This window comes from Pseudonaja textilis, chromosome 2 (assembly GCF_049901715.1).
Source record: "Pseudonaja textilis isolate UNSWEBS1 chromosome 2, rPseTex1.2, whole genome shotgun sequence".
Lineage (NCBI taxonomy): Eukaryota > Metazoa > Chordata > Lepidosauria > Squamata > Elapidae > Pseudonaja > Pseudonaja textilis.
The window spans coordinates 166,290,104-166,362,192 of NC_141991.1; the positions used below are offsets into that span (position 1 = coordinate 166,290,104).

Here is a 72,089-nt window from a genome sequence, read left to right on the forward strand (position 1 = left end):
GAAAAAGGAGCCTATTTCACACATCAGAGCGTGTAAGATAACTTGAATCAATTATCCTCTGCTTGTTTTTAGTTTAAAAGAGGAAAAGGGGAGAGGCGGGAAGGCAGAATCCCAGAATATATGGCTTTTTATCACAAGCAGAGGTTGCGTGCATTTGTTATCAGCAGGACCAAACAGTTGTTAAGAGCAGGTCTACTGCATTGGGATGAAATAGTTCTTCATGTTGGAAGATTACGAACGGGTGGAGGTACCTAGAATAGGCCTAATTATTCAGAATTAAATGGCAACAGAAACGGAATAAAGCGATCCAGCTGTAGGGTAATAACACATGCAAGAGTACCCAAATGCCACAATTATCCAAGGATATAGGATGTTTTATATGAATCAGATAAGAAAAGCTTTAGTAGAGCAATGTTTGGCTTTTGAAAGTGATAGCTAGTTTCAAACCAAGCATGAAAGCAGCAGCAGCAGGTGTACGTGAGGTCCACCCAATCCAGCTTTTGAACTGGCTTCTAAAGGTTTGCTTATGAGATGCTGATCAAAGATGCAAAGCAAGTCACTCGTTCTTTGATAATAACCACCACTTGTGGATAAGCAGAGAATTTTAGATGCCAAAATACATACATAAATTGGCACATCTGTAGATAGGCTTATCCACGAGTATATACAATAATACTTTTAAAAATACCTACTGTGTTTCTCATAAAATAAGGCTGGGCCTTATTTTTTTTGAGCCCCGGAAAAAACGGCTCAGCTGTCTTTTTGGAGGGTGACTTAATTTCCCGCCCATGCGCACCTCCACCTAGAGTGCCCCACGGGCAGCCTCGCCTTGCCACGTGGCCGCTTCTATCGGCCAATAGAAGTGGCCTCGTGGCGAGGCATGGCTGCCTGTGGGGCGCTTCTATCAGCTGACAGAGGAGAGTCTGCCCGCGGGATGCTCTAGCCGAGGCTACCTGTGGGGCGCTCCTAAAGGAAAGTTTTCCCCCACCCTTCCCCCCATTTCTCTTCACCTCATGTAGTTCAAGCGATGTGAGAAATGGTGGGGAACGCATGATTTAAATAGGCCCAAATTTTGGGGGCGGGGCTTAATTTCACCTCATGAATATAAAACAGTGCTGGGCCTTCCTATTGGGGGGGCCGTATTGTTGGAGAAACACGGTATATATACTTGCAAATAAGACCATCCCCTCTATAGGCAGACCCTCATTTTTTTTAAACCAAATACTGTGGAAAAATGCATCATCCATGGCTAGGTCAATCATCATCTCCTTTTAATGATCCCATAATCCCTTGGGGGGTGGAGTCTGGGCAACTGAATGGAGCTAGCAGACTATTTAGTGGCTGAATGCCCTTTGCCAATGTGAAGTTTTGTTCAGCAGATATATTCTCATTGTGCCCACAGAGGTATCTGCTTCTACCTAGGATCGAACTCACAGCCTTCTGATTGTAAGGCGAGAGCTCCACCTCTAGGCCACCATCCCACTCTCCATCCATGGCTAGGTCAATGTGAAAATTGAAACATACAAAATTTTCAAGAGTCGGCTTATTCCCAGGTGACACATTTTTCATGGTATTTTATAAAAAATTGAGGATCAACTTATCTGCGAATGGGCTTATCCGCAGGTATGTATGATACTTTGACAAAAAGAGTTAAGAGAAAGGGAAGAAGATAAAAATGAAATGCAGCCACATCATGCAGCAAAAGAAAAAAAAAAGATCAGAACATGAAATAAAGTTTTTAAACAAGTGGCACAGTTATTAGTAGCTATTACTATCATCCAGACTGAAGCTTGGAGACTTTATCCAATTATAGGGAAACAAATGGAACATTATAAGGCAGGCATTTCAAATGTTGGCATTTATGACATAACAATTAGTGTTGTCATAAATAATGTGACAATGTTATTAGTAAATGAATGTAAATGAAAACAGCACACAAATGTCACACGTTACATTTAAGCACCAATACTAATTAATTTGAGCTGCAAATCATGTCTATTGACTGATGAAGTAAGGTATTCGGGATTGAACCAGAGGTGGTATTCAGCCAGTTATGATCAGTTCTGGAGAACCGGTAGCGGAAATTTTGAGTAGTTCACAGAACCGGCAAATACCACCTCTGACTGGCCCCGCCCCCATCTATTCTCTGCCTGTCGAGTCCCAGCTGATTGGCTGGGTCTTCTTTTGTTGCCCTGCACAGGAGAATGGAGCTGCAAAGCAGGTTAGTGGGGTGGAGAGGGAATGGGGATTTTGCAGTATATCCTTCCCCTAGAGTGAGGTGGGAATGGAGATTTTGCAGTAACCTTCCCCCAGGATTGGGAAGGGAATGGAGTTTTTCCAGTTTCCTTCCCCTGCCATGCCCACCAAGCCACGCCCACAGAACCGGTAGTAAAAAAATTTTGAATCCCACCACTGGGTTAGACAATTATTATTCCCCCTGCTCCCAAAATCCTGGTTGCTGGCAATATGTAATTACAAAAACAGTAATCTGAGAAGTTGCTGTTTTGCTAAATTGCAACCCAACAGTTCATTCCCACAGTGTAATGGAATGTGCGGATGACCTTGGGGAAAGAGGAGTCATGATGATGCCTTGGAAACTATCAGACAAGAGAGGCAGGAGCCCTCAGTGGCATAAGGGTCAGAGAAAGGAAGGATCTGCCCTAATGGATCAAGCAGTTAAATGTTGTGGCTGGAAGTTTGTGCCTCCAGATGAGCAAGTTCTATGTCAGTCCTCCCAGATAAGCCAGCCAGGAAACACGACTAGATGAACTAATTCTGTTTTATTGTAAGGCTACTTTAATAAGACTCTTGCAAGCATGAAGGTGCCAACTTCCTGCTGCCAATTTTAACTGCTTGATCCATTAGGGAAAGTTGCTGCCTAAGTTTCTTTCTCTGACCATTTAGCCACGTGGAGTTCCTGCCTCTCTTGTCTGATTGTTTCCTAGGCAGCAATTCTTCCTCTCAATCCCCAAGGTCATCCACACAGAGACAGAAATCGCATTCATGCATAAAAAGACAAAGTGAAGACAAAGACACGGTAGGCCATATTTATTGATAAAAAGCTTTCTATTTAAAACAAAATATATACTAAACGGGTTGAAATAAGCATGGCTAAAAACTGTCTGTATATTCGTAATGAACTAGGAGATCTATAACTTGCAGCTTGACAGGATGTCTTCCACTAGTCTTTTGTAGACCCAGGCATCGCCCTTCAACCGTTGCCTTCTAATGCCCAGGACTTCAGGCTTGCTTAGCTGGCAAATCTCCAATTCAAACTGCATTGTCACTTTGCCATAGTCTGACTGGGTCTGACACTTCAGTTTATAACTGGGTAAAACAAAAAGAGGCAAAAGTGAAGCTACTGCCCAGCAAATCTTTAAAAACAAACAAAACAAGAACCCTGGGTTTTTATTTTCGGGAAGATTTAATGATTCAACTCTCTTGGAAAACCAATAAGCATCACTAAGACACAAGAAAGCCAACATGGATTGTTTTTTAGCAGCCACACAGGGCAAAATGAGCAGCTTCAGACCTGGAATGTTGATATTTCAGGCAATATTTTTCTGAAGAATATGACATGAAGCAAGTTTGGCATAAAGCAATTCCTGACACAGATCTGGGACAAGCTATCGCCATCATGGGCAGAACTCAAGGAATATTTACCCTACTTACCCTTTCTGTACATATTCAACTTGCTTTTTTGGAAGGACAGCAATTATTTCCTGTAGCAACTCATCTGGATTTATTAAGTTAGTCGATGTCACATTGTAGTGAGCCTACAGGAAGAAGTATTTAACAAAGAAAGGATTATTTCCCAGAGCAAGATATTCTGTCACTTTATATATATAGGTTCTTATGTGCTGTATATTAAGATCAAACTAACATGTGGAAAATCCTTCCGAGATAACTTCCTGCATTTAAATTAGGAACTTGAAAATATAAATGCACTTGAATTGGATCAAATTAAAAACCTATTGAAACCAACAGTCTGTTTCCATAGTGCCAACTAGATGCCCCTTAGAAGCCAACTTAACAGGATAAAATCAAAATAGAGTATTCCTATGATATTAAGAGAGGTGTTTTGTATGAGAGGTAATAAACAATTATCCTTAACTTTGTTGAGAAGCCCAGATCATTTCCTGTATTCTTTCAGGAGGTGAAGTGGGGGAAAAAAGCATAACACATTTGAACTTAAATCAGCATTTCGCACTCCAAATTTTGTCTTTTGGCAATGAAAATGCTAAAGCCTACTGGGCACATGAAAAACAGTTAATTTTGGTTAGAAGCATCCTGGGAAAACCTTTGGAAAACAGGAGCAACTTTGTCCGGTTTTAAATGCAGAGTGCGCTTAATACATTATGTGGCAGTTATTCCAAGCCTGCATTCTGCAAAGGTTGGGATCACAGATCAAAAGCCCTTCAAGCTAGCTAACCTAAGATACCAAGAATCCACCCGGTTGTATTTTTAAAAGATTGGGTGTGATGGGTCTTATTATCGGATAAAATGCCTCATTTCTCTTGAAGAGCCGGTTTCATATTTGGGGATCAGCAGCCAAAACAAGGATTGGTATCAATTGTTTCCCTTGATCCCTGCAATTCACTTCACCTGAATTAGTCTGATTGACTATCATACCTTTAACTTCCTCGGGCCTTCTTTAGTCGAACCTTTCCTTTTACTGGGGGTAAGCATTGTGATCATTTTATCCAAGCCCCTTTCAAGGCTCCCAAACATTTTGGCTCCTTTTCTTTTTTGGCCATTTTCCAGATGCATCTGATTTAAATCCAGCTCCATTGAATGGCACCTGCCATAATGAGAGACAGCACGCAGGTGAGTAAATTTAATGCTGCTCACTTCAACTATAGCAACAATGGACCTTCCATTTCTGTTTCAATAGCAGGAAGGAGGAGGAGGAAGAAATTAACAACAACAACAACAACTACAACAACAAACAGGAGGGCTTGCTGCACAACAGTCATTTGGGATTTTTGAGAGAGAACTATATATGTGCTCCAATTCTCTGGGGGCACAAAAGTGAATTTTAATTATGGAAAATAGGAATGCATCCAAGATTGCTGAAGTGTGTAATGTTTTTAAAGAAAGGCCCACAGCCTTTTAATATTTGTTGGTAAATGTAGGAAAGGATTTAAATAGGTTTAACGCAGCCAGCACTGATACACAGCAAAAAGCACTTTTCTTACCAATATAAGGATTAAGACTGGAATAACTGCTGGACATTTACCTTCTCTCGGGGCTAATGACGTTGGCTGTCAGCTCATTTGCTTTAATAGGAGTATTTACTGGCACTGGTTGGGCGACTGAATTTTTCTCTGCAAGAAGAACCATTCAAGTTTGAATCAGCGGGTTTAGAAAGATAACTATTTCTTCTTATAACCATGCTTAAGTTAGTTTTAAGTTAACAAAGAAGATTGATCTTTGGTTAGTGGTCCCAGACAAAAAAATATGAATAAGGATATCAGTTAAAAATTAACTACATGAAAAACATGCAAGGGGAGGGAGAGAAGGCATGACCGGGTTCAGTCTGGTTTGAAAGGAGGGTTAAAAGAAGCTATTTTGTGCATTTTACAAGAAAGTGAAGTTGAAATAAATACCGTGTTTCCCCGAAAATAAGACCTAACCAGAAAATAAACACTAGTCTGATTTTTTAGTTTGCTCCTAATAGAAGCTCTACCTCCCAAATAAGCCCCAGTTAAGGTCATCACCCGGGGCGGGAGGGTGTTTGTGGGTAGCATGGCCAGCACCACAGGCGGTGAGGGTGTCCAGCAGCAGCAGCCTATGCAACACAGATGAGTACCTGTCCAAGAAGGAGGCAGAGACAGAGGCATGCTGCACGGGCAAGTCAAGAGTCAGCAGGCTGGAGAGGGCAGGTGATTCGTCTTTGTGTGGCTGCACTGGCAGCAGGTGGAGTCAGAGGCACGGGGAAGGGGGAAGAGTCATATGATCTGGGTGTGCTGTGGGAAAGCCAAGAGTTGATGGAGTGGCTGGCCGGCCATGGGAGGCTCGTCTTTGCATCTCTTGGCTTGCCTGAGGCCCGCACAGCATGTCAGGATCACCTGCCTTACGCCCCCTCCCCCGTGCCTCTGCCTGCTGCTGTGTGAAGACACGCCTTCTGCAGCTTCCCGCTTGGGCCCAGTAACTCTCGGATTTCCCGTGGCTCACATGGTGCATCTGGATTGTGTGCCTCCCCCAGTGAGCACTTGCCTCCCCTTGCTGCTTGGACAGATAATGAGCTCACCTGCACTGTGCAGGCTGCACAGCCCCAGTGAGAGTCGACCAAGGAGCTGGTGGGGTGCAGCTGCGACCATACACCATCTTTCCCCATGCACTTGCCGCCTCTTGTGCGCGTGACAGGGGCGGGGCGCCCAGCCAGGCTGATCACCCTGATATCCCGTTTCCCCCAAAATAAGCCCTAATCTTTCGGAGGAAAAAAAAAAATAAGACTGGGTCTTATTTTGGGAGAAGCGTGGGTAGATATCAATAGTCCCACCCATTACGTCTTTTGTGTGGTGAAAATACATTTCACAGAAATGATTGGATAAGTACATTACATAAAATAGTTGCATCAACCTGGTATTTAAAAAAAATGTACACCCCCCTTCAACATAAGGATGCCATTTTTAATAGTAGCCTCAGGACAAGTATGCTATCAGTCAGCTTATCGCTTGTTTTCAAGTCCACACCCTATGTAGCCAGTTGAAAGTTTCTCATTTCAATCCATTCTCTACAGTTACAAATCTTACCCTCGAGTGGAACAGAATAGTTGGAAGAGGTCAGCACTTGTTTCTCAGCCATGTCCCAAGTAGGCGTCTTGGGTGGAGGAAGTGCAAAGGTCTCTGCCTGGGCAGCTGGAGCACCAGTGTTCTCTTTGTTGGCACGTTTGTTTGATGTTCCTCTCTTGGGCACAGAAAGTAACGGCGAACTGAACTCTCCCCCATCCTGGAACATTAGTTTCTTAAAATGAATTAGGAAAAAAAAAGATATTTAGACAAAGGCTTTCCAATTTTATGTGAAGAACATGAATTTTATCTGTTCACCATCATAAATCCTAGATACTAGAGCAGCCTATTCATGAATTGGACAAGCTCAAGTACCCTTTTCACCAAGAAACAAGTTAGCTCTGTGTCAGTGCTTATTTCAACTCTTTATTGGTTACAAGATCTTGTATTAGAGGACATAAGAGGGCCCAGCTAGTAGAATTCAGAAGGTCTCTTATAGGGACACTCTGCTATCAGTCTCAGATGGAAGAATGGAGAAAGCAGAAAATAGGAAGGCCACTTCAACTGGCTCTAATATCATCTCATCTCAGGCACTGACATATAAGCAATGTAGAGTATGCGTATGAAACCAGAGAACATTCTTCTCTGTAAAATGGAGCAATATGTTCTAATAAATCTATAAGCATTGTCTAATTGTCTACAGAATTTTTTTGTGTATGGAAGGTGTCACTAGTATCTGGTGACAGACCAGCACCATTGCTGCAATTTAACAGCACATTGCTAAGAACTCTGGAGAAAAAAATGTAGCTTGTCATCCTTATTTCTATATCTATTTAGCTCTTGCACCATATTAAACAGATTATCCCAATAATAATCTACAATATACTTCTGTGTATTTTTACCTTGATCTTCTAAAAGAAAATGCAGTGTACTTTACAGCTGTCCTCCTATCCAGGGGCTGATTAGAAGATACCTACAGTAGTGGCCAAAATTGTGGAAACCTTTTGGGAAAGGTGTAGTTTTGAGGATTGATGGCTAATAACCACTTTTTGGGGAGTAGTACCATAAAATTATATATCAATGGAAAGATAATTTAATCAAGAACATAATGCAACAAAGTTTGTTCAATTATCTGTATTCTATGAAAAGTTATAGCCAAATAACCAGAAAAAGGAAGTACAACTTGCTTAGGTTGATATTAGGCAGCTTTCCTTCATCTGATTGTAGCCAATGAGCATGAGTGTTTAGAGAGCCAATCAGGTGCAATCTTGTTTTGGCAATGAGCCAATCAGATCACAGTAGGATTCAGTTATTAATGTCATGTACTGAAGCTGAGAGGAAGACATTTGCCAGTGTGTTATGTGATCACTATCAAATTGGTTGGGTTTTTTTTTGTGTTCTTTCATTTAGTGAACTTGTAAAATGTAATAAAATTAAAGTAATGGTGCAAAGAGTTGACTGGTCATCCAGAAAGCGATGTAAAATAATATTATTAAGTAAACAAGGCTACAGTTATAAAGAAATTAGAAAAAAAAAATCAAAGGTGGCATTTCTAAGTTTTTGAAGAGGTATATAAAGACTCAGTCATTACAAAACCACACTGGTAAAGGGAGGAAAAGATGCACAACAGCAAGTGATGATAGAAGAATTAACAGACAGTGTCTACGTGACAGAAGAAAATCATCTGGGTCTATACAAGATGAAATGGTGCAATACAATGTGAAGTTGAGTGCAAGGACTGTTTGGCGCAGACTGCAGGAATTTGGCCTAAAATCTAGAATTTCATGAAAAAAGCCACTTTTATCTCCCAAACAAAGGTTGAAAAGACTAAACTGGGCTAAAACCCATGTTACCTGGACAGAGGAAAAATGGGACAGTGTTATTTGGAGTGATGAGACCAAAATCTCCCTGTTTGGTAGTGATGGCATAAAAATACACTTCCCCCAAAAGGTTTCCACAATTTTGGCCACTACTGTACTTATCCTGACTTGAGATGCCCTTTACAGAAGGCTGCCATTAACCAACTGTCAATCTACAGGTGTCTCTAGTTTGGTATTTTCCAGAGTTACCAACAAATTTCTCCTGCTGGGAGATGCCAAGAATCTTTCTCATGGAAATCGGGTCCCACTAGCCTAAATCTCTTTTTTTTTTGCTGTTATTTCTGAAACTGGGATATATCAAGCAATACAATTGTTTACCATGGTGTAGTGGTTAGGGTTGTTGAACCGGAAGTGGGAAATCCCATATCCTAAAATCTACCTTCAGCTATAGACATACCCTGGACCACTTCCTCCTCTTCAACTGGTGCTACTGCACAGGTTTGTTGTGGGGAAAATAGAATTGTGACATGTATTCTGCCTTGAGTTCCTCAAGAAAAGGAGGATATAAGTCAAATCAATATACAATACCTACATATAGAAGCAATGTTATAAAAAGAAAATATTCAACTAGATTCTACTTTCTAAAGAGTACAAACCAAAAGCTAGACATGGTTTAAATACAGTGCTGAGAAAATAAATTAGAATAAAAGGTCAATATTTGTAGATACCTGCTTAGGTCTGGGTGTATTTCCTAACATAAGCTGACCATCATCAAAAGACGTTAGAAATTCCATGGAGCCAAATACATAGGGAAGTTCTTTATTGTCCGAACCATCTTCATAACTCAGGGCTTTTTTTATCTGTACAAAGAATTGTTTCAGAAGTAATGTATAGATCGACACAAGTCCACAACTGTCTATGATTGATTCTGAAGGCCCCTTGGCACAATAATCCAGTCTGGCACTTTGACAGTATAGTTAAAAAAAAAGGCTTTAAGTGCAATACACTTGGATCATTTATTTTGTTAACAAGGAGTTTATATATTACTCTTACCCACTTCCCATCAAGTCCCATTTTTATATACTACAAATTGATTGCTGATAAAATATAAGGATGGATTGTGTAATAGGATCTTTGCCCTGTACATAGAAAATTACAACTTCCTTTAAAAAAATAAAATAAAACCTGAGTAATTTTTTTCCAATGGTAAAGAAACAATGCTATCAAATGGTTTGATATTTTGACCTTGCCAAGATTTAAAACAGAGAGCCAATTTGGCCTAGTGGTTAAGGCAGTGGGCAGAAATCAGGAGATCTTGAGTTCTACTCCTGACTTAAGCACAAACCCAGCTAGGTGATCTTGGGCTATCCCTCTTTCTCAGCTCTAGGAAGCAAGCAAGGGCAAACTACTTCTGAAATTTTGCCCCAAAATGCAGGGCCTTGTCCCGGCACTTGCAAGGAATCAACAATGGCTCAAAGCTACACGTATACACACGAAGACTTAAAACAGCTTAGCTTTAATACAGCAGTATCTGGAGCCTTCTACGATGCCCTGAATTGTATATATTACAGTTAGATTTGCTAAGCCCTGACTTAAACTGGATATGTCGCAGGATGAGTGGTTCACAATTCAGAGCATTATTGTCATATTGCAAACACTGGAGTCCCCATCCCCAGTCATTATTATTGGAATACCAGCAAAATAGATAGCAATAAAAATAGATAACATACCTTCCCTTCTTTGAATAGTGTGGTGCTCATACATTCTCCTGCTAGACAAGGAATCCTCAGGCGAACAGGCTTACCATGAGTCTTCTTGTATTGAAGCAAGAGGTATGTTGCAGATATATTATCATATTTCCACTAATAAAGAAACATACATTCTGGTTACTTGTTTCTAAAAAAAAAAATAACAATTTACCCGAAACTCACTTGCATTCCAGAATTTTAAGCCTTTTTCAGTGAAATGCATACCACAGATTATCACTCTTCCTTGAAAAGGCAGACAGCAACACAGCTTGCGAGCAAAACCCCTCACGCTTCAAACTCCCTCCAATAACTCCCCAGCCCCCTCTCCCAGAAAGAGATATTCAGAATTTGAATCCGTGACCTGCCTCAAAAGCCAAGGTCGCTTTATTACTCTGCAGTCTTTCAGTTAAATTGCAGAATAATTTTATAGAATTTCCTACCCCCAATCTTGGCCCTTTAGAGACATGTTTGCTCATTTAGATACATTTAGCAGAATTAAAACTCATTAATTCCACTCCTACCTTATGATCACAAAATTTGTGAGATTCATGTCTTACCTCTAGCCTCTTTAGTTTTAATTTCACAATCACAAAACAGCCTGTATTTTTCAAGTCAATCTGCCATGAAATATGCAAATTCTTACCATGAAATAAGCAGCTGATTGCCATGAAGATGAAGCCTGAGCAGTTAAGAATTTAGGTTTGCATGGTTTTCCAAAGGGATATGAAATTTAGTGCCTGCAGACCAGCGATGAAGTGTACAGACCAATATGTTTACAAAAACTCAACAAGAAAAAACAGACTGTTTTCAACAATGGGATCAGTATTGGGAAAAAGGCGTACCCGTCACCATAATCCATTTCTACCAATATAGATGCAAAAGTTTCCTTGGGGAATTCGAGGAAAGTCTAAAGGGTGCTCTTAATATCCTCTGTAAGCTAACAAGCCTGACTAGCATCTCAGGTGAACAGACAGCGTCTCTAACCAGAATCTTCTGTAGGAAATGCAGCATTTTATTACAACAGACTTGGAAAGTATTTTTAAAAGGCAAGGAATTTGAAATACTAAAACTTAATTCGGCATTGCTAAATGTGTGTGTGCTCTGCAAGTTTCAAATCAGAAACTCCGCAGCACCCAAGCCATTGTTTTACAGACTCCTCTCTCTCAAATGACTTTTTACCTCACAGAATTAATAGCTACTGATATGTATGTTGCTTTAGGGGAGCAGAATCTCATAATCTTGGGATGGTTGATTGGACCAAAAAGAACCCCTCCCCCCGATATTTGTATTTTACAACTTCATAAATTGAATAATTAAATTAACAAGGAGGCTAAATAATATACAGTATTTTCTTGGTGTGCCAATGAATTTCACCTTCAAATGAGGTCTCAAAAACATTCAGCAGAGGATAGTTCATATCCAATGGTAACTGAGTTCAAGGAATTGGTTATCTTGTCCTTGACAGTATGGATAATTTAAGTACCTTTATACAGCATCACAATTAATTTGTTTATGCAGACATCCAGCCACTTTCTAAAAAAAAAAAAATCATGGAAAGTTGTTCCATGCAAGAGGCATCCCATATAAAAAAAAACCAGCTTGGGATTCTAGTCAAACTTCTCTGAAGTTGGTAATAAGGCTATACTTGAGCCTCATTCTAACAAAGCAAAATGAGGTAAAGGTGGTCAGATCCAAATATTTGTAGATGGAGAAATAATACTGGTTCATGCTAACGAGGACCAAAGGTCCAATGTACATTCAGAAGTAAGTTAAAGGCCAATTCTTTATGTGACAAAGTGCTAGGTGCCATTACTTCACCTAATGTACTGTATGTACCCAAAAACACAACAGGGACTGTGTAGTGCAAGGCTGTCAAACTCCTGGCCTATGGGCTGGATTGTCATGTGCTGGCCCCTCCCATGCCTGGTTTAGCTATGGGGGGGGGGGGGAAGTCCCAATAAGTCACGTGACACAACTATGATGATGTGAGTTTGACACCCCTGGTGTAGTGGAAGCCACAGTTCAAGCTCATAAAATAAAAGCCCTCTGGCTCTTCACACACCTGACTCTCCCTCCTACTTAGTGGTGCTAAGTTCCTCCAAGAACAATTTAATTTCCAGAGCAACGCACTGGGTATCTATCCCCTTAAGCCTGGTGTACGCTTTCTGGTGATTAAAATATTGAGAAGAGAGGAGAGATGTTAGCACTATCTCTTGACCATAACATTGTCAAGACATGAAACCCAGTCCCATCAAAAACAATACCTAACTTTATATACATTTAAAATTTAGCAGAAACTTTGGCACTATTTTACGTTTTAGACATTAAAGCCAACATTCCTGGCTGAGAGAAATAAATAGAACAGTCCAGGCCATTGGGGGTGGGGGTTGTTAATGGCAGCTTTAAAAGAGAATTGCAAAAGAAAAGACAATGCTCTAGGCAGACCACAAGATGGTGCTGGCTACAAATAAAAAATATTGCAGTTCATTGTAAAGATCTTTGAGTGGGATTTTACATTATTATTTCAAATAACAAAAAAGGGGAATTATTACTTGATACAAAAAGTCAAAGTCCATACAATTGCTGAACTTGCAGAGAAACGATAGCGGACTTTTAAGGCACAAACAGACACCAAAACAAATTAATTTTCTTTTCCTTCAAGAGTCCTACCTCCACGATGTTCCTCATTCCACTATTTCAATCTTCCTGGATTTTTTTTCTTCTTAAATTCCAGGCTTTAATCTGAGACTCTTGGAAACAACCTTAATCTCCTCTTAATATAGCTTTGGTCCAGTAACTTCTGTCTTGCTTTTTCCATAGCCAAAATAGAGGAAGGGACCGGGACAACTTTCTGTATGCATGAAAGAGAACCTACCTACTTCAGGAAAATGTGGGTTCTACATCTGTACCTGTCAGGACTATAAGATGGCCAGATGTGAATGTCTGGTCTGCACCCTGGCACTCAGAACAGATTGTATCAAGCCATTTGATTGGTTCAAATTGCAACGTTCTGGTTCAGGTAAAAAGCTGATGGGTTTACAGATGGATTATGGTGACCTGCTCTACATGAGGCTGCTCTTGAGGACCATTTGGAAGCTATGCTGGTCCATAATGCAGCACATTTGGGTAGTTATGGGCTCAGTTAGTTTGCCCAGCTGACAGTAGATGCTTTTATTGCTAAGCTAATTAGCTTCTGAGTCTAATTCAAAGTTCTGGTCATTACCCTTAAAGTTATATGTAATTTATCCAGTTCCTGGATATCTCTAAGATTGCCTACATTGGATACAATTTTCCCTTCCCTGAGATAGTTGAAGGAAATGTTATAAGTTCCACCTCTGAAATACTTCTATTACAAGAATCTCAAGGGTGAGATTCTTGGCTGGTGGTAGCTCTGCCACCTTTAGAATAGCCTACCTCCTTTTCTATTGGGATGTCACAGAGCAATAATAATCTGCCTTTCCCATCATTGAATGAGTGATGAAACAGAATTGTGATGTTCCTTCCAAGGGAAGTGATGCCTGAATATATGAGGAGAAAGACCATAGTATTTATAAACATGTTTCTCTGCTGCTATAATCAGAATGACACTGTTTGGCTTAATAGACTTTGGCTTTTGAATGACAGATTTATGGTTGCTGTGTTTATAAGCATTTTAATCTTAATATTGTAATATAGGAGCTGTAAACTATTTGGAGTGCGGCTGTTTGGCCTAGAAACTTAAATGAATAAACTTAAATACATACAAAAGAACAGAAGCAGAATAGACATTGGACCAGAAGCTGTTCGTGGAAGATGGACTTAATCTCACATGCTTAAATTTCTGATTCGAGTCTTTATAACTTTCTGATCCATGGAAGCTAAGAATGCAATCTGAAATGGACACCAAACTTTCCTCCCAGTTGCTATGCCCAACAAATGGATATTTAACAGTTGACATAGAGCAGGGCGGTCAAACTCCTAGCCCATGGGCCAGATGCATCACGTGCTGGCCATGCCTATGCCTGGTTTAGCGAAGGGGGAAAAAAAGTCCCACTACGTCACGTGACGCCACCGTGACGATGCGAGTTTGACACTGCTGACATAGAGGATCCCAAAAGAAGTTTCCAAGGATACTCTTTGAAAACGTAAGTTTTGAGCATGGGAAGTCAGTCTACACGGAAAACTTTCCAAACTTCCAGAAAAGACTCTCAAGTGTTTATACTACAAACATATTTACAAGTTTAAATGAAGTCAAAATATGTCAGCTCTCAATATCAAGCTTTGATACTGAACGAATGCATTTTTACTCCCCTAGACTCTCCAACGATTATTAAATACAAACCCGTTACCTCTGAAATTATGTCTGCCATTTTTTCTCTTCTACATTTATGAAACACAGAAAGTTCTGTTATGCAATCTTCATCAAGGCATCCAAGCTGGGAGGGAAAACATTTATATATTACAATTAAGACTTGAAAATATAAAAGCTTCTTTTTAAAATAAAAATGACACGAGTTTTGCCAGAAACTGGGCTATGCAAAACCACACACACACACCGGTCTGCAGAGAAAAAGTCTCTCCACAGAACCAGTCCCTGGTACCCAAAAGATTGGGGGCCGCTGACCTACAGAAGGCGAAGAATGCCAGTTCTGACAGGTAAGAGGAGGTAAGCAATGGAGGGTTTGGGGCAGGGCAGAAGGCGCACAGTAGAATAACATCCTTAATTTCAAGAGGGCCTTCTTAAAATCTGTGCTTATTGCCCAGGATAATGTGTGTTAATCAGAACAGATAACGCTGGCCAAGCAGTCTAATCTGATATACAAGGCAGTTTCCTTGCAACTATGTCTTCAGAGAATCGGGGCCACGGAAAGGTTCATTGGAAAAACATTTATTTTGACAACTGCCCAGCTTGATTGATATTGAATAGCTTTTAAATTACATTGAATAGCCTAGTGCTAGATATAACAGAAAGCTAAGCTGAAATCAATACTTTATATTGCTCTTCCCAAAATCCGAGGGTTGTGTACATTTTGACAGATTGTAATAGCAACAGGTAGAATAATGGTATCTCTTGATTTTGCCCTAGAAACTCAAGAGGTACAAGATTGCTCAGCAGAGAATTTTTGATACAAGGATGGCATGGCAGCCACCACGTTATTCAGAATGTTTTAAGTTCTTAAGCTAAGAACTTTTAATAGCAAGCTTCCTTTGCAATTGGAGATTAAACTATTCACTAATCACATCGGCCCAGGTTTTCCTAGATAGGGTCTCGTTAATATAAATTGATCAACTCACGGGGTATTTACTTTGCCACAGGACAGCAAAGGAATAACCGTGCATGAGCCAAGGATGATTTAAAAGATGCTTCACCATAATCCGTTTCTTTGGGTCCACCTAGTGGTCAAGAAAAGTAACATAATTTAAAATATAGACCCTTGATAGGTAGTCCTTGACTTAAAACAGTTCATTTCGTGACCGTTTGAAGTAACCATGACATTGAAAAAATGTGAGTTATGACCATTTTCACACTTACGACTGTTACAGCCAGCCCCATGGTCATACGATTTACATTTGGATGCTTGACAACTGACTCATATTTATGACGTTTGAAGTGTCCAGGGATCATGTGGCCATCTTTGCGAACTTCTGACAAGCAAAGTCAACGGGGAAGCCCGATGCGCTTAACAACCAAGTTACTACCATGTTAACTTTAACAACTGCAGCGATTCACTTTTAACAACTCAGCAAGAAAAATTGTAAAATGGGGCAAAACGGACTTTAACAAATTTCTCACTTAGTAACATAAATTCTGGGCTCAATTGTGGTCGTAACTCAAGGACTACCTGTATAGGGATTAGAAAAAGATATCATAGGACTGATCTGCAACTAAGAGAAGCCAGTGCTGTGACGAATAGCATCCAGTGTTTTTCAGGCATTTTAGCACTTATTCTTGAGGGGTTGGTTTTGCCAACCACTCTGAATGGTTTTGCCCTTCAAGGTGTATTATTCCATCTGAGCTAGTTGAACAACTGTACAGGAAGCAGGTCTATTGACCTTTGGCTACAACAGTGTAATAGAACTTCCATATTCAAAGACAGAATATCTCAATACTAGCTCCAGATTAACAGAACAATGGAAGGGGATATAAACAAAGGCTGACATAAGCAGAGTGAGAAGAGTTGAACTAAGTACGGATATCTTGGAAAGTTTGTGATCCAGTGAGACCTTTTCTTGTGTCTGAGGCTTACCTGCAACATCTGTTGCAGAAGCAGGATACTGCCAGGTGAAAGCCATTTGGGGACATCATATTTCCCCCTCTGTAGGAAAAAAAAAGACATCACAGTTGAATGAACTTCTCTTCCAGTTTGACATCATTCACAAATTCACAAGCTTCCCTTTTACCCCTTCATCAACATCGTTTAAATATATTAACACGGAGTACAGTTGGGCAGACCCACACATAATGGAGATTAATTATTACTTATTTTCACTTTACTGACATTTCTCTCTCATGTACCTTACATATTGATCCTTAACTATAAAGAGCATTAGGCCCATAATAAGATTTGAAAGCACCCTGCCTGACACCTCAACCTCAGAAAAGAAATAATTGATGGACACTCTTTAAGTCCCAGGTGAGCAAGCTATGTTTCTCCTTAATTGCCATACCATCTTGGCCATAGCTACTTTGCTAATGAGAATGTCAGAGCGTATTTTGTCAAATACTTTGCTCAAAGCATCCTATCTGTACTGCATTTCCTAGAGCAACAGGGAAAAAAAGATGCCCAGTTAAAACAATGAAAAAATGCTGGTTTATTCCATATAATTAATGCATTGTTTTCAAGCTGCTTATTTATTAATCATTTTGTGGTCTGCTATAAAATCATAGAAATGATACAGAAATCAAGTCTGAGAGAGACAGAGGGAAGGGGGGAGGGAGGGAGGGAGGGAGGGAGAGAGATGTGGAAGATCTTCCATGTATTACAAATAATTCTGGAAGAGAGACTATCTGCATGCACAGCATGTGATCTGCCTGCTGAAGAGGCTTATTGAGGAATAACAAGAATACTCCAGATAATAAGTTACTACCTATACATGATTACACTGGCTGGAACTGTGATTGTTCGGCTGAAGCTGAGGCTACCAGCTGAAGCATTTAGGCAACTGCGCATACGTGAATCACAGGATGTATAGCAAATGAAGAGAAATGCAAGGCATGTGAATTGAACCCAGTCACAGTTGCTTTGTTTTTGTTGAATCCGAATGCAATTCAGCATTTCTTTCCCTAAAAAAATTGATCCCAACTGAAATTCAGTGTGCTACCCAATCTAATGTCTTTTAATACTGAGATTTGCCTGTTTTTCCCTGGATGTCTTTGATTCCTAGAGGCAGATAAGGGATAGGAAAAGAGACAGGTTTTTTTTTTAAAAAAACCCTAGAGTATCTAGAAATAACCAAGTTTTCCACTCTACGGGAGACTAGTACCCTTCATTTCATTCCATAATCTTCCCATTTCTTGATATCACCCTGAAAAGGCAAGACATATTACAAGGAAAAAAATGGAATTACACACCAGGACAGGGTGCAAGAGAAGAAACTGTCCAAAGCAAATGTGATTATGTGGGTGTTTATAGCTATACCTCTCACTGTGAGGAAAGAGAAGGAGAGAGATCGTTTCAACATTTTGTGCTAAAATAATATTACTATCTTAGAGTAGTAAGAAAACACCAGCATTTCAGTTGTAACATGATTCCAGCTTCTATACGATGGAGCTTCCAATCTTATTTTGTGTAAAATCAGTAATAAGATGCTCAGAATTTTCCTTTTGGGAACAGATCTCTCCCACAGTAACTCCATGAAAGTCCTTGTTTAAACAGAAAGGCCTGGATCTTGAAAATAGGATACGTACCACAATTTTCCTATAGAGTGCCATCATGTTGTCATCATCAAATGGTAGATATCCACAAAGGAGAGCATACAGAAGGACTCCCATGCTCCAGATATCTGCCTGAGATGATAAAAAAAGATAAAGTGATTAAAAACTAAGGCATGGCAAAATCACATCCCCCTCAATTCAGAAACAGTTTCGAGTCACTTTCAGCCAAGAAACACAAACTGGCTAAAAACATGAGATGCTTAATTGGCTATCAAGACCTCAAGGTTCAACAATTCTGTGCACTATATTTAAGATGTCGAGCATGTCACCCCAGGGAACAGGAAGACAGTACAGATAGTCCCCGAGTTACGACCACAATTGAGCCCAATTTTTTTGTTGCTAAGTGAAATGTTTGTTAAGTGAGTTTGCCCCCTTTATGACTTTTCTTGCCAGTTGTTAAGTGAACCGTTGCATTAGTTAAGTTAGTAACATGGTTGTTAAGTGAATCTGGCTTTGCCCGTTGATTTTGCTTGTCCAAAGCTTGCAAAAGAGGATCGATCACATGACCCCGGGACTCTGAAACTGTCATTACTATGAACTACTTGCCAAGCATCTGAATTTTGACCATGTGACCATGGGGGATGTTGCAAAGGTCGTGAGGGTGAAAAACTGACATGTCACTTTTTGCCACTGCTGTTGTAACTTTGGAATGGTTGCTAAATGAACTGTTGGAAGTCAAGGACTACCTGAAGTGCTAGAGTTGGAGAGAAGTGGATTATTCTTGCCATTTTTTAAGTGTAGTAGAAGCTCATCATTGAAAAGCAGTTTTCTTCCTGAACCCTGAATATCGAATGACTGAGAAAAAGAAAATAGTACAAAAATATTTTGAACAACTATATAGGGAGGATGGAATAAACCGAGAATATAGAACAGAAAAGGTTTCCAAAAAAATTAGAGAGGAACAGAAAGAGATATTAAATAAAGAAATAACAGTGGTGGAATTGAAAAGGGCGGTTGAAAGGCAGAAAGATAATAAGATGCCAGGGCCGGATGGTCTTCCAGCGGAACTGTATAAATGTATTTATGAATGTCTTGAAGCAGTGTTGTTAGATGTGTACAATGAGGTATTAGACTTTGCCAAATTACCCGATCCATGGAGAGAAGCGAATATGTCACTAATTCCTAAAGAAGATTTAGATCACAAACAGATTAAAAATTATAGACCAATATCACTCCTGAACGTAGACTATAAAATAGTCTCAACAATAATGTCAGAAAGATAAAAATTATATTAAATGAACTTATTCATATTGACCAGAACCGTTTTCTACCTTCTAGACAGATAAGGAACAATATAAGGATAGTATTAAACGTATTAGAATACTATGAGGCCCACCCGGGAAAGCAGGCAGCATTGATTTTCTTGGATGCTCAGAAGGCCTTCGACAATCTCAGCTGGCAGTTCTTGATCCAACAGTTCGAAAATATGGCATTTGGATCTAAATTCAAGAAAATGATTGGCACAATTTATTCGAACCAAAAAGCTAGGGTAATTATAAATGGAGAGATTACTGAAAACTTTAAGATTGTGAAAGGCAGGGGTGTCCAATGTCGCCTCTGCTTTTTATCTTGATCATCAAAGTTCTTTTAAATCAGATTAGACAAAGACAGGAGGTAATTGGACTGAAGAGCAAAAAAGAACAATATAAAGTACAGGCGTTTGTGGATGACTTGGTGGTTTTTGTGGAAGATCCAACGGAGTCAGGGACTTATCTAATTCAAGAATTAGAAGAATATGGGGCGGTAGCAAGACTAAAAATTAATAAAGATAAAACAAAAGTAATAACCAAAAACTTGATAGAAAGTTAAAAAAAAGTGGAAAGGAAATTGGGATTACAAAGTGTCATAAAACTTAAATATTTAGGAATTTGGTTAACAGGAAGATGCTCTTCCATAAAAGAGGATAATTATATGAAATACTTTCACATATAAAGAAAAATCTGGCCAATTGGGAAAATTACAACTATCACTATTAGGCTGAATAGCGGCCATAAAAATGAACATACTACCGAAACTATTATACTATTTTCAAACAATACCTATTGTTAGTGTTTGGGGATAAACCCCTTAGCAGAGTGTGCAGCAGCAGTCAAGCCAGGAAGCCAAATGAGAATGAGGCTGGGCCCTAGAGTATACACACACTTGAGACAAAACACTGTTTGTGGTTGTAAATAGATATTTAATTCATACAGAGATTAAGAATAGTCATTCAGTCCATATGTCAGTATCCAGTTTATCTATCCAGTTATCAAGTCCATTAAACAGTAAATACAATGTCTTTATCTGCTTGTAATCTTCTTCTTATGATACCTTTCTCTCAAGTACTAACGCTGAATCCACAGCTCACCAGTAAACAGTCCTTGTGTTCAGGTAAAATGGTATCTGGCACAGTAGCCTCCAAAGTAAGCAGATAGACCTTCCAGCAACAGTAGACAGCAGACCAGGAACAGTAACCAGGTGCATGCAGAAGCCGGACTCATACAGTTGCATCCAGAAGCCGGGTCTATTACGTTCCCTTCCTACCTTTATGGCTGCGTAACCGCTAAAATTGATAAGAACTTTTTTCAAAACATTAGATAGGTTTACATATTTATTCAACCCAAACCAGTTGGGTATCCATATACCCAAAATAAAATTGGATAAGAACTTTTTCAGGGTAGGATGGTAAAAAAAAGCACAAATAAAATTGAAAATGTTACAAGATAGTAGAACCAGGCGGCCTTGGACTCCCAAAATGGGAAACATATTATCAAGCAGCAATTTTACTATGGGTTACGGAGTGGATAAACTTAAAAAATAAAACAATTTTGGCGATAGAAGGTCATGACCTCCAAATTGGGTAGCATGCCTTTCTATGGGATAAAAAGAATAAGATCCACTCCTATTTCCATAGACATTTGATAAGGGACTCACTTTTACAAACATGGGAGAAAATTAAAAAAAGCATTATTTGAAAAGACCAAACTGGATCTCACCTATGGAAGCTATTTTATATCCAAATACAAGGGACATTAAAAAAATGATTAGATATAAAGAATTGGTAGATGAAAAGGAGGAATTAAAAATACTGGATAAACTAAAAGAACAAGGGATAATTTTAGACTGGTGGGTACATTTGCAAATTCAAACTAAATTTAAGAAAGATTTAAAGGAGCTAGGGATAGATAAAGATTTACAAAATTTAGATCAAATCTTGACAGGCAAGGATATAAAATTTATAACACGAACATATAATTATTTACTGGAGGTACCGTGTTTCTCCAACAATACAGCCTCCCCCAAAAGGAAGTCCCAGCATGTTTTATAAAAATGAAATTACACCCCCCCCCCAATTAAGGCCTATATTAAAACATGCGAAATGGGGGGGAATGGCGTGAGGGCTTGCCGTTAGGAAGTACTTTTGTTGCATACCCGGATATGGTGCTGCCTGCGTTGACCTCGGCGTTGGTGGGGCATTTCGTATTGGGAGACCTTCTGCCACCGTTGCTTTCCTTTTTCCCCATGCTGCCGCGGTGTTTAAAGCAATTCCACGGTGTTTGGTGCAGCCACGCATTTGGCGATGCCCAGGAAGGTAGCGACGGGAGCACCTGAAGCTGAGTGTCTCCGCCGGGCTCCAGTTGCAGGGAGGAGCCCTGGCCGGCCCCACGTGGCTGCGCCAAATGCCATGCCGCGGTGTTGCTCCAAACGCCGTGGCAGCACAGGGAGAAGGGAAAGCAATGGTGGCGGAAGGTCTCCCGATACGAAGTGCCTCACCAACACCGAGGTCAACATCCAAGCCATCACCGCTCGCCCGCCCGAGGATGCAAGGGGGGAAATTAAGTCACCCCCCAAAAGACAGCCTAGCCGTTTTTTCGGGGTCAAAAAAAAAAAAAAGACCCGGCCTTATTATATGAGAAACACAGTAGAACTAGAGGAGGAAATTGTTAAGGGAACAATGATTGACTGGGCGAGAAATGTGGGTCATAATATAAATTTGGATGAGTGGGAAAAGACTTGGACCAAGAACTGCAAGCTGACTTTGTCAATGGCAATCAATATAAAATGTTTTGTGGATGGCACTTAGCGCTGGCAAGATTGGCAAAAATGTATCCAACCTTGAAACCAGAATGCTGGAAGTGCAAACAAAAGAAAGGAACGTTTTTCCATAGGAGGTGGCAATGTATAGAGGTCAAAAAATACTGGAAAAAAATACAGAGATGGCTTTTTGAGATTACAAAAAATAAAATTGAATTTGGAACCCAAAATGTTTTATTAGGTATGATCAAAGGGAATTTGAGTAAAGATAAAAGATACCTCTTATTGTACACATCTTAACTGCAGCAAGAATCACGTTAGCATAACATTGGAAGAGTGATAAAATACCACCAGATGAAGTTTTGATTCAAAAAATAATGGAATGTGCTGAACTAGATAAATTCACTATGGAACTGAAAGGCAAAGAGGATCGAGAATACTATGCGACATGGGAGAGGTGGTACGAATGGGTGAAGGATAAGGATAAAAATAATGTAGTCACAAAATAAGAAACATGTATATACAATGACACAATAACTGTTAATGGAAACGAGATTTTTGTATTTTTTGTTTTTAAAGAATAAATTTTTTTTAAAAAGCAGGTTTTTTTTCCTCTGAGGTTCACAGTTGATAGCATCAGCATGGAAACAAGGCTAAAATGAGGTGCTTTCTTGCAGATGTTCCATTACGCCAACTAGGTAACGTCATCAGTGTTTGTGCTAGATAAGCACTGATGATGTTACCTAGTTAGGGCAATGAAACGTCTGCAAGAAAACAAGCAAGCTCAGAGAGCACCAAGGAGCCCCCATTTCAACCCTTAGCTACAAATATTCTGCTTTATTGATATAAGGCAAAAAGTGATGTTGAAGGGAAACAACACATTCTTAGAAGGGAAGCAGCAAACCTTTAGCCGTTCTCTATAGCAGCGGTTTTTCTGTATTCTCTACAGAGGTAGATAAACTCAACAAAACATCAATACAAAGTATTTATTATTAGTTCATCAGGTATCTTCATAACTCACATTTGTGACGAAGTTCTTCTTTATGTCTGTTGGGTATATGGATACTCCAACTGGTTTGGGTTGAATAAATATGTAAACCTAGGATTAAGTGCTTTGTAGCTTTAAGCACAAGAAACTGCAATGTCATTGTGGGTGCGGTTGCAGGCAGCCATATAGGTAGAGGGGAAACGTAATAGCCCCGGCTTCTGGATGCAACTGTCTGAGTCCGGCTTCTGGATGCACCTGGTTACTGTTCCTGGTCTGTTGCCTACTGTTGTTGGAACGTCTATCTGCTTACCTTGGAGGCTACTGTGCCAGATACCAAATTCAACTGAACACAAGGACTGTTTACTGGTGAGCTGAGGATTCAGTGTTGTCTTGAGAGAAAGGTATCAGAAGGAGAAGATTAAAAGCAGATAAAGACATTGTACTTACTGTTTAATGGACTTGATAACTGGATTGATAAACTGGATACTTACATATGGACTGAATGACTATTCTTAATCTCTGTATGAATTAAATACCTATTTAAAACCACAAACAGTCTTTTTGTCTCAAGTGTGTGTATACTCATGGGCCCAGCCTCTCTCTCATTTGGCTGCCTGGCTTGACTGCTGCTGCACACTCTGCTAGGGGGTTTATCCCCAAACACTAACATTGGTTATGGGCCCAGCAGTGTGCACAGTCTAGCTAACCAGGTTTTAGCAGTGAGAGTTTTGGTCAAGAGTTACACATTGCTGTAAAGACAAACTGTTTGTTAAATAGTTATTTTTCTGCATAGCAATGGCACAAGTTAATTTGCCAAGTCTGTCCATGATATCCAGACTAGATGGAACAAACTATGTTTCATGGTCACTGAAGTGTAGTTTACTGCTACGAAGAGAAGGTTTGTGGGACATAATTACAAACCCACCAGATGTATCAAACTTAAATCCTAATGATGAAGAGGATTATAAACTGATACAGGACTATGAAAGAAAGAATGAGCAGGCTTTGTGCATCATAGGTCTTACCCTGTCTGACCAGCAACTCATTCATATCCGAGGAGTGGAAAATGCTGCAGAATGCTGGGATAATCTTAAAAGGGTTTATGTTCGAGACAGTGTAGGAGCTCATATTAATCTTACACGGAAGCTGTTTAGAACACATCTTGAGATGAATGGAGACATGTTAACTCATTTAAACTGTATGAAAAGCATTTTTCAACAACTGCAAGAAAAAGAGCTTGTATTTAATGAGTTGCAACAAGTATACATCATACTGTCTTCTCTGGATCGAAGCTATGATGATTTTGTGACTGCATTAGAAGTATTGCCAAAAGACAGTTTATCAGTAACTGAGATAACCGGCCGGCTATTAGAGGAAGCCAGGAGAAGGAGCGAACGTGAACAGCTGAGGGAAGATAAGAATAAGGAAGAGAAATTATCTTCAAAGCCTGAGAGAAACCAGCTGTGTAAAGGAAAGCACCCGGAAGAAGAGAAGTTATCTTCAACGGCATACACAATTAAAAAGTGTTTTAATTGTGGAGGCAGAGGACATTTGGCAAGATTCTGCAAGAAAGGAAAACGCCAGAATTTAAAGAAGCCAAAGAAATCCTTTGAACTGGCCATGTTTAGCAATTGTGATATTAAGAATAATAAGTGCACACTGGAAAGGGATGGCAAAAAGGTAACTGCAGCTTTAAATGGAGCATTGTATGTCTTACATGATAGTAAGAAAGGGGAGGCACAGGCTGTATTTAAAAATACCAAGCCTCATGATGAATGTATCCATTTATTGCATAGGCGTTTGGGGCATGTAAACTTTAAAATGCTAAAACGTACAGTTGAGTTATCTGAAGGAATAAGGTTAAAACCCTGTGATAAGTATTTGCGTTGTAATGTCTGCTGTGAAGATAAGAGTAAAATATTGCCTGCAAATAGGCTAAATGGTTTCAAAACTAAAGAACCTTTAGAAGTAGTATTTGCAGACATTATAGGTCCAAAGAAACCCAGTATGGGGTGCTCGATATATACTGAGCATTATGGACCATTACTCTAGATATGGGTTTTGCTACCTAATGAAAAGCAAAACTGAAACATATCAACATTTTTTCAACTGGTTAAAGTTTGCTGAAAGAAAAACCAAACGGCAACTGATAACCTTGGTGACAGATAATGGCACGGAATTTGTTAATAGCAAATTCCAGAGTAGATTAAAGGCAGCTGGAATAGCTCATAACACATCTGCACCATACAGACCACAGCACAATGCATATATTGAAAGAAGAGGCCAAACACTGCAGGCGATGACCCGCACTATGTTAACTGATTCTGGGTTACCTGATTCTTTGTGGGGAGGCAACAATGTGTGCTAATAATTTATTGAATAATGTGGTTAACTCAACCACTGGTGAAATACCATTCACCATGTGGCATGGCAGGAAGCCTGATTTGAGTTACCTGCACATTTGGTGCACCAGCATGGGTGCATATCCCTACACAACTCAGGCATAAAGGGCAACATAGAGCTAAACAATTTTTCTTTGTTGGTTACCAAGCTAACCATAGGGCATATAGATTTTGGGAGAAAGGCACATCAAAGGTGTTATGTAGTGCCAATGCCCAATTTCTAGAGCACGTAGGATGGGATAAGTTAGAGCAGGATAGCAATAAAGAGGTGGTTATTGAATCCTACAGAAATCCCATAAAGTATCCCTGTAACTTTAAGAATAATGTAAAGCAAGAAGTACAGGAAGAATTAGAGCCCCTAAAGGAAGAAATAGCTGAAGATGAGGAACCGGTAGTAACTCAACCAAGCCCAGTAATACCCAGAAGGACTACACGTGTATCTAGACCGCCTGATAGATACCAGGCTAACACAGTGTGCCAGGTAAATAGAGTTCCATCTACTGTGGATGAGATTAAAAGGTATCCTTCTAAAGAGAAAGAAAAATGGTATGCAGCAATTAATAAAGAATTGAAGTCTTTAAAGGATATGAAGGTGTATGAAAACGTAAGATTACCTAGTAATGAAAAACCCATTGGCTGCAAATGGATTTTTAAAATAAAAACAGATAAAGATGGAAACACAATCCATAAGGCAAGGTTAGTAGCCCAAGGCTTTAGACAAAGTGCAAAAGACTATGATGAAGTATTTGCACCTAGTCTGAAAGCAGCAACGTTAAGGCAGCATTAGTGTGGGCAGCAAGCAAGAAATATATAGTTAACCATTTAGATGTGGAAACTGCTTACTTGCATGCTCCACTAAGACATACTGTGTATATGAAAAGGCCTAATGGATTTAAAGGAGACAATAATAATGATAATGATTGTTGGTTATTAAAGAAGAGCCTATATGGTCTTAAACAATCGGGCTACGAATGGAACCAGTATATTATGAAGGAACTGACCAATATAGGATTTAAAGCTGGTTTAGCTGACCCATGTCTGTTTAAGAGAGAGAAGAATGGGAAGATATCATTATTATTGTTGTTCACTGATGATATTGCTCTGATAACTAAGACTAATGATGAAGCAAATGAAATAATAACATCATTAGCCAAGAAGATAAAAATCAAGCAATTAGGGGAGATAAAGAGATATCTAGGATTGAATATAGTGAAAACTCAGAAAGGGTTTAAGATATCTCAAGAAGATAAGATATCGAAATTGCTAATGGATTATAAGATGGAACTTTGTAAGCCTGCAAAGACTCCAATGAGTCAGGATATTTGCAAAATGGATACACAAAGTCCCAAATGTGATAAGGAACTGTATCAATCTTTGATTGGTAGCTTATCATATATTAGCAATTGGTCAAGGCCAGATATAGCTTTTAGTATTAATCAGCTGGCACGACACAATAATGACCCGCTTCAATGTCACTGGATAGCATTGAAAAAAATCTTAAGGTATCTTAAAAGTACATTACACCATGCACTGTATTTAGAACCAGAAGGTGATCTCATATTGAGTGCTTATGCAGATGCTAGTTTTGCAGCAGAAAGAGATACTAGAAAGTCGACTTCAGGAACAGCCATAATGCTGGGTAAGACATTAATTGGCTGGAAGTCTATAAGGCAACAGCATATAAGTTTGTCTACTATGGAGGCAGAATTCTCCTGTTTATCACTACTGTGTACTGAGTTGATTATGTACAAACAAATGTTGAAGGATATGGGTATAACTGTGAATTACCCTATAGTTGTACATGAGGATAATCAGGCAGCAATTAAAATGGCTACAAGTATTGCAGTAAAAACGAGAAGTAAACATACAGATTTGAGATATCTTAATGTAAGACAGTCTGTACAGAGTAAATTGATACAGCTGGAGTACTGCATGTCGGAGGACAATGTAGCTGATCATTTTACTAAAGCCCAAGGTGCTATTAAGCATCTAGAGAATTGTAAAAATATGGGTTTAGAATGTAAAGGCATTACATATTTATGTCACCCAAAGGGGAGAATGTTGGGTATATGGATACTCCAACTGGTTTGGGTTGAATAAATATGTAAACCTAGGATTAAGTGCTTTGTAGCTTTAAGCACAAGAAACTGCAATGTCATTGTGGGTGCGGTTGCAGGCAGCCATATAGGTAGAGGGGAAACGTAATAGCCCCGGCTTCTGGATGCAACTGTCTGAGTCCGGCTTCTGGATGCACCTGGTTACTGTTCCTGGTCTGTTGCCTACTGTTGTTGGAACGTCTATCTGCTTACCTTGGAGGCTACTGTGCAGATACCAAATTCAACTGAACACAAGGACTGTTTACTGGTGAGCTGAGGATTCAGTGTTGTCTTGAGAGAAAGGTATCAGAAGGAGAAGATTAAAAGCAGATAAAGACATTGTACTTACTGTTTAATGGACTTGATAACTGGATTGATAAACTGGATACTTACATATGGACTGAATGACTATTCTTAATCTCTGTATGAATTAAATACCTATTTAAAACCACAAACAGTCTTTTTGTCTCAAGTGTGTGTATACTCATGGGCCCAGCCTCTCTCTCATTTGGCTGCCTGGCTTGACTGCTGCTGCACACTCTGCTAGGGGGTTTATCCCCAAACACTAACAATGTCCAATTCCTTTGCATATCTGATTTGTAGGTAAAAGATGGTTATCTCCTAACCCATCTTGTAGCGATAGAAAGCAGCTGCCATGAGTTAGGGAATTCAGGCAAAAGTGAGGAAAGCTCCCCCAACCCATCAAGGGTCAAATTAGCAACCAATCGGGATTACAGATGTGGCCACATGACATGAACTACATTTCCCAGGATACCTTTAACTACATTTACCATGATGCATTCCGTTAAGGGGACAACTCATAATTCCTAAGTAACTATCCAATTCCCATAGACTGGCTGGGACAGCACAGCAGTGGCTAACTTTTTTGGGCTCCTGTGCCAAAAATGGTGTACACCCTTGCATGCTCGCATGCCAGTACCCAGAAGGCAATGCACGCCCCCCCCCATGCTCCCTATGCATGTGCGTGCAATCCCCACCCACCCCCGCCGCCTCCACCTGCACTGCATCTCACAGCTGATTTTCAGCTGGTTTGAGGCCTTTTTTGGCCTCCCAGAGGCTTGAGGAAGGGTTCTGCAGGCCGAAAACTAGGCCCATTTCATCACTTCCGGAAAAACAGGAAGTGATGAAACAGGCCTGGTTTTCAGCCTGCAAAAGTCTTCCTCAAGCCTCTGGGAGGCCGAAAAAGGCCTCAAACTGCCTGAAAATCAGCTGTGAGGTACACGCATGCACAGTGAGGTAAATCTGATTGCAAGCTCGCGTGCCGGCACAAATGACTCTGCGTGCTACCTGTGGCACGCATGCCATAGGTTCGCCATCATGGCTCTATAGTTTCCAAAGTGCTCCAAAATCACTACTGTGGGCAGGGACACAGGCAAGAGAAGCAGCAGCAGAAATACTCCCAACTCTGCCAGTCACTTTTCTCCTCTCTTTGGGAAAAGCTGGAGAAGGGAGACCCTCAGAGGGCTCAGGCACATGGCTACTCTAGTGTGGGGAAGAAGTGGCTATCCTCAGTTGCAACAACCCGCATCCATTCAGCACTGGAGAGGTTTACTTAGGTTCTCAAAAGGGATTTTAATTTCAGGACAACGTTCAGAGAAAGAGGCAAAGATTTCAGCTGAATCCAATCCATTTCCGCATCGATTAACTGCAAGGGTCTTCTTCAAGGGCCAGGCATTCCATCACTACACCTGATTTACATCACCCATACCCTTCTAGTTGTCTACCAAGCCTCTCCAGACCTGATGGATTCTCCGCAGTATTACCAGCCATGCATGCCATCACAGGAGAGATCCAGCATACAGAGAACTAAATAAAAGCAGCGGTCTGCCATGGTTTTGGAAAGACATACATTGGCATTTTAAAATATAAGTCGCTCCATCCCTAAAATGGAAACAAGGGAATTATACCAGAATATGCTGCTTTTTTTTTAACCAGAAGAACATTTCTCTCTTTACCAGTCAATGGAAGAAACAGCAGCTTTTAAAAAATTCTTTATGATGCATTTCAGATATTGGTCTGATCAATGCAGAGGAAAGAGTATTGGGGCTGGGCATCTTTCAGGTCTTAGGGAAGGCACCTGAATCAGCCCTCCTCCCCAGTAAAGGCAGTCCTCGAATTACCACTATTCATTCAGCGGCCACTTGATGTTACAATGGCACTGAAGAAAGTGACTTACAAGAGGTCCTTGCACTTATGACTGCTGCAGCATCCCCATGTCCGTGCATTCAAAATTCAGGCCTTGTCACCCAGTATATATTTATGATGGTTGCAACATCCTGGAGTCGTGTAATTGTCATTTGTGACTTTCCCAGCCAGGCTTCCAACTGGAGGGGAACTGGATTTACTAAATGACCGCATGATTCACATAACTGCAGTAATTCCTTTAACAACCGGGGCAAAAAAGGTCATAAAACTGAGCACGACTCATTTAACAACCCCTTTGCTTAGCAATTCTGGTCCCAATTGTGGTCGAAAGTCAAGAACTACCTGTATAGAGTCTTTAAAGGAGAGAAGACAGGGAGAAAAGCTGCAGCATAGAAAGGATGACTAGTAACCAAAGAAAAGATATTTGGTGGGTGACGGGGGGACACATACACACAAAAACAAGCACCCTATCTATACATAATTGTGGCTTTCTATGGTTACTCCTTTTTAAAATTTAGATATTGTTAGATTTATACAGTGGTACATTGGGAGGAAAATCTGAAAGAGTTCGGTTGAGAGGCTGATTTCAAAAAAATGAACTAGAGGCCAAAGCACCTATTACAATACCTCTGAGCCAATATAAGCTTTGCCCTGAATTAACTCTGGTGCTGCATAGGCAGGGCTCCCACAGCATGTATTCAGATGGTAATCCAGACCCCCCTGCAAAAGGAACAAAAAGAATAATCAAAGTCCGCAACGCAGAACAGGCGCTTCACCTCTGTATGAAAACTGAACTGAGTAGATCTTGTTGGCGTGAACGCCTGAGCTCCTAAGAGAAAAACAGAGCGACGTGTCACACTTAAGAGCCGTTGACATCAACACAATTTGCCTTTTGCCTCTTTACTGTTTTTATCTGGCATGCAGGTGAGCATACAAGTAAGTCGCCTGTAGTGGGAGTTCAAATCATGGAATTTTTAAATTTAGTGCAAATTGCAAATTGAGATCGTGTTGTGCTTAAAGCAACCCAAAATTCAGGTAATGAAAGGCTAGCGCATGTGCAAGTTGGGGTTTAAGATGATGCTGATCTTTGTGAATTCAGAATAGTACAAATTATTGTTATTATTATTTTAAGAGGCTTGTTATTATATGAGTCTCACTGGCTCAAGGTTGACTCAGGCTTTCATCCTTCCCTGATCAGTAAAATGAGGACCCAGATTGTTGCAGGGAATATGCTGACTCTGTAAACTGCTTAGAGAGGGCTGTAAAGCATTGTGAAGCGGTATATAAGTCTAGATGCTATTGCTATATTGGAGTAAAAATGTGATGTAATTATATGACACGAACATGGTGTCAGCAATACTAAAATGAGATGTGGGAATACCTGAAACTATGATAGAATTTTGTTCTTATTTTGCTTTCTATAACTACCTTATGGTTTTGTTAAGCATACACTTAAATTGTAAGAAAAAAAAAAACCTTTGGAAGATTGAGATCACGATCCAGATAGTCTAAACCAATGTTGGATTTTACTATTAGGCATTTGATCAGTTGTTGAAACTTTTTTTTAAACCTTCAAGTCAGTGTTGACTCTTAGCCCCTGCTTGGACAAATATCTGTTGTTTTCCTGGCAAGATTTTGGAAGTAGTATGCCCTTCACCTGCTTTCCAGGGTTGAGGGAAAGTGACTGGCCCAAGGTCACCCAGCTGGCTTTGTGCCTAAAGCAACACTAGAACTCACTGTTTCTATCCTGGTGCCTTAATCATTATGCCAAATTGACTTTCTCTTGAAACTAAGACTCTAAACTTCTGTCACACAGATGACTGACCTTCAGTAGGGCACTAGTAGGAAAGAAGAATCCAAACAGACCCCAACAGATATGATTTGTTTGGAGATGAAACTACAGACTTCTCTCTTTCTTCAGGCTAATATTGTCTGGTTTTTTTATGTTATTTTTTGGCAAAGGAATTCTAGCGAAATTAAGCTTATACTCACCCTTGGTTTTGCACAGAGACCAAAGTCTATCAGCTTCAAATTATGCTCAGCATCAATCAACAAGTTTTCCTAAAAGAAGAACAATGACAGGCTAGAACAAGTACAATGAAGCATAAGAGTAACTATGGGCAGTAAAGGCGGCTCCTTCCAAGGAAGCCTCAAGCCTCAGTTCAATCAAATGCACACCTATACATACAAAACACGAATAGCTGGCTTAGCTGCAATTTGCGATCTTGCAAAAAGAGAATGTAACGATGTAGGAAGAGGGTCTAGGAGGGTCAGAAGTCTAGAAAACATAAGTCTTTCTCTAGGACTTCTCAACCTTGGCAACTTTAAGATGTGTGATTCTAACTCCCAGAATTGAAATTCTGGGTTTGAAATCTGCCCACCTTAAAGTTGTTAAGGTTAAAAAAAAAACTGCTCTAGAGAGAGACCACAAAGCAAACACTGGACAGGGGAAAACAAAGGAAGAGGAAATTAAATAAAAGTTTGAAGCAAGCAGATGAGACAATGCACCAAGGCAAAAAGAGGGCTAGTTAAAAAATGAGAAAAGATTGTAGGCTCTAAGCGAGATTAAAAGAAATAGAGAAGGAAGAGAAATGGGCATGGAGAAGGGCAGGCAAAGAGAGGAGCCAAGAAAAAGCTGGAAGTTTAATAAGAAAGACTAGGCAGGCAAACTTGGAGGCCCATGGGTGGCCAAGGAGCAACAGATGTGTTGGCAGTGAGGCTTTTTATAAACCGGCTTGAACCTATCATGTAGTTCTTTGGCTGCAGGCTTCTAAATAGAAATAAAACCAGCAGCCAGCAGTGAAGACCATCTGGGCACCAATGTAGATTTGGCTTATGTTTCTAGGAACAGTAGGTTACTACTGTCTACACACTTACTGGTTTGAGGTCCCTGTGTGCGTATCCCTGGCTGTGTACGTAGGCAATTGCAGCTACAATCTGACGAAAAAAGATGCGGGCTTCATCTTCAGCTAAGCGGTCCTTTGCAATTATGTAATCAAAGAGCTCTCCTCCAGGGCAGTACTGCAAAGGAAGAAAGAAGCCATCGTGTTTGGGGAAAAATTGGCTAGTTTGGAATTACAAAAACAAAACAAAAGCGATGTTGCTGGCTCTCTAAAAAACACTGAAGACAGGAAAAACGATTAGCATTTAATGGAACTTTTCCAAGCCTTGGTAGACAGCTGAGAGATGCATCCCACTCTTTAATTTGTCATGGATTATATATGTTATTGGTACGTGAAGCTGGTAGGAATGCTGGACATGCCCAGAGCCAAAAGCATATCGTTCCTGTTCAACGAAAGAGACAGAGTAAGCCTAACCACTGAACTCCACGGAGGGCAAAGTCAAATAGATTCTTTGGTTTCTTTCTTCATCCTTTTATGAACCAGGCTAGAACTAAGGAGGAATTTCCTGACAGTTAGAACAATTAATCAGTGGAACGACTTGCCTTCAGAAATTGCAGGTGCTCCTTCACTGGAGATTTAAAAGAAGAGATTGGACAGCCATTTGTCTGAAATGGTATAGGGTGTCCTGTTTGAGAAGTGGGTTGGACTAAAAGACCTCCAAGGTCCCTACCAACGATATCAATCTGTTATGTTGTTTGAGCAGCTCAGAATTTAGGCATAACAACAAACAACCTTCCAAACAACTGGAGCGTCAGGGTTCTGAAAGATGCCCTAATTAATTCATGAGCCTTGAGCCAAATTTCAAAAGAAATCCAATTATTGATTAGGAGCAACATGTCAGCCCACCTATGACCCTGTTCTCTCCCCCCTCCCCCAATTCATGTGATTTATGAATGTGTCATAAATCACATTCTAGTAACCTGAGATACAATCTGGAGAAAGGTATGCGTGGAATGCGCTTCTGGTCATAGCAACCAAGCTTCTCCATCAGTTCTCCCCCTCCTCCTGCCTATGGCAACTCAAGAGGAGGCCAGGAATGATTTATGAGTTCACAGAGATTTCAATACCAAATGGTTAGTTTCCCATCAACAACAGACGCCTACTAAGGGAAAGATTAGAGCACACCCATCCATAAAGATATAATTGTTAATTCTTCCTTTAATTTTGCAATTGGTTTCTGTAGTAAGGCAATTTATCACAATGGTGAAAGTGTTAAGACTGAAGACTGGGATGCCCAAGGTTCAAGTTCTACCTGACCTGGCTCTCAGAGGAAAGACCTGATAATAAATTCAATTTATAATGATATGAGTAATTCCTGCTCTCTTATTTGGCTTTTTGACTAGCTGGTCTTGGGAAATGTGCTGAATAATTTGGTTAGGAGCAGGGATGGGAAACCACCATGGAAGGGTTTTAGACTTTCCTGAAAAGTAAGAAGTAGAGAACCTCTACTGCTATATTTTGCCAGGGAAACATATATACATTAGTTAAATTCAATCTCTGTAAAATACTGCAGATATTACCTTTGTAAAATTACTCAAGTACAATGATTAAAATTTACAATGTTTATTAAAAAAAATAGGGTATCCTTGTTCCAGAGCAAACTATCTGATGACAGAGGGGGAAAAATCCATCAATGTAATATACATTTTAAATCTTTTGACCATTCAGCATTCCCCCTTTGATCCATCTTCATATTATAACCAAAATTCTTAGTCTACTATCATACATTGTATTATACTTTTATCATACAATGTATCATACATTGTCCAGCTCTTCCATTTCAAACTAACATGTTAACAATTACACCTTCATCATCAGTATACAATTACACTTCAAATTCTTATTTTGTTCCACATCGTAAATCTTTTTATTCATTTTAAATCTTTGTGATAACTGTAAATGGGAAAACCATTCACAGCTATATCTTTATACCATTATTTGCTGTTTTGATTTAATTTTCTATTCCCCTTGATGATTTTCCAAGAATTCCTCATACATTAACCATTTCCCTTCATCTGCTTTTTCTCTTCTGTAAAATACCCCTTATGCTGAGATCCAAATAGGTGCTTTGGAGGTTTATATCTATTCCATATTCTAAATATGGAATATCTAATAACTATCTCCAAAATACATATCTTCCAAAACTCTAAACAAGAAAATCCAATTATCAATTGCTTTCTCTGAATCTATTTTTAAAAGATCTCTTCTTTTGTTATTCTATTCACATGCTATCCTTCCATTTGCATTTCCTTACATTCTCCTTTGAATTTTCCATAAAACTCTTGCTTTCTACACATAGTCTGAATTTCTGCTGTTTAAAAATCAGCCCTTACAACTTATCCCAGCTAAACATGATCTTTTTCTATTTGAATGTCTGTCAGAAAAATATACTTTTTCCTCTTGTGCAATATTTAAGTTGAAATTTCCTTAAGTAAAATTGCATCTCTATCATCAATCCTCAATCTAAGGCAAATATTAAAAAGAGAAAGTAAATGAAAAGTTCAAAAAGAAAAAGGAAGGGGGAGGAGAAAAGGAAATATGTATATTTATAAAAAAGAAAAAGAGCAAAAGAAAAGTATAGAAATAAATGATTTCCCATTCATCAAGATAAATACATTTTCAATAACTCAACAGAGATATTTCAACCAAAATTTCTTCATCCCATATCTCATCTTTTATTTATTGGTAAATAATAAAATATCAGAACTAAATCAATTTCATTTTTTTTCTTTATGTTGCACAATATCTTGTCATTTTCTCTTTAAAAAAGTTTGCAGGGATGTCTAATCCTCACCTAGAAGCCCAACAGCCTCCTATTTGCTATGAATGTATAAATTCAGTGTTCGCTAAAGAAACTTATAAGTACACCAGACAGCCACAAGAATCCATAGCAATTCCTCCAGTATAACAGAATTGTGATGTAAATTGTAAAAACGGATGAGGTTTTAAATCTTACCTCTAAAACCATAAAGATCTTCTTTGGTGTCTCAATTACATGGTACAGACGACAGATATTCTGGTGGCTTAAGCTCTTCATTGCTTCAATTTCAGTTTTTATACGAGGTAAGTCATCCTAAAAAATGGAAGATTCATGCCATCTCCAGGTCATTTTATGTCAAAATAAATAAGATGAAAGCATTTATTTGCTTACTTCTTCTTCCCACCCCCCCACTTTTTTTGGCCTTTGGTATTCCAATATTTCTGTGTGGACGGGAACTATTTTGTTCTTTAATCTCTTGCCCAGCTTTAGGTCTGTTTTAACTGCTTTCTTTTTGTTCTATGGTAGTAAAAATTTCTCTGCAGAAAAAAACACTTAGTGATATTTGTCTCATCTAGTTCTCTTCTGTCTAACTGAGCGTTTTTCAAATTTGACAACGTTAAAATGTGTGAAGTTCAATTCCCAAAATTCCCCAGACAGAAGCCCACACATCTTAAAATTGTCAGGTTTGAAAAATACTTGTCTAATCCAACACAATGGTAAAAGTCAAGACAAGGAGAAAGGAGCTTTTCTGAGCAACGTGTGTACCATTCTTCAGGTGCTACATGAAGAAAACAATTATTTTCTCATAGTTTCAGGAAAAAATACAGCATGCCATGAAAAACACTGTCCATGTTTCATTTGATCAATGCTCATTTCCCCGTTCAGAATTAATGCATGCTGGCATGAGGGACAAAAAGGTCTAAACCAAGAATGAGGTTTGGCTGTCAAAATACACAAACCATGCTTCTTACAATTCCTTACAAGAGCACCTTAGCAAGACCACAATGTATTGGGCCACAGCTGAATTTCTTTTTTTTTTTAAAAAGAACATTGAATTGAATAGGAAGGCAGGATCTGAAATAAAGGCAATCTAGCCTAATGAAAGCAGCTGAGCAGAATCAGATGTAATAAGTATGCCTGGGATCACAACTCTCCAACCCATGGGCATAATTTAGCTTGCTGGGCCAGCTCATCTTCCTCAAATATCGTGACCTTTAATGTTCTTTATCTTGCTGGGACCAGCTGTGTTTTCAAAAGGAGCTAAATATTCTGAAATACTTCATTTGATGACATTAAAAGAGAAAATAGTTTCTAAAGGCAGAGCTTCATTTTAGAAGAGTCTGGGGACACCACTTCAGTTTCCCAGTAATAAGAAAAAGTATCCTGGTGTATTTCACCTTTCAGAGAAAGAATTCCTTGGTCTGAAACTCATTATGATGTTTGGTCTATCAAGTCTTTATAGAGGTGGACAATTTGACCTTTGGATTACAGTAGTTTGCCTTTTGTATCCAACATACAATTCTACCATTAACTGGCATCCAACTAGCATTATTGTCTAAATATCATTAACGAATGCCAAATGTTAGGTTGCAGTTAATGGAAAATGTGGCCCAAGCGATTTTAGTATATTCCAAATTCCTTAAGGTTCCAAATCATTTAGGCCAAAAACCATCTTAACAATTAATGAGCTGTATGATTAGAAACAGTATTTGTACATATAAAACTAATATTTCCTTTCTTAAAAACTCACCCCCAGAGTCAGCTTGTCCATTATTTTTATTGCAACCTGTTCACCAGTAAGTAAGTGACGAGCCAATTTAACTTTTGCAAAGCCACCTACAGTAAGGAAAAGAAAAGCCCACCATGATTCACAATTAGCATTTATATTCAATTCTGCCTTGATTACAGTGATTATTAGCTAGAATTATTGGTTAGGTCAAAACATCTCCTTCTCAAGGACAGCTTGTGACTATTTAACAAAGGAGCCCTTACTTAGATCACTTGTTCAGTTATATGTCTAGTATAGCCTCTATTTCATAATAATGTCTTACTTTTAAATCTGCAGATCACCCCTGTTAGCAAAGCAGATCTTCCTCCAATATGCTTAGGATTGTATTCCTGTAACCTCTATGATGCTATTGCTGCCCCTAGAATTTTCTCACAAAATCCAACTCTTTAAGAAAGGCCAAGGCATCTTGGAAGTTGGAATGCAAGACTAAAGGGTCAAGAGAAACATTCTGTTATCTGTGAAACTAAGAAAAAGGAGAGGATATTACTTAGTTTGGGGAATGAAACGTCTGCAAGAAAACAACCAAGCTTAAAGAGCACCAAGAACCCCTCAGGAGAGGATGTAACAGATTTGAAGGCAGCCTGGTCATCTAAGATGGAGTTGCAAGTGCAGGAAAATGAAGGTGAAGTTTCATTCATGAATCAAAGGACTGAACTGTTTATCAATAAAGTATGAATTGGGATTATGTAGGTGTTATGGGTGCACATGAAAGTAAGAATCCATAGTTGGTGACAGTTCACATTATGGTCTAGTGAACAGTGATAATGAAAGCACCAGAGATGTGCTTTGAGAAAATTATGCAACATTCTGATTGAATGCCACACAGAAGAAAAAAAAATATCCTGCTCAGTAATAAGAATAGATAAAATCACTCATAAGTATTTCCTTTAGGGAAAGGTCTGTTTTAAAATCATGATTGAACCATAAATATATTCATACCAACAGCAATGGAAGGAATATAAATCTAAAAGCAACATTGATGATGAAAAAGAATTACTGAAGGTTATGAGAGGCTTCAGATATGGGAAAGTCCACATTTGGAGATGTCAAGTGCATTTTTAGAAAAAAAAAAAACAGGCATGGAAACATAAGATTTGAAAAAATGGGTGTGAAAGCAAAATGATTGCAGTTAGAAAAAAATACAAATCATATATGAAATCATATTAGAAGTTTTCCAAAATCATGAAAGGTACATAGAAAACAAAGGAGAATGCAGAAACTGGTTAGAAAAATTTAAAAACAAATTATGCTGTGGAATGACATTAAAGACCGTGACATTAATGGGAAATCTAGGAAAACACATTTGAAGGAATGAAATAAGCTATGGAAAAATGCACATTCAGAGAATTCTTGTTTCAGAAAATGGTGGAAGAAATATACCATGCACCATAGCAAAAGAGTTGAGTCTGAAGGGTAGAAGGCTAGAGGTCTCAAACCACCTCTTCCAGAGGCTGTTTGGGTCTTTACCGATAGTCTTTGATCACCAACCACTCTTCAGTGACTGGTAGAACTTACAATGGTGCTGAAAAAATTACTGCCAATTTGTGACTGACCTTTGCAGCCCTCTCAGTCATATGATGTCTATTACAGTCAGTATGCAATGTCCTTTACATAACTAGTGGGTTTTTTTCCTTTTTCTCCCTCCTTTGCAGAACAGAAACATTGGAGAAGGGATTTCAATGGTGTAAGCCGTTTGCTCTTCTACACACCAGAAGCAATGAAATCGCACCAGCAACCAAAGGTCAGGTAAAGGGGCGACTGCCTACAGAAATCACTTGCTCTCCTCTCCTGCAGTGCAGAGATTAGAGAAAGGCTTTCAATACAGTACTGTAAGCTGTTTGTGTAGTACACCTGTGGCTCCCAACCATAGGCTGTCAGTGCAATCACATTGCTTTCAATGTGTAGAAGAGCAAACAGCTTACTCTCTTGAGATCTCTTTCTCTCCAGTGTGTCTGCTCTATGATGGGGCATAGGAAGAGACAAAGCAATAAATTTTTGCAGGCAATCTTTCCTTTCTTTTCAAGAAAGCAAACTGCTTTTTCTTCAACACATCACAAGCAATGCTATTATACTGACAGTGGAAAGGGTCAGGCAAAGGAGATTGCACACAAAAATCCCTTGCTTGTTTTCTCACCCCCACTCCAGGATGGAGAGATTGGAGAAATGATATCAAGAGAGTACTGTTGCATAATGTAATCTGTTTACATAGTGTAACTGTGACTCTCAGCTACAGGCTCCTGGTGCAATCACATTGTTTTCAGTGTGTACAAGACATTAAGCGGGCACTGGAGCATTCCGAAGTGCAGGGGAATGATTAGGAAGAAAACAAAGGCTAAAGGTGTGAGACTGAGTAGTTTTGTCTCTTTTCAGCTAGAAGGCAAGTGATTTCCCACTTAGCAACTAGTTTGCTTAGTGGTGAAATTGTCAATCCCAATTAAGTTTGTTAAATGAGCTGTTTTAAATTGGTGATGTGGTAGTTTCCACTACCATAGGCCATCCTCCAGAGGAACTTCATCTGATATCCTCGCTCAGCCACTGGTGTGTAAAGGGAAAATAAGGTTTGTATTACTTGTGCAGTCTTTCTGGCAATAAAATGGTAAAAACAAAACATGATATAATTTTGATATTGCCAACTCCTGATCACATAACACTGATGCATATGACTAATGAGCTCTTGTTCTCCTCTTCTCCAATTACACAAAAATAAATAATTTTTTTTTTTTAAAAAGGAGAAATACTAACTAAAAATATTCAATATTGAAGTATAGATCTGTTCAGGTTATTAAAGAATTAACTAATCTTTAATTAAAAAAGAAAATGCAACGGATAATATAATACTCTGAACAGAACCTAAGATCTACTGTATTGTAATACCCTGAATAGACCTTAATACTAAGTAATAATATTTTCCCATTCCCGTGTTAAAAAGACATGAGGTTCTTTATTATTATAATTACAGCAAACTGATGTTAAAGAAAAAAACTAAGATTAGATAGTGGATCACATATGTGAAATATGAGTCAAAGCTGACATTAAAACCCAGTTTCCTAATTTATGCAGTGAATTAAAGAATTTTTGTCTACAATGCAAAAAAAAAAAAATCTAAACCTCAGGTATAAAGACCTCATAAGGCTTATAACCAATTTCTGTAGAAATAATAGGCTCTTTAGAAAGATTTAATATTCCTAGTCTTCCCAAAATTCTTCTTGAGATTCCTGCTTAATGTTCTAGGATAGTGGTCTCCAACCTTGGCAACTTTAAGACTTGTGGACTTCAATTCTGGGAGTTCAAGTCCACAAGTCTTAAAGTTGCCAAGACTGGACAGCCCTGTTCTAGGATGTTTGGAAGATCTTGCACTCCACTTATTTCCAGCCTCTATCCAGTAATTTCTGCCTTGTTTTAAAGGAAATATTCCCCCCCCCCGCCCGCCCCCCCAAAAAAATCTTCATGAAAGGAGGGCTGGGGAATCTCTCTCTGTACTTAGATGACAAATACCCTTCTTCTTGTAAAGATGTTGAGCTTAAGTGTATAATCTCTCTGAGAGGATGTGTATTCAAAATGCATAGGTTCTGACAGGTGGCAGTCAAACTACATAAATAACAAATCAGTACACAGAAAAATATATTGCAAGGACTAGTCAAAGAGAGCAAGGAGTGGTTAATCTTTTCAAAAGACAGAGAAAATGTAGGAACATTTTGATGGATATGTTTAGGGATGAACAGAGCTAAAGAAGGTGTTTCCATCGTACTGGAGAGAATTAAAATAGAAGTGATGATTTGGAATGAAATTGAAGTGAGGGACTCAGGGGTTGGCTATGGGTTTTAAATTGAAATGTTCTTATAAATGTCAATGTCCATAAAGAAATCAATGTATGAAAATATTGAAAAAATGGTAAGACTGCAGTTCTAGACAGTATTACTAGAGAAATATTAAAATGTGAATGTTTTTCTTAGGAATAATCACTAGGTTGCTTTGTTTAATGGAACAATGTAGGGCCACCTTATAAACTAATATATCTAGAATCTGTAATAAATCTGAAAATAAAGCTAAAACATTGCAATAATCACCTGTAGTGTTTTTAATGTATGCATATTGTGAATATACCCTTCATTGGGAAACTCAGATCAAAAATAGAATATAAAGTAGCAAAGTTTAAATAGTTTTACTTTGAAATTCATACGAGTCTGAGATTGGTATATTTCCTACATCTATCTGAAATATTGTGAAGCATACCTGTTCCAATAGTTTCATGAATTTCATAGTATTTGAGAAGTTCCTCATAGTCATCTACAGTCATATTGAAATGGAAAAGTGTCTCCTAGAAGGACACCACAAAACACAAAATAATCATGAGCTGAATTAACAAAAACCAAAATTAATCACCAGGCAACTAACAAATATTTCAAAATGTTTAAATCTGTGTTCATAAAGCTCCTAGGAGTAACATAATTCAAAGATAAAGCAGTTTTCTGTAATGTAACAAAGAACAGATAATCAAGGTTCCTTCTTGGTCATACACCATTTATCTTGATTTAATTCAGGGAGTCTACTTCATCTGAGCACTTCATCTGAGGCTCCAGTTTTGTCTGGTAAAGATTTATCTGGGTAAGAGCTGGAAAATATGCTTGGAACAAAGGGGATTTTTGACTGTATTGATTAGAAATGAAGAAATGTTTTATATTCATACTACCACTTATTAATTGGCAATATGAGAATAAAGTAATTGGGAACCATTATTTTGCCAATAAATTCATATTCGGAATCCTTAGCTCAATTTACACTTAGGGAATAGACAGAAGCAATTTACTCAGGAGGCCTGTCTGCCTTTTGTCCAGTTCACCAACAAGTCATGAAAGTTGTCAATATTATGTGCTTTCTTCATGTAAAATCGTCATGGAACATTTGCATGATTTGATAAGTTTTGAAACACTTAAGTTACAATAAGTTACTGCCCAGTTCACCCAGGTAAATGGAATTTTAGTGGTCCTCACATATACATAAAGATAACCAATGAAAATGGATGGAGCCACATCTAGTCATGTTAGTGTCATTGTGGTAAACTGCTAGTTTGCTGACATCAAGTGGTTATCCAGAGTTTTACAGCCTATTATTTACTAACCCTTGGTTTTAACTTAATATCTTAAGTGAATTCAGCATGTATGCAGTATATCAGAATTTGGTGTAAATGTGGATCAGTCTCATTTTGTAGTGCAGAGCTTTTGCTCTGTCTTATTCAGGAAACTTTAAAGCCTTTAAAGAGGTCATACTTGACTGAGAAAGGTATATGGCATGTACTATACTTAGATAAGTGAAACTATCATATTTTTAATTTGTTTAAATTTTGCAGCAAATAATGGTCTACTTATGGCCCATTTTAGGAACGTTGGGGGTTCAAAAGGCAGCAAAGAAATACATTGAATAAAAATAAATATTTTCTGTAATTGTTATCCCATGCGCGCGCACACACACACACACACACACACATATATATATATACCATAAAAATACAAAAAACTACCAAGTGGCAAGAAAGAGATGCAGACAACTTTAATTATTTGCTGTAACCCAGCAGAAATCCAGAATTTGTAGCTCTCGTTTTATCTTCCCATACATTTTAAACATCAAAAAACGAGCACTTCTAACTCACTTTTGAATCCTCAGTACAGCTGCAAAAACAAGTTTATAACAAGTCAAAGTAGAAGAAGCCAAAAGAGTATAAAAGGCATTAAAAAAAACCCCAAAACCAACCTCCTCGCCCAGCGATAAATATTGCAAAAGGCGGCGGATAATAATATTAAGGGAAGAAAACACACATACCGTTGTCCAGGTATCACCCACTATATCCAACCCAACGCTCCCAAAGTTTAAAATTCCCGGAAAACTAAACCGTTTCCGGCTTCCCTCCAAACAAAGGCCCGTATCCTCGGCGGAAAGGGCGGGATTAGCGAAGAAGGGGTGCATGGGAGGAAGGTAAAAAGAAAAAAGAAGCCGAAGTAGGAAGTGTGGCGGTTGGTTTGTAGCGTTGGCCTTTGGGGAGGCGTGGCTTCATTTCTTCAAATAGCCAATGGGAGGAGCTGTGCGTCGGTCCAGTTCTCTTTTTGCTGAGCTTCATAAGTGTGCCGGGCTTCTTCACGGTGATTTCACGTGGAGGAACTCTCGAGGAGGGAAAATGGGTTTTAGCAACGGCACTTTATTTATTTATTTTTATTTTATCTTTATTTATTTATTTTTTGTCAATTGCTTACAAGATAATAGGTATAAGTAAAAAAACATAGTTATGAATACATGGATACATATAAGACAAAAAAAAAAAGAAACAATAGGACAGGGACGGTAGGCACGTTGGTGCGCTTACAGCTTCACAGTGTTTTCCCAGCTCTCTAACCGGTTTACAGAGTCACAATATCCCCCCAACAATCTGGGTCCTGGGTTATATACTTATTTTTAAAAGCATATGGCTTATGTTTCACTCGCTCCTGATTCGCAAACGATCGGTGAACCAGAACTGCAGTTCGCAACTCGGATGTGCAGTAGTAACACGCTAGGACATTTTAGGTAGAGAATGGGCGCTCTTAAAACTAACGGGCTCATCAAGTAGCATAAAATAAAGAGCATTTAAAAAGAAAAGACAACGTTGAAGTAATAAAGGAGTTGCCCTTAGTGCACTTTTCTTTTACCCAAGAATTAAAAATGTTTTTTTAAAAAAATATCTTTGGCTTAAAATTGTACTGTATATTTCTCTTCTTGCCTTGTAGAAGGTTGAGTGTAATTTTATTCACCAAATTCTGCAGTAGTCTAAAAAGCAAACGTTTTGGATAAGGTGTATATTAATATTCTTTTTTAATATTTTATTTTATTTTATACATTTCATTTCTACATTGAGCAGTGTGCCCTCTAGGTCTCCAAGGTGTTAACATACACAACATATAAACACCATCTTCATTATGATCATATATAAACAAATATGCAGTAATATAGAAACAAATATGATAACATCAATCATATTATAATATCCATTAATATTCTGAGCTATCTCTTACCAGAGCCAATTTGTATAGTGATTTAAGTGGTCAGCCTAGCAACTGAGAGACTTTTAGCTCCAGTCAGCAACTGGGTCAGGCAAACAGGTGAAGCCTTATCTGTGGGATAGCACGCAAAACCATCCCCCTCTGGTCTGCAGGGGGGGGAACCTCTGTCCATGGAAGTGCCCAAAAGGTTGGGGGCCGCTGCTCTAATGGATACATTGCAACCAAATTTAGATCCAGATTAGGCAAAAACTGCATATCATTCTCCTGAATGTTGCTTCTCTACTCTCTGAGTGAATTTAAACGTTTATGATAACTCAAATTTTATTAATGATCCTAGACCAAAATTCTGAATATAAAACAAACCAAAACGATAATATTAATGGTAAAACACTTAATCACCTTTTAAACATGAAAAAAAAATTCTGTCAGAATGTAATTATATGCAATGTTTCCTTATAGCAACCAACAATATATTTCTACTTTTTCTGAGGCTTCCAAGGGTCTTTCACCTAACGAGAAAAAAGTATTTGCAGTAGAACGGTTGGAGTGAATCTTAAGGAACGGATATTATTTTAGAGTGCCATGAACAAATAGCACGATGAACAGCAGAGTAAAGTCCTGTTTTGGGCATGAAAGCTTGCTGGGTGACTTTGAGCCACTCATTCTCTCAGTTCAATTCCCTCACAGGGTTGATGTTGTTGTGGGGAAAATAGGAGGAAGAAGGAGTATTAGATATATTTTTTTAATACAAATAACAAAAGTGGGATTAAAAAATATATTTTAAAATATGTGATGCCAATTCAATTCACACAAGGAGAGATTTAAAAAGAAGGTTCCTATACCTTCTTTTAAATACTCTGATGAAACTCTGGTTTTTCTTCAGGTCATATCAAATGTTAGGTTTTGCACATTCTTGAAGAATTTTTTTTTAAAAAAAGCTGAGATTTGCATATTTTCAAAAAAGCAACTTTTGCGAAGTACATTTTAAAAGCATAATACTGTACATTCTTTAACATGGTGAGAACTCTTCCATTGCACCTCCAGATCAAGCAAGTTAGCATTTTATTTATTCTAATAGATTTAATGCCATGCTTATTTTTCATGGAATAATGAATGCTTTCAGATAGAATATCATTTAATTGTTTAGCTTAGATGGATAAATATGAGTCAGAAGGTGGCAGCAAACTCCTTCTGTTCATTTATTTGTTCAGCATTTTCCCCTATTCAGAAGCCATCAATCAGGTCATTATGTAAGGTCTGTTAACAATTGTCTAACTGTATTTTAAAGACCTTTTGAACTCTCTCTTTCTTGTATCCATTCCAAAAATCATCTTAGTCTTTGGCAGAAACACAACTCTGCTATCCATCATAATAACTATAAAATCACTTCTACAAGGGCCTGTAATCAATGCTAATGACTTACTGTATAACAAATGCTTAGTCCTTAGCTGTTGCGTGGGATCCAGTCATAATTACCATGTTGATTGCAGAAAAATATTCTATTTTAAGCACCACACTAATAAACAGATGTTCTCTCTGGTATAGAAATGTTATATCTTTTAAGACTTGTACTTGGTATATTGATATCTTTAACCACAGCATTCCCAAATCATTAGAGTAATATCTTTCGTAGGCTCATTCAAAGATCTTGGAGATTGCTAGATTTCTGGATTGGACAAAATGTTAGAAAAAAATTGGAGGATGAAAGGCTTGGTAAAATCTGCAATCACCATTTAAACTCTGGTCGTATGTTTTATTTCAGTGATATTTAAGTTTAGTTAGAAAACTGGATCAATGGTTGATTCTCACACTGAATCTAAAATCTAGATATACCTGAATCTGATGCACTGTTAAGTACAGTCCACAAGTCCCTTGATAGGAGAAGCCTGACTGTCTTCTTCTATTTGTGCATTTTGTATTCCTGCTGAATTCTTTCAGAGACTGTATAATTCATACTATTAGTACTTCCAGTTACCAGAACCTATAGGTGGTCACTAACAAAGTGTTGTAAAAGTCAGTTGTGCTTTTGTGTATATGACTGTGACAAACTCACTTGGTAATTTTTTCTCTGCAGGGGCATCGAACAATCTCGCTTGCAGCTGGCTTTACTTATTTTCTTCAGAGCAATTTAAATACTGATAATGATAGGATAATAAAGTAACAAGGGAACATTCGTACCATAAACTAGACTTAAGAAGAGTAGTTTATTGTCACAAATAAGTAAGCCTACAACAAGCCTCCATTTTCACTTTAGATTGTTTCCTTTTAGACCTGATGAGATAAAAACATAATTCTCAGACTTGCATTGTACAACTTTTGTTTTAATATTTTATTACCCACTATTTACTCCGTTCATTGATTTGTTCAGTTTTTTGAGAGCATTGCTGTCTTCTAGATTTTATAACCTCACCTTGCACTTCTGAAAGTGTCTTCTGAACTGCTGGACTGTGTGAACTGAATGATTCATAAATATATTGGATAACTAAAACACCCGTTTAACAGAATGTCATGCATAAGTCAATACTATTCATTGTATTCATTCAGTTCATTCCCTCTTATGTATAAGAATCTAAGCAATGTGTTTATCAATGATGTTTTTTAAAAGTGATGTTAATTTATATGTAAGTTGGATCTCTATAGGTTTTTGAAAAATTTTCCAAGTTCTACTAGATATTTGAAATCTTCCTCTAATGGGTAGATTAGATCTCATAAATCTCTTCCTAACTGTTAGAGAAACATTTGTAGTGTTTGCTTCTCCAGTGTTCATACAAGTTGGAAAGGCATTTGTGGGCATGAACATATTTTCCCACGTCTCCCAGAATTATGAAAAATGAATATCAGCTCTAAGGCTATCATCTGAATGTCTCTCCCATCACTACTGAAAGGAAGAAAAATCATACCAATGAAGGAAACACACCAACCAAGTCTCATATATATGAGACTGATAGAGGGGGAAAAACACACCACCAAATTACTTCTTCTAGCTTTCCTCTTTTCTAGCAAATAAAAGGCTTGTTGCATAAAACATGGCTATTTCTCCGTCTGTGGAATTTTACTTCCTTCAGCTCAAACTCACACATTAATTGTTAGGTAAACATGATCAATGTTTTTAGCAGAATGTTTTAAAGAATAAAGATCTTGAAATCTTCTTTGGCTGTTCAATGGGTTATACAATTAAAGAAGTACACTGATGAATCGGATTCTATGACCTTCCATTTCTTTTACACCAAAGAGCCCATTTTCAACTATATTGTGGGATTAATGGATGGCTGAAATAAGCCTTCTCTACTATACCATTCCCATTTTATGTTGATGTTTTAATTATAGCCCTGTCTTCTGCTTCCTTCTATTTTGTGGGACGGAACTGTCTTTTCAGTTCAATCACTTGCTTTTTTCAGAGGATACAGATTTTTAAAAGTATCCTTACTTTAACACTTCAATAGGCATGCTCCTAAATATTTGTAGAGGAAATTATTTCATGTAGGTATTTGTTCTGTGACTCAGATCACAAACTGTTTGCAAAATGATAACTTAAATAAAAGAAAATGAATTAAATCATCAGGCCAGTCTCATTCTTTTTCTCTCTTTCTATTTCACCTCAATCTAATTGACAAGATTGTTATTGTAGGGTAAAAAGGGAGCAGCATGTGTAATAAACAGCACTTTAATTTACTGAACAAAAGGGGAAGAAGGGGAGTGGGGGAAGGAAGGAAAAATATCAATATCAACATCAATATGTACAAAGATATGAGCACTAACTAAATCTATACATTTTGGAACATGAAGTTAATGGCCCTTAGAAAATTACAAAGGTTGATGAAATATCAGCAAAACATCTCACATAAGACCAGGCCTTAGGAACAAATATATACAAAGCCAGAATTGAGAAAATAGCAACAGACAGCGAATGCTGCCTCTGCAAAGAAGATGAAGAAACAGTGGGCCCACCTAGTTAGCTGCTGCAAGAAGATTGCACAGACAATGATAAAGCAGCAACAATGGTGCACTGGAAGATCTGCAAGAAACACTATTTACCTGTAAGCAAGACCTGATGGGACTAAAAAATAGACCAAGTAATAGAAATGAAGAAGCTAAAGTATTCTGGGAGTTTAGAATTGTTTGTTCAAAAAAACAAGCACGTAACACCCCAAACTTAACAAACTCTGGTTAACAATACCATGGATCAACCACTGTGTTCAGTTCTTTTCATGTCAGTGATTATTATGCTATCACATGAACATCACAGATACCTGATGTGGAACAAGACTCAATTTGGGAGCCTTTTTCAGCAAAAATACTGCATCAGGATTCTTTCACATAAGATTCCACTTGAAGCCTGAAGTCGAGGACATCTCTGGGAAAAATCCAGATTGGTACATTTTAAAAGATGTTTAAAAATACAGTCTTGCTGAAAATTACTACTAGACTCATGTTATCCTGTAGGATTAGGGGTGGGGTTTTTTTTTAAATTCTTTATCTGGTAGCACTTCAACTTATTTCTCTGCTCAGGAACATCCTTCCCATCACTTTGCTCTTAAGCAGCTAGACTTTTTCAGACCTTTGGTGCTGTTGCTGCAGTCATCAAGTTGATGTTGTGTACTTCACAGCTCCTTTTGTTGAATCAGGTGTGGAATCTGGCCTGTTTGCAAGAGGAAAAGAATTTTGCTTTATCAAAACAGCCAGCAATACCTTTGCCAACCCTCACAAGTAAGTTTATATAGTAAATAGATTTTTCTCTCCATTGCATCCAAGTATGTGACCTTTATCTATTTATGAAACTAGATGAAACAAGGCTTTAGGATTTCTTATCTGGAGAAAATTATATTTATTTATCTTAGAGTGTAATTCTCAAATATGGCTGAAGTGGCCTTCTCAAAGACCAGAAAATACAGCAATCTACAGATTATTTCCATCTGACAGATATAAGTATCTTTTGTGTTGGATTGGAGCTTTCTCTTTAATAACACAGAAGTTGAGCCTGGCACACAAACATTATTATACACAAAAAACAACAGTGTACACAGCAAATGAGATAACTATGCTGGGTTTCGTATCACAAATCATTAGTTGAACACTTCCCAAGCGTTTAGGACTGTGTAATGTACAGGCGGATTATGCGAGCAGATCCCAGTAAGGTGGCCTTCTGCAGCTGACCAATGGTGGTCTTGTCAGCACCAATTGTTTTCAAGTGTTTGCCTAGGTCTTTAGACACAGCACCCAGTGTGCCGAGTACCACTGGAACCACCTGCACTGGTTTATGCCAGAGTTTCTGCAGTTCGATTTTCAAGCCTTGATATCTGGTGATTTTTTTTTCAAGTTGTTTCTTGTCGATTCTGCTATCACCAGGTATGGCAATGTCGACCATCCACACTTTTTTCTTCTCCACAATCATGATATCCGGGGTATTGTGTTCCAAAACTTTGTCAGTCTGTATTCTGAAGTGTCACAGTAGTTTTGCATGCTCATTTTTGACCACTTTTTCAGGCTTATGATCCCACCAGTTCTTTCCTACAGGCAGATGGTAGTTGTGACACAAGTGCCAGTGGACCATCTGAACAACCGTGTTGTGACATTGTTTGTAGTCAGTCTGAGTGATTATCTTGCAACAGCTCAGTATGTGATCGATAGTTTCACCCGCTTCTTTGCAGAGTCTGCATTTGGGGTCATTAGCAGATTTTTCTATTCTGGCTTTGATTGCATTCGTTCTGATGGCTTGTTCTTGGACTGCAAGAATCAGGCCTTCTGTCTCTTTCTTCAGTGTTCTGTTGGTCAGCCATAACCACGTCTTTTCCTTGTCTACTTTTCCTTGGATCTTTTCAAGGAGCTGTCCATGCGTTGTTGTTGTTGTTGTTGTTGTTGTTGTTGTTCTTCTTCTTCTTCTTCTTCTTCTTCTTCTTCTTCTTCTTCTTCTTCTTCTTCTTCTTCTTCTTCTTCTTCTTATTATTATTATTATTATTATTATTATTATTATTATTATTATTATTATTATATAGGGTAGCTGACTCACCTTGCAAAGTGTGATTGTAAAGATGCAAGGAAAATGTGGACTGAGAGCACTGCTGCCACTGGCACCCTTGGTGTTTTATATTTGTTTGCCAGGCTGCTCTAATTGATGCTGACGTGGTGCAGTTTATATAACTAACATGGAAGCAGAGTTAAAACAATAAAGATGAACAATGGAACAAACAAACCAAAACTCCTACCATGTGCTTTACATGCACCTAGGTACAATTATAATAATAATGAAATCAACAGACAATCCAAGTGAAGTGGGATATGGTTCAAACCCTCTCTATCTCTAAGGCCTTTCTACATCCTGTTAAATTTCCAGTGGAATGCTGATCCATAGAAGGAGGCAGTGACTGAAAAGCTTGTCTCCACAATCCTTTTATATTGCCTTCAGAGAATCTGCCTCTCCTGATCTTATTCCAGGGCATCCAAAGAAGAAACCCAGATCTTGAGTTTTGAAAGGTTTTAAAGGTGACAACCATCTTCTTGAAATACACCCAGAAACCCAAAGGTTACCAGTGCTGATCTCAAAGTAAAGGTGTTATATGAGCCAAGTGCAAAGACTCCTTAATTGCTTCATCTGGACCCCTTGTAGTTTCTAGGCGGTCTTCAGAATCAGCCAATTGCAGAGCTCATTGCAATAGGCCAGACCGTAGGAGTGACTATTGGTAAGGTCTCCTACTCCAGAAAAAGTCATAATTGGCATACAATATGGTGCATTTCAACCTGTTCAACTTGAGGGTGGAATGTATAGTTGAGTACCATCTGCATATTGGTGACACTTAACCTCATGCCACCATATGACTTGACCCAGCAACTTCAGATGTTAAGAATGGGAAAAGTTTTGAGGTCTGTGGCACCTCACCACATAGGCTCCTAGGGATTGAGTTTTCCCATTGTTATCATGACAAACCTCTATAGGAAGGTCCCTGCCCTTCTCAATTCCCAGAGATAGTCTAGAACAGGGCTGTCAAACTCCTGTCCCATGGGGCAGATCTGCCACATGCTGGCCATGCTCACACCCAGTTTAACAAAGGGGGAAAAAGTCCTGATAATTACATGACACCACTGTGACGACATGAGATTGACAACCCTGGTCTAGATAGAATCAAAACGTCTGAGAACAGGACCAAAAGGACCTGCCTTCCTATCCTGATTCTGCCAGGAGTCACCCACAGGCCTAATCAATGAGGTATTAGTACTGTACCTGGGTCTATAGCCATGCAAAAAGTGATCGAGAAAATTCACTTCCTCCAAGTCCTTTGTAATTGTAAATCCATTTCCTTCTCAACAGTTTTTGCAAAAAGAAAAAGGAAAGGAAAGGAAAGTTGGAGACAATATATCTAAGAACTATCTTGAAAAAGGATATATAGCATATAAACTGTGAAAAGAAAGAGACTCAAGAAGGATAAATCAATTGATAAACAAACAAGGACATGCATGCTATGGAAATGGGGAAAAGAAAACAATTATTCAAGATTATTATGGAAAATTGTACCATCAAGGGAATGTTCAGGAAGAAAGAATTCAACAATACCTACAGGAAGCAAATCTGCCCCAGATACCCAAAGATATTGAAATAATGTTAGAAAGTAACATAACAATGATGGTATTAACAGAAGTTTTAAAAAAGCCAAATATTGGGAAAGCACCAGGTCCAGACAGTTTGCCAATGGAATTTTACAAGACATTTCAGGAAACACTGAATCTTTACTTATTAGAAGTTATGAATGAAGTTATGACAAGGAAGAGAATATTGAAAACATGGTCAGAAGCATATATTACACTTGTACTGAAGGAGGACACAGACCCACAGCAAGTTAAAAATTACAAACCTATATCCCTATTACATTCAGATTATAAAATTTTTGCTTCAATTCTGGCAGAAAGACTGAAAAAATACTTAAACAATTTTATTCATTCTGATCAAAATGGATTTCTGCCAAAGAGACAAATTAAAGACAATATGAGAATAATTTTAGACACACTGGAATACTATAAGGCACATCCCGAAAAACAAATGGCTTTGATGTTTTTAGATGCACAAAAAGCCTTTGATAATGTGAATTGGCATTTTATGCTGCTACAATTGGAACAAATGGGCTTTGGTAAAAAATTTATTCAAGCCATAGAAACAATATATAAATATCATTAAATGGATAAATGGAGAGTTAACAGACTTTAAAAATATAAGAACAGGGATGAGACAAGGCTGTCCACTGTAGCCTCTGTTGTTTGTGTTAACACTGGAAGTGCTGAATAGGAACATCAGAGAAGAAAAAGAAAATAAAAGGAATGAAAATTAAAAAAGAAGAATATAAATTGCAAGCTTTTGCAGATGACCTGGTATTCATATTAGAGGATCCATTAGAGTGAGCCCCTAAACTGATAGAAAAGATAGAAGGGTATGGGAAAGTAGCAGGTCTGAAAATAAATAAAGATAAAACAAAGATTTTAACAAAGAACATGTTAGCAAGACGAAAGAAAGAATTGGAGGAAGTTTGGGGCATCCAGGTCACAAATAAAGTTAAGTATTTAGGGATACACGTAACACCAAGATGTAGCACACTTAAGGAGGACAATTATCTTAAACTCAAACAACAGATTGCAACAGTTTGATAAAATGGGAAAATTTACAATTATCATTGATTGGGAGAATATCTACAATTAAGATTAATGTATCGCCTAGAATCTTATATTTATTCTAGACAATTCCAATTAGACTAGGAAAATAATTTTTTGAAGATCTAAATAAAAAAGCGCTAAAATACATTTTGCAGGGGAAGAAAGTGAGAATAAAACTTAAACTGTTACAAGATGCAAGAATAAGAGGAGGATTTGTTTTGCCCAATTGGGAATTATATTATCAGGAGATGAATTTGATGTGGGTAAAGGAGTGGATAACACTAAGGAATACTAGACTTTTGAATTTAGAAGGATACTAGACTTTTGAATTTAGAAGGACATGACTTGCTGTTAGGGTGGCATGCCTTCCTCTGGTATAAGGGAATTAAAATGCAGGCGTATTTTAGATTATATTCGAGAAGCATTGTTTTTAAACTGGGAGAAGATAAAAAGACAATATTATTTAAAAATTCCACTATGGTTATCTACTGTTAAAGCTTTTTCTTATCCAATAATATATAAAAAGGAACAAACAGATATATGGTGAGATATTGAATGAAAAGGGTGAACTTAAATCTATGCAAGCGTTGGAAGAACAAGGTTTTAAAATGAATTAGTTTTCATATTTGCAAGTACAATCTAGATTTGACAAAGATATTAAAACAGAAGGTATCTATGTTAAGTTGACTGACTTAGATAAAATTTTGACAGATACTGATGAAAAAGTAATTTAAAAACTGGAGATGGGAGGAGCTTGCGCCGTGGCGTGATCTGGTCTGCAATCGAGCTCCTCGATTGCAGCCGATATCTCCGCCACTGGCGGTCAGCGGACCTATGCTGTCCCGTAAGGGACAGCCATGCGTGAAAAACATATCCTGAGGATTCCGGGATACGCCAAAATCCCTGGAGAGCCGGGTGAAGCTCTTCTTGCCAGCGCGGAGAGGCAGCCCCATGCTGCTGAGGCCGGGCGACTCAGGCGGAAAGAGTTTGAGAAAGAGTTTGTCGGTTGGGTGAGAACTTCTTTTTATTTAATTTTTGAATTTGGAAAGTTTACTCTAATTATCTGAAGAAACCTGTGTGATTTTTGTTTTGTTTTTGACAAAATTGATTTAGCGGCGTTTTTAGGGAAGCGTCAAAGAGAGAATCCATTTTTTTCTTTTCTTTGCTTCCGGACTCTATTGTTACTTATTGGATAACTGGACTGTTTTCTTTTTCTATATATTCATATGTTTTATTCTTCTTCTGGACTTTTTATTTTTTTTTTTCTGGGCTAGAGGCTTCTCTTGATTTTGTTTGATTTTTCGGTTTTTTTGTTTTGTGTATTGCAAGCCGGCTTTCCCTTAAGAGAGGAGGAAAGTGAGAACTATGATACTTTGTAACACTGCCACCTAGAGGCTCAGGAAATATTTAAAAAAAAGAAAAATAGACTCTTCTTCTCAAGGACATCCCCTGATAAGATAGAGGAAAGCACTTTGTGGAATATTATTACAGGTGTCTTTCTGGATATACATAGCTCAGCTTTGAAGCTTGTGGGAAAGAGAAGGGAGTTATAATTAGAGCCTTGGATAATTAAATAGAGGTGCAGTGTTGTTGTTTTTTGAGTTCAGCCAACCCCTTCACTAACATCAAGGTCCTGACTTTTAAGCTTGATTTTATTTGCAAAGGAAGCCTCTGAATTTCTTTTTTTTTTACTTATATTTTATTTTGATTTAACTGATTTTATTTTTCTTTTGCCTATTTGGATCCTGTTTTCTCTTTTTTTTTTTTTTTTTTTTTTTAATGTACATTAGCGGACTATTTCTTTTTCCTTTTTTAACTGAGGTTTTTCTTTTTCTTTTTTTTTTTTTTTTTCTGGCTGGACTAAGGTGTGGAATCTGAAGAAACTTATTTTTCTTGGTTTTTGTCTTGTTTTTTGTTTTTCTCTTTTTCTTCTTCCCTTCTTCCTTTTTGGCTTTGTCTTGTTTATTATTATTATTAGGTTTTTATTTTTACTGTTACTTTTTTTTTTATGGTTTTTTTCTTTTTTTTATTGGACCAAGGTCAGGAAGAATTTGAAGAATTTTTTCTTTTTTCTTTTTTTCTCTCACTTTTGGCTTTTTATTGTTGGCCTTTTTACCTTGATTAAAATTTCCATATTTTTCTCTTTTTTTTGTGGATTAAAATTTGAAAAAACTTGAGAGTTGGAACATAAAATGAGTAAGAAATTTATATCTTCGGTGCCTCTATGTCTGCTTTCTGCCTCCCCACCATCTGGACAAGCGTTCAATTTCAGACATTGTTAAAAAAGCAAGATAAAAGAGAAAGAAAAAGAACAAGAAAGAGTATCCTTCAGATGATTATGCAAAAATTCAAGATCTTAAGGTAAAAAATGGATGCTATTGAACAAAGAACAGGTAGGATTCGGAGACAGATGATGGAAAAATATGAAGAGAGACTCCAAAAGAGTAATTGAAGAAGAGGCAAAACAAAGAGAGGAGGAAAATTGGAAATATCGAACCAATGGATTAACAGCGATTGAACAAGAAAAAAAGTGAGATGTTGGAGTGGGTGTTGGATAGATCAGAATTTTATCTTAGATTCCAAAATATAGAAGAAGAAAAGGACTAAAGATTTGTTAATGGAAGTAATGGTAGGAATCTTACGGCGGGCGCTACGAGATAACCAGAAGAAGAGAAGATGATGGATGGAATTGATGTGAGATATATCCGAGTTTTACAAGATATGCGATGAGAAATAACCTACCCAGAGAAGTTCATGCTTAGATTTATTAAAAAAATCTTTGAAGACACAAATATTGCAGTGGCAAGAGAGAAGCCACTGAAATACAAAAGTAAAGAAATTTTGGTTTTAAAACAAATACCTAGAAGAGTGAGAGATGACAGAAGAGAATACCGATTCCCGACTAAAGGTTATTGGAAAAAGAGGTCTTACAGGTGGTTGATTCCAGAAGGATTGATGTTTCACATGGCAGGAACAGAGACATGGAATTGATTCAATTGAGAAAGCAGAATCTGTTTTGCGAGAGGTTTTTGGAGGCAGAGAAGGAGGGCAGGAAAGGAGGTCCCATCAATTGAATCTCAAAGAGGAACAAATGGAGGTTGGAAAAGAAGAAGGTGCAGTAGGTGGACAAGTGGATATTAAAGATCAATGGAGGCAAGACCCAGAGGTGGTTAAATCTAAATATAAACATAATTATGGAAGAAAAAATTGATTACAAGAATATAAATGGACTGAACTCAGCTGCTAAGAGAAGGAAGATTTTCCATAAATTAATGAAATTAAGGTTTCGACATAATTTTATTACAAGAAGTTCATATTAAAAAGCAGCACTTGAACATTGTTATTACAACCAAAATTAGGGAAATTGCTTTTACCTCTTGACACACAATCCAAGAAAAGAGGGGTGGTTTTATATATTAAAGAGGCCATTCCAGCAAAAATACACTTATACCACAGATGATGATGGGGAATATTAATGTGGTAGAAATAATGGACAATACATGAAAAGATACTTTTGATTGCAATTTATGCACCGAGATGACAGTAAACAGGAAGAATTCTATAGAAAATTGGCATACTAAGACTGCCGAGTCTTGATCTATGCTAATGTAATTATGATGGGAGACTTTATTGGAATTGTGGATAATAGGACTTGACTATATTGCAAACAACAGTAAAGCATAACAGGAAAACCCCTTTCCTAAATCCTTTTTAAAATGATAGATGAATTAACTTTAAAAGACATATGGAGAGAAAGAAAATGATAAATCTAAGCAATTTAGTTTCTATTCAAATAGGCATCTATCATGGTCCAGACTGGATACCATTTGGATCTCAACAGATTTAATGTCTAGTATTCAAGAAGTAAATATTGAGAACAAGTACTTGGGCTGACCTGTGCAACCTTGTTGACAATTGAATGGGAAGGGACAAAGAAAAGATCGAGATGGACACATTAAATAATTCTATTTTAAAGGATAAGGATTTTACAATGGATGGAGAAAGAATTGGCCTTCTTCTTTGAAGCAGAGAAACAGAAAGAAGATGTACCTCAATACAGAATGTTTGGGGACACATGAGAAGGCCTATGTTAGAGGCTTGATAATAGACTATACAAGAAAGAACAACAGGAAAAGGCTAACTCAAAGCCTTGGATGACAGAATATAAGGGACTTGAAAAAGAGATTTACAGAAAATGCCCACAGAAGATGTTATAAATGGAACTGGATATAACTAAACATAAAATGGATTGGATAGAGAGAAGAATGGCACAGAAAATTAGGAATGCTAAACAGAATTATTTTTGAGGATGCAAATAAGCCAGGTAGATGGCTAGCATACAAATTGAGAAAGGAGAAAGAGTCGAGGAAAATCGCAGTTAATAGACGTACGTAAGGTAAAATTTGTTATGTATAGCAAAGAAAAAAAAAGAGATTATTTATGATTTTTAGGTAAGCATTAGTATAAGAAAGAAGACATTGATGAGGAGAAAGTTAAACAATACCTACAGAATGCAAATCCCCTAAGATACCTTAAAGAGTTGAAGAAAGCATAGAAAGTAATATAACAATGATGGAGTTAAGTCAAGCACTTAAGAAACAAAATAATGGGAAAGGCACCAGGTCCAGACCGGGTTTCCTACTAGAATTTTATAAAATCTTTCAAAGAATCACTGTGTATTCCACTGTTAGAGAGGTTATGAATGAAGTTATATAAAAGGTGATACCTAAAACATGGTTCAGAGGCTTTACAGCTTACAATTTATTCCAAAGAGGAGGCTAATTCCACTGCAAATCAAGAATTTATAGACCCAATATTTCTTTTACTAAATGCACGATTATAAAATTTTTGCTTCAATATTAGCAGAGAAAGACTTAAAAGTACTTGAATAACTTTATCCACCCAGACCAAAAGGGTTTTTGCCAAAGCGACAAATCTAGAGACAATGTGAGAGGTAATTCTGGACACCCTGAATACTATAGGCACATCCTGAAAAGCAAATGGCCATTTGATATTTTTATGCTCAAAAGGCGTATTTGATAACGTGAATTGGAGATTTAGGCATTACTTTTAATGGAACAGATGGGCTTTGATAGAGAGATTTATTCAGGCCGAAGCATTTTATAATGAACAAACAGCTAAGGTAATGATGGAGGAGAATTTCAGATCCATTAATATAAGAAAAGGCACAAGATGAAGGATTTGTCTCTTTTTCTCCTTGATAGCTGCAGTATTGATTTTAAAGTGTTGAATAGAATACTGAGAAGATAAAACTATAAAAGGAATGAAAATTAAAAAGAAGAATTTGAAACAGCACACGAAAGCCTTTCTATAGACCAGCTGTCTTTATCTTGGAAGACCCTATAGAAACAGCCTCTCAAACTGTTGGAAAGATAGAGGGTCTATGGGGAGGTGGCTGGTTTGAAAATAAATAGAGATAAAACAAGATTTTGTCAAAGAATATATGTTTGAAACAAAGAGGGAAGAGTTGTGCAGAACTGTTAAAAATTCCAAATTCTAAGAGTTAAGTATCTGAGGGATATATTTGACATCAAGATGTAGTACATTGAGGAGAATAATTATATTAAACTTAAACAACAGAGATAGCTCAAGACTTGAAAAAAATGGGAGAACTTACAATTGTCATTAATAGGAAGGATTTCAACAATTAAGATGAAACATTTTACCCAGAGTCTGCTTGTTTCAAAAATACAATTAAACTTGGAAAAGAATATTTTGAGGATTTAAAATAAAATTGTTTTCAAGTATATAGCAAGGTAAGAAAGCAAGAACAGAAGTTCAAAGCTTTACAGGATGCTAGATTTAGAGGAGGGTTTGGACTGCCTAATTGGGAGTTGTACTACTGGCAATGCTTAAACTTGACGTAGGTTAAAGAATGGATAACATTAAGGAAACCATGGATTGTTGGACATTAGAAGGTCATGATTTGACTGTTGGGCTGGCATGCTTTTTTATGGTACTAAGGGAACTAAAAACAGGGTATTTTAGAAGGCACTTACATATAGAGTCTCTGTGTGTCATGAATTGGGAAGATAAAAAACAGTGTTATTTGAAAATTCCAGTTTGGTTTCTTACGATACAGAAGTCGCTTTTCTTATCCTATAATCTATAAAAGGAACAAACAGTTAACTATGCGGGAATTATTAGATGAAAAGGGTGAACTTAAATCGATACACAAAAAATTGGAAGAACTACATAAGGTATCTTGGATGAATTGGTTTTCCATATTTGCAAATATATATTCAAAGTACTACTGAGGATTCCAAAAGCAGAGGGATTTTATGATAAGCAAACTGACTTGGATAAGATTTTTTGATGGGTACTGATGAAAAGGTGATTAAAAATTGTATGGTTATTTATTGCAATTAAGCTTGAGAAGAACAAGTTAAAGAAACTATGATTTGGCGGGAGGAATTTTGGATATGGGATTGATTTAGAGAAATGGCAGAAATTATGGTCGTGAAATTATATAAATGATAATGTCTACAACCTATCATTATATAAGATATTTTACAGTTGGCATTTCCCCGACAAGGATAGGCGAAATGTTTAAGAACAAATCGAAAAATGCATGAAGATGTCATCGTAAACCCTGGTTCATTAGCCTACTCACATCATGATAGGACTTGTGAGGATGCTAGAAAAATGTTGGACTAAAATCCACATGTGGCTGGAAAAATAATGACAAAGAAGCACTATAGACTTGGAAACTGAGTTTGGTTTTCTGTTGGAACACTACCAGATACTTATAGTAAAAGTTGAAATATTTGATTGTAAATGTATTGACTGCTGCTAGGATTGTATTTGCAAAAATTGGAAAAATGAGAAAATTCCATTGCAAGAAGAAGTTGTAAAGAAAATTTTGGAATGTGCTGAGATGAGTAGATTGACTTTTGAAATTAGAGAGCAAGAAGATAAACAATTTTATTTAGTTTGGGATCTTTTCTATCAATGGTTGAATGATGAAATATTAAAATATAAAAGTTAGATAATAAGGAATAATAATGACTTTATTTTCCCTTTTCACTTTATTTGGTTTTTGATACTATATTTATATAATAGTTTTCTTTGTTTCTTTCTTTTTCATATTTGGGATAGAATTGGTATGATTATAAGATTTGTTTTAGAATAAAATATTTAAAAATATAGTTATCTCATAAAGGCATGACCGAATAAAAGTTTAGTCAAATTTTTTTTTTTTTTTTTCTTTAATAGAGATACTGTGGATTTATAAATTTGTATTGATAAGAGTATTATATAAAAGCTAACTGTAATTGTGACTAGAAAGGAGGTGAATGCACAAACCGATGGACCAACCGACTACGGTGTGTACAAAAATACATGGGGGAGCTGATACTTTTATGTTTTGTTGTTGTGTTTTTTATGTTAAAAAAATAATAAAAATTTATATAAAAAAAAAAAAAAGTAATTTAAAAACTTTATGGACATTTTCTGGAGTTTAAATTAGAGGAAGAACAAGTTTAAAGAAACGATGATTGCTTGGGGGAAAAATTTTGGATATGGGATTGACCTAGATAAATGTCAAGAATTGTGGTCTCAAAATTACAAAATGACAATGTCAACTGCATATAAAGAAAATTTGTGTAAGATGTTTTATAGGTGGCACTTATCCCTGACGAGAATTGCAAGAATGTTCAAGAATAAATCAAGAATATATACAATGTAATTGTAATTTAAGACTACGAAATGGAAGCACAAACAATTTGTAAACCAACCAGCACACTGTATGCATATATATGGAAGATTGCTTGATTAAAAAAAAAAAAAGAATAAATTGGATAAATGTTGGAAATGTCATCACATCAGATATCTGGTTCATATTACCATATGTGGTGGACATGCTCGGATGCAAAAAGATATTGGACTATAATCCACACATGGTTGGAAAAAATGATAAAACAACACAAAGACTTTAAACCTGAGATATTTTTATTGGGAATTATACCGCAAAATATACAGCAAAGAATTGAAATATTTGATTGTAAATGTTTTAACAGCGGCTAGAATTGTAATTGCTAAGAATTGGAAAAATGAAAAAATACCTGTGCAGGAGGAAATTAAGAAAATCATGGACTGTGCTGAAATGAGTAAATTGACATTTGAAATCAGAGAACAAGAAGACAAACAATTTTATATGATATGGTATTTATTTTATCAATGGTTAGATAAAAAGACATGGTAAAGAAATAGATTAGGAAGCTTTACAATAAAAAGTTAATAGATTGATATAGAATACAATATAAAATATATAACCATTGGATGAATGTATAAGATTAAATTATAATGAAATTTAGAATATCTCGCATAGAATGATGGAAAAATAGTTTAGTCAAATGAATGATTAATGATTGATAATACATAAGCACATGTTAGATTAATAAGGTGAGAATTTATGTAACTTGTGAGTAATGGCAAAAAAAAGGATAGCACAAAAGATTGTAACCAACTGACACACTGTATGTATATAATTAAAATATGGTTTTATGTTTTTATGTCTTGTTTGTATGTTTATTGTAAAAAATAAAACTTTTCTATACAGAATATGGATTATTTTTATCCTCCAGCTGACTAGAATATTCCCCACTTGAAGTACCCCAAGATCTGTTCTTTCATGTTGAGAAAAAAACACCTCAAAAGGAAACGAGACAACCAGTCTGTTTTGAAAATGGCAGACAATGTAATTCCTACTTTATTTGAACAGCTTATTTGATTATTTGTTGAACGATAGACAATTAACACTCCAAAGTCTAATTCTAATTAGTTATCATAACTGAACCTTTAAAAAAAACCCTAAGCCTATCAGAAAAATGCAATAAGGCACCTATTTTGAATATTTTTAAAGGAATAAAGAATCCACCATCAAAAGTGGGGGATTTCCGCCCAACTGCAATCCTTAGAACTATTGTGTACATGTGGTTTTGTGTGTGTTTGGCTGTGGCTACACACACACAGAAGCTGGCTTTTGTGGATAAACCATTCTTGACTCTATTTTCTGATGATGGTTTTCAAGGCTTTGCCGAAAAACAAACTGGTTCATCCATGTCTATCTAGCCTTAGATGCCTTATGTACTCACTTTTCTATTTCAACTCAGGTAGATTGTCTCCTTGTTTAACTTCTTAAACAAGTGATAATGAATTCAAATGTTCCGAATAGCTGATGGGCAAAACCAGGAAGCTATGATCACTGCAACTTCAAGAAAATCTAAATCCCTTATTTTCTATTATTTCTTGAACCCTATATCAAAATATAGACTACAATCTATCATGACAATATCTGAGGGAAGATGAATGATGTTCTGGAATTTTCCCAGGGAACAGGCTTCTGAATTCTACAGGAGACATCTGCCTATTTTAAGTCTTTTCATTTTGTGCACCTCTCCCAGAATTTTGAGAAGTGTGAGCAAGATTACTGATTGTAGCATTTGGATCACCTCTTGTGTGGATTCTAGCATGTCACGTAAACCAAAGTCATGGATCTTTTGGGGCATATGAGTAACATGCAGGAAAATTATCCAACAGACAGAAAGAGAGAGTATTGCAGATGCTAGCAATCTGTTTCCTGTTTCATAACTGAAGCTGTAAACAAAACCTTTGCTTTCCTACTTCATTCAGCTGAATGTCATATCTTGTGTGAAGATACCAGCAGTCCTGTTTTTAATTTATTTGATTCATGGGTCAAATCAAAAGTAACACAAAACAGTTGCTGCTTTGCTACCTTCAGTAAAATGGCTTCTGTTTCCCATCAGAAGATCAGCTAGCTTGAACTTTTTCAAATATAGCATTCCTGAGAAGACCCACAGGTATGATTCAGATCAAATCTGGTGTAAAGCTAGAAGGAACAAATATTTGCTACAGCTTCACCCCCAAGATATACCTGCCAGGGCAAAATTGCAATGGTTTGATAAGCAAAGTACTTACCAGTCAGTTTACACACTATAAAACCTTTTTTTTAAAAAAAAACAACCCCACAAAATCAGCATTGCTTTGTGCAGTTTCCTTATATCTCTCTTTAATTTATTTATACCATATATCCTCTCACAGATCTAGGCATCAGAGTGAATGTCACATAGATCTGAAATATTTGAGATGCTGTCACAGAGAAAAGGGGGTCTACCTAGTCTGTAAAGCACCTGTACAGGACAATAAATAACAGATAGAAGATTATCAAAGAGAGATTCAACCTAGAATCAAGAAGAAATTTCCTGACAGTACAATTAATCAGTGGAACAGCTTGCCTTCAGAAGATGTGGGAGCTCCATCACTGGAGGCTTTCAAGAAGAGATTTGATGTCCATTTTTCTGGATTGCTGTAGGGTCTTCTGCTTGAGCAAGGAGTTGGCCTAGAAGACTTCTAAGGTCCCTTCCATCTCTGTCGTTCTGTATACTACTAAACTTTAATGAGCCAGGTTCATTATACACAGAGGTAGATTCCGGATCTACTTTTAAGCCTCTGTAAAACTTACCTTTGCCCATGGGCCAGGTTTTTGCTTATCTGTATGTAGTGAAAGAGTCAGCAATGCTGAGCAAAGCTCTCAGAGTTGACTCTCATCTCCGATATATATGCATTAAAGGCAGGAGTGTCATAAGATTGCCAAACATTGAACCGCTGATGGGCAGAGAGCCCTGTTTAGTTCTGTTGACAAGCAAGCCATCCAGATTCCACCACAACCACACAAGCAATTATTCTGGTCTTAGGCCAAGTCAATTACCCAACTGTTCCCTCAGCAAGTTGACCAAGTCAACTACCCAACTGTTCTTGTGGATATGAGATAAGGTAGACAATTGAGCAGTAGAGCAGGAACCATAAAGAGTGCAAGATCATTGGAAACATATCTAGCCATGAGTTATTTTGAGCTGTGCTAATGGATTTCCACACCTTCCACAGTTTTTTGTTGCAGCTATTGATTCAGGCTGTTTCTGCATAAGCTCACATTCAAATAGATGTGTGAAGTGTCAGTACCCACCAGCTTTCAAAAGCCAGTGAGGAAACACATGTTTGAACTAGAGAAAAGCTCATCTATTTGTCTGAAGGCTATAAAAAATATTCAGCCCAACCATAATCTGCCAGTTCTCATATTGTCTAACATTGTTAGGCTCATCTGTCTGCAGTTTTTCCCAAGATAATTGGAGCATGGTAAAAAAAAAAATTCTTCATGTTTTGTACTGAACAATTTTACATCCTTTGCCCTATCAATAAATTCCACCTCAGTTAAAAGATCAAAAGTGAGTAGACATAAAGAATTGTACAGTCAAGGATGAGATCACATCACATTCTCAAGTCCTTATTTGTTCACCTTGACTTGCAGGACTGTTCTTTCAATTGTGCCAACTCATGGTATATATTTTAGCCAACTCTCCATAAATGCAAAGCAGAGGAAAAAGGAAAGAGACATTTATCACACACCAGCTGTTCTGTAAATAACCTACTATACAAACACCACTAAATTTAGCTTTCAGGTTATATACCGATTCCATAAAAGATAGGAATTAAATAGGGCACCTGATAGTTCTCATTTTATTTTTAGGTGAGTTTCCAACAAATCACTTCTTCAGTGTGAATCATAGCAACTGAAAGATAACCTTGCTCACAACTTAAGCTTTAGTGTAAAGGAAATAATATTTTGGCTAGGGTTGCAATCTTCAATTGCAAAGGCTTGAAATCACGCCTGATTTTTTTTAACATGCTTGATTACTAAATTAACCATTTTTCTGGTTTTGCCCAATACATTGAACTAATCAGACAACATACTTAAGTCACAACCTCTTCTAACCAAGATTATCCATAGCCAAGTAAATTAAGTGATTGTGTGAACACAGATATTGGCTGGCAACCCTACTGCATAAGTGATGGAGATCAGTTTTATTTGGGAAAAGGACCATTTTAAATGTCACTTTCCAGATGCCTAAAGAAGAAAAACATACCTGTCCTAATTTTTCACTAGATTTTCCATATACTTCATGGGATTTGAAGACTGTGGGGAGCATATAAGTGTGAAATGCCCATGGTGCAGGATATCAGCTTAGTTGCTTGTCCATGGGAACTGACTCCCTAGATTTGATCAATATCCATTTAATTTAACATCCATTCAGCTCCAGAATTGCATTAGTTCATTCTCACTGACGCATATTTAGACTATTAGGTAAACAGACAGATGTGAGCATTCAAGTTATCAGCAAAAAGACCTACTCCCTCTCAACATCATAGAAAAGCTTTTAGAAGGAAAATCAAAATGTCTCCATTCTAATGTATATGGAGCTATATTTGTTCTACATGGAAATAATTCAATTGCTGGAATTCTTGCAACTCCATACATTTTCTTCTAAGCAGAGTTTGCTAAACTTTGTAAGAATCATCTTTGGGATGAGTAACCTTGAGTTTTAGGCATCTGTCAATGGATTTAACAAAAATCTGTTGAAATCTCACAGGTGATAGACATTGTACAGTGTTGTTGTTGCTTGTTTCGGCCCCATGATTTGGCTTCAAATATGCTGTAATAGTGAAGTGTTGTGATTTGCCAGCAGCAGGTGCAGATGGCAGAGGTCTCTGACAGTGAGGACTCAGATGAGGGGCCTGCGCGTGATGCAGGGATGGTGCCAGGACTATCAGAGAGTGTGGTGCTGCCTTCCGAATTTGTGGAGTCTGGAAGCAGTGACGCAGAGGACCCTGGGGAGCCTGTACCCAGTGTGCATGTGCTCAGGGCTACTCAAAGGAAAGAGTAGCTGAAGCAGCAAGGGCAACTTGGGAGTAAGGCTGGAAGGGGTGGCCCCTCCCATAAGGGATAAAAACCAGCCCTTGGGGATGTGTTCTTTGCAGGAAGCAAGGAAGTTCTTTAGATTCAGAGTTCTTGTCAAAGCCCTGTTTACTCCGGTTTGTTTTTGAAACTTCTGTCGGTGGATATTTAATCAGTAATTAGTCTTCTGTTCTTGGCAGCCTTTTGCAACCTTGAAAGGGCTTGCTTTTGATATCAGACAATTAGTTTTAACTAACTCTTGGCTGGGAATGCAGAATTCCCAGCACTGCATTTAAAAAGGTTTGCTTTTTTACAGTTTGTATTAGTTTAATTTGAACAAGGCTTGGGTCAGAACATGAAGAAGTACTGGTGCACTTATCTGCCATAAAGTTATATAAGTCTTAAATAAGTTCTCCTTTACTGATATATAAATCGTTGTATAGTTGTGCAGGCTACTATCTTTCAGCCCTCTGAGGTAGACCAGCTCAGGCAGCAGATACCCTGTTTCTCCATGGCTCAGCTCTTCCAATTGCCCATCAATTATTGGAACAGTTCTTCTAACTTCTCTGGTATGCCTCCTCTTTCATTTCATCAGCAAATCCTTCCTGGAACTGGTCAGCTATAGCAAGATCGTTCCATACTACATGACTGGTATGTAGCTGAAAAACTGAAGTGCTCTTGCAAATTAGCAACCATAGAGTTTCAGCTGACAAATCTCTTAATTTGCTGTTGACTCCTAACCACATCAACAAATGCATGAAGTTGGATGACATTCTGGTAATTATTCAGCAATGGATCATCGCCCTCAATGATCTCCACTATTTATTTAGCTGCCCCATCTTTCAGCAGACTCAGAACAAAAGTGACCCTGGAGCAATTTGTAGGAAATTCTTCTGACTAACCCAGAAGAATTGTGAAAGTCAGAAAATGATACAGTCATCTCGGACATCTTTGGCAAATTTCTGTGAAAATGAAGCAAAATAATTTGGGCTGCAAGGCTTTTGACCTGTTCCTGGCTGAGGCAGGGTTTATACCAAACGTTGTTTTAGTTATACCATGGTGTTGTGGTGATTTGTTATACAGTATGCATATTCACTTTCTCTTGATGTGAGTTGTTCTGCAGACAAAAGAATGCCCCAAAGAACTGATGCCATCTCCATGATGAAAAGCAAGGTTCAATGCCTCTATGAATAGAGTGAAGTGGGGGACTTTCAAGATTGATGTCAGCCCTTCCTTGAAGGTCAGGAAACAGACACCAGAAGGGCTACTGAAACTCTACTGTATTATTTTAGGTAAAATAACAGTAATAAATAACTGGAATTTCTCTCTGACTCTTCTCATGCGATCAAGGTTGAGTTTTTGAGACTCTTTGTCATGCTCCCAACTTCTCCAGGGCTAGGATGTCTTTCCTGTCACTTTTACCTGCCAATGGTTCTTGCATTCCTATTAGGATGTAAATTAATTACAGGGATACACGTTGAACTGGAATTACAGTGCCTAGATTATTTTACATAATATCTGTGGCAGTGGTAGGTTTCAATTTTTTTTTACTACCAGTTCCATGGGTGTGGCTTGGTGAGTGTGGCAGGGGAAGGATACTGTAAATTCTCCAGTCAGATGTGGTATTTGCTGGTTTTCTGAACTACTCAAAATATCCGCTACTGGTTCTCCCAAACGGGTCAGAACCTGCTGAATACCATCTCTGATCTGTGATAAGAAGAATAGCTTCCCCCATGAAGGTTGAAAACTTTATCGAGAACTAATCTCATAATTTCATGCTAATAAACCTTTCATGCATTTTCAGTACCTTAACAGACTATCATTTCCAGAATCCTGTGCTTATATGGGCTATTATATCTGGATTAGAAGGCAGCAAATCTGATTGCTCTCATCAAGTAGTTGTCTGTATTCTTGCAGCCCACCTATGGCATCAGCTTTGGTTTGGCCTTGGAGGGTGAAGTAGGATAATGCTTCTCCCTACCCCCAAGGTTTCTATCCCCAACCCTAGTTTGGAAGGTATTACACAATCATATCTACATATCTATTACTAAGGACATTTTTAGTTTCCCTGTGGCAAGATGGATGGCCAATAAATTTAATCAATCAATAAATTTTCCCTGTAGACATATACAATATACAGAGCAGAACTTTACAGATTCTTTGGAAAACAATAAAAAAGTATTGTGAATCTAGTAGGACTTATTAAAATTACAAACTTTTGACTGTAGATTTTGCCAAGGCAAGAAAAGAAGGGCTTTGAAAAGAAGCTGCATTACACTAGAAGTCTTGCAGAGAACAACAAGGACAATTGCTCAGAGAATTTTGGCAGCCTTGACAAGGTGGCAAAGCCATACAACCAGTGGTGGTATTCAGCAGGTTCTGACCAGTTCTGGAGAACTGGTAGTGGAAATTTTGAGTAGTTCAGGGAACCAGCAAATGCCACCCCTGACTGGCCCTGCTCCCATCTATTCTCTGCCTCCCGAGTCCCAGCTGATTAGCTGGGTCTTCTTTTGTTGCCCTGCACAGGAGAACGGAGCTGGAAAGCAGGTTAGTGGGGTGGGAAGGGAATGGGATTTTGCATTAACCTTCTGCCAGGAGTGGGGAGGGAATGGAGATTTTACAGTATCCTTCCCCTGCCATGCCAACCAAGTCACACCCACCAAGCCAAGCCATGTTCACAGAATCGGTAGTAAAAAAAATTGACCCCCACTATGGGTTCTGACCAGTTCTGGAGAACCGGTAGCAAAAAATTTAAGTAGTTCAGAGAACTGGTGGGGAGGGAATGGGGATTTTGCAATATCCTTCCTCGACACATCCACCAAGCCATGCCCAGCAAACAATGCCATGTCCACCAAGCCACACACACATAACCGGTAGTAGAAATTTTTGAATCCCACACCACTGCATACAACCTGTGGCAAGAGATGTGTGAAGAACCAATGCCTTACAATTCCTTTGAATCTGGAAGCAGCACTTGTGCTTGTGCTGAAGAGGAATGCAGAGACAACAATGGACCAGCCTAAAACTGGTTCGTAAGGTCAATCTCCTAGCCTCATCGTGGTGTTACTCATCAGTTGTTTGCTTGAAAAATAACTTGAAATAATTATTTTTGCAATAGCCCTTATAAATCCATACCCAGAACATAGAACAGATTGTGATGATTTTTTTTTGTGCAGGGAGAGGGGTGTGTCTCCCAGTTTACAGCCTGCATCTTCAACTGCCACATCAAACTGGTTCCATGGTGAAATTAACAAACCATCTAAATGGGTGGGGCACTTCCTCCTACACTTTCTCATTGTGTGTGAGAGTGTCAGTGAAAGAGATCTGTGAAAGGTACGGATATACATTTCACCGACTATAAAAACAATTATCCATGGCACTGGCCAGAGATTAGAAAACTAATTTCCCTTCATTAGAGCTCCTTCTTTTCCCCATTAAAGAGTGGCATTACAGTACGTAGAAGTGGGACTCATCAAATGCATGGCTGAGGCAAGCATGGAAGGGCAAGGAGAGAGCTCTGCTGAATTCACAGCCGTTAGTTCTCTTTGGCATTAGACAGGCCTTCATAAGCACTTTCTTCTTCAATGCTCAAGACATCCTTCAACAATGGATAAGGATGTTGCGGGGGCGATAAATAAAAGGGGTTTTTTATGTTCTTATTTTTTGGATTATAAAGCAAGGTAAAGAGAGATGGACATTCCCGGAAAAGCAGTGAAAGAAGGGAGGAGGAGATCACGGGCAGATCTATCAGCTGGGATTACACCTGAGGTTCTGCAGAAGTGGTTTAAAAAGATGGGGAAGAAGACTGTCACAGTCATAGCTCTGGCTGTGACAGCATCACTAAAGGAGAAATCAGTGAATCTGGAGGGAAGAATAAATAGAATAAGTTTGAAGAATCTGTAATACAGGTGAAAAGGGAGGTTTAACAAATGAAGGAAAAAGTAGAAATCCTGGAAATATAACGTTGGTTTGTGTGTGAGAGACACCGGACAAAATGTCTAAAAAGATAGAAGTACCTCTAATTATTGTTGGAAATTGAATTGGCATTCAGGAATGGTGTTTCTAATTCAGAATTCTCCCAAAGGTTCTCCCCCCAAAAATCTCCATTGGGGAAGAAGGCTAGAACAGAATCTGACAGGTAGAAGAAAACGTGAAAAGGGTTATTTGCTTTAGCAAGGTAGAGTTACCCCTGCATCAGCTACAACAAAACCACTCCATTCATGTGCTAATGAAATAATCCTTAGTGATATGTACACTTGTACTTGGATACACATAGCAGTGATGGGATTCAAAAAATTTTACTACCGGTTTTGTGGGCATGCCTTAGTGGGCGTGGCTTGGTGGGCATGGCAGGTGAAGAATACTGCAAAATCTCCATTCCCCCCAGAGGTGGTATTCAGCAAGTTCTTACCAGTTCTGGAGAACCGGTAGCGGAAATTTTGAGTAGTTTGGAGAACTGGCAAATACCATCTCTGCCTGGAGATTTTATAGTATCCTACCCCTGCCACGCCCACCAAGCCACACCCACAAAACCAGTAAAAAAATTTGAATCCCACCACTGATTCCCTCCCCACTCCTGGGGGAAGGTTACCGCAAAATCTCCATTCCCTCCGCACCTCACTAACCTGCTTTCCATCTCTGTTCTCCTGTTCAGGGCAACTAAAGAAGACTCCGCTGATCAGCTGGGACTCAGGAGGCAGAGAAATAGATGGGGACGGGGCCAGTCAGAGGTGGTATTTGATGGTTTTCTGAACTACACAAAATTTCCTCTACTGGTTCTCTAGAATTGGTCAGAACCTGTTGAACACCTCTGACACATAGGTTGGGAACCAGTTTGGTGTAGTGATGAAAACATCAGGCGAGAAACCAGGAGACTGTGAGTTCTAGTCCCACCTTGGACATGAAGCCAGTTGGGTAACTTTGGACCTATCGCTTTCTCTCAGCTATAGGAAGGAGACAATGACAAACCACTTCTGAAAAACACAAGTGAGCGGGGGGAAGCATAGGTTTCTCACATATGCTGTACATGTGAATGGGTAACATCAGGCAATGCGAGTACAGGATGTGATGGGAATATCTTTCAGTTAGCAAGCCCTGTTGTGTCTTCTCAGCAACTTCACAACAATGCTAAGGCATTGCTATACCGCCATAGGTGAGAACAATGCTATTGCAATGGCAGCTTATAGCTCTTGCTTGTGCTATGAGCATATTGATTTTTCTTCCTGCTGTTCTAACTTGGCAGGTGTTTATTGAACATTGAAGCTATCTGAACCTCAGAACACTGGAAATGCCACATAAAGGTGGCATTTCCTCTGATGTCTAGAAATATTGCTCTATTCTTCTCTGTAATAATAAATGTGTGGAGCTGATCTGGAACAAAATGAGATGAGAGGTTTTATCAAGTAATCATGCTACTTATCCACAAAGACCCAGATAACTTTGGCTCCCCTTTGTAAACCTCCCAGGTTTGCCCAATTTAATTGTTTTCTTACTTAGGAAAAAAACACCAAAATCATTAAGAAGAAACAGATGGAACAGTTGCCTTTTGATAGGTAAAGTTACAGTTCCTCCATCTGGGAACACCCAAAATCTGCCTCAGGAATAACAATATTTTAGAGCCTTAAGGCTGTAACCCAAGAATGTTAATTGATCTTAATTTTGAGAGGGAAATGTACATTTTATGGGATGTGCTGTTGAAACACTTATCTGACAGCTGTTTAATCTTTGAAAAGAAAAAAGGCTTTGTCTTGGGTGAGAAATATGCCTTTCAGTTTTTTAAAGAGTGTATCAGGCCATAATCATGTCTGCATGTTTGTGGCATGGATGTGTGCATATGGGAAACATTACTAGCTGAGATGAAGACCTGGAATTGTTATCACCTGCCCAAGATCGTATTGCTTAAAACGGTATCCTATAATGGTATTAAGTTGGAAGACTGAACCCTTTCTCCTTTCTTCTCAGAAGGTGAGACCTCTCAGAAAACAGCTCAGCCATGGTCCCTGGAAGGTTGACTGGCATCCAGGTGTGACCCGAAGGTCCTCTCAAATGCAAAGTTGCTTTGAGCTAGAAGAATGGTTACAGTGAGGTCGATTCACAAGATATCTACCCAGCAGGTAAAAGTGGGTTTTTTTGAGAGAGAGGTCGGGGGAACGGTCGCTGAACTGGCTGTGTTTAAAAACAATATTGACTTTGCCATTGGCAGGGTCAGCCAAGAGATGTGGTAGAATGTTTGTATGGCAAGACTTACAGATTAACAGGTTTGGAAGGGACCTTGTAAGTCATCTAGTCCAACTCCCCGCCCAAGCAGGAGACCCTAAAC

The 72,089-nt window shown here is 38.1% G+C and overlaps 1 protein-coding gene across 2 annotated transcripts; it reads right to left on the reverse strand.

The window, feature by feature from the left end:
* Positions 1-3,033: 3,033 nt before the first annotated feature.
* MELK (maternal embryonic leucine zipper kinase) lies at positions 3,034-43,273 on the reverse strand. Of its 2 annotated transcripts, XM_026712678.2 has the most exons (18): positions 43,154-43,273; positions 41,570-41,654; positions 37,298-37,383; positions 35,743-35,859; positions 32,761-32,904; positions 31,876-31,944; positions 30,511-30,603; positions 18,191-18,289; positions 16,530-16,598; positions 15,577-15,675; positions 14,631-14,717; positions 10,285-10,416; positions 9,283-9,414; positions 6,759-6,969; positions 5,240-5,327; positions 4,633-4,801; positions 3,673-3,776; positions 3,034-3,327 (listed from the first exon to the last, which is right to left on the reverse strand). In XM_026712678.2, exons 2-18 carry the CDS (start codon positions 41,631-41,633, stop codon positions 3,150-3,152), a joined length of 1,941 nt encoding a protein of 646 aa, XP_026568463.2. In that variant the 5' UTR covers positions 41,634-41,654; positions 43,154-43,273; the 3' UTR covers positions 3,034-3,149. The 2 variants fall into 2 exon arrangements, with proteins under 2 accessions (XP_026568463.2, XP_087782477.1); XM_087926351.1 differs by lacking the exon at positions 15,577-15,675 and having other exon boundaries at positions 3,036-3,327; positions 43,154-43,256.
* Between the last annotated feature and the right edge of the window lie 28,816 nt (positions 43,274-72,089).

Coding starts and splice junctions, on each gene's coding strand:
- MELK (XM_026712678.2), bottom strand. CDS start 41,633: ATGACTGTAGATGACTATGAGGAACTTCTCAAATACTATGAAATTCAT. Junction 35,860..37,297: donor TGGACAAGCTGACTCTGGGG/GTGAGTTTTTAA, acceptor TCCATTTTTTAG/GATGACTTACCTCGTATAAA. Junction 32,905..35,742: donor AGATCTTTATGGTTTTAGAG/GTAAGATTTAAA, acceptor CTTCCTTTGCAG/TACTGCCCTGGAGGAGAGCT.